Source organism: Lactuca sativa, chromosome 4, assembly GCF_002870075.4.
Source record: "Lactuca sativa cultivar Salinas chromosome 4, Lsat_Salinas_v11, whole genome shotgun sequence".
Lineage (NCBI taxonomy): Eukaryota > Viridiplantae > Streptophyta > Magnoliopsida > Asterales > Asteraceae > Lactuca > Lactuca sativa.
Window position 1 is genome coordinate 259,328,667 of NC_056626.2, and position 72,089 is coordinate 259,400,755.

The window sequence follows — 72,089 nt, forward strand, 5'->3', positions numbered from 1 at the left end:
GGTTATCAAATCGATCCGAAATTGGCTTGTCATTCAGGAGGTATTCCCGGAAGCTCTTCGGGAAAGACATCGGGAAAATTGCACACCTCTGGGATGTCTTTAATGTTCTTTTCTTCTTTCTTTTTATCAACCACATGAGCTAAGAAGGCATGGTTTTTCTTGTGTAAACACTTATGTTTCTTGATACACGAGATGAGGCGAAGGTTTGTACCAGGTTTGTCGCCGTATATAACTAGGATTTCATTGTCAAGTAGGTGAAGGCGAACGGCCTTCTCATAGCACATAATATCAGCACGGTGGGGGCTTAACCAGTCCATGTCGATGATCACATCAAAACTTGTCACACCCCGAAACTGAAGGCAGAAACGTTCCGGGACGAAGGACGTCATGAATATTGCAACCAATGTACATAGTAAGCATAGTAAACACATAAACTTTACATTATATAGATTCATTTACATTGTCTGAAAACAAATAGTTACATGTGCTATACATATATATATATATATATATATATATATATATATATATATATATATATATATATCATATGAACAAAAGTAAAGATGTGTCTTCTACGTCCTCCATCTTTGCCAAAAGGATCGCTGGGTACCTATCTAATGTGGACCTGAGAATACAAGCAGTTTGAAAATCAGCATAAAGCTAGTGAGGTCATAAGAGGTTTGTTTTCTAAAAATGTACAAGCTTCCTTTGGTTTTCCGAAATAGTTTGTTATCCAAGAAAATCCCATATTTTCTTATAAGTATAGTTGAGTTATCCGTTTATTATACGATCCGGTTATGTACAGTTTGTTATCCCAGGAAAAACCCTTATTTTCCTTAAAAGTAAAGTTTAGTTATTGAATCCAAATGTAACGTACAAGTATCTATCATACTTCTCGTATTAGTTAGGTATTCTGATATCCTAGTTGTCCTACACTCGAATGTATCCAAAGGCGTGCTTTCGTATTTGTATTCGTATTCGTATTCGTATTCGTATTCATATTCTATTCCTAACTGTACTTTCGTATTCGCTCTGTTTCTAACTGTACTTTCGTATTCGCTCTGTTTCTAACTTTCGTATTCGCTCTGTTTCTAACTGTACTTTCGTATTCGCTCTGTTTCTAACTGTACTTTCGTGTTCGCTCTGTTTCTAACTATACTTTCGTATTCGTATTCGTATTCGTATTCGTATTCGTATTCGTATTCGTATTCATATTCGTATTCGTATTCGTATTCGTATTCGTATTCGTATTTGTATTCTATTGTATTAATCATAATTGATGATTAGTATGAATTATTCGTAAATTATGAAATATAACATAAATCACAACACTTTATCAAGAAATCTATGATTAGTCTGAAAGCTAACTCTACAATTCGAATTATTGGTTAACACAGTTTTCGATATTAAAAACATACATAATATAAATATTTGAACTGAAATAATAAGTTTGAGTACAAGATTTCCTTGTACTTTTGCTTGTATCCCCCCTGAAAACATTTGAAAAACACGGAAAAAGAGTAGGGGTATGAACTCACCGGACGAGGAATGTGTCGGCTAGGATGCTAAACGTCAGTTCGGGGCTTGAACGCGTTATAGGTTCCTATGTAATATGAAAAGATACACATTTGTATCTAATTAGGCTTTGAACTACTAATTAGTTGAGGATATACACTTCTCATTGCGAAAACACTTCATTTCAAGTGTTTGGAGTGACCCGGGTGACATCTATGGAAGTATATGGCTTGGATCTGGAGTTTACGGTCTATGAAGATGTTCTTGGTGAGTTTAATACCTTAAACACATGAGTTTACAGTAGTAAACTCATGTTTGTCCATGATTCATGTGATTTGGTGGTTGAAAGTTAAGCATGCTAAGTTCTACACACATTTCTAAGCCATACAAGGTGTTAAGGGCACTTTAACACCCATTGGAGGAGTTTATGGTCTAAGAAGGGGTTTTTATGGTCCAAGAATGTTCTTGGGCCGTAAACTCAAGTGTGACTCTTTTGAGTATGATTTGGTGCATCTCTTGAAGGATTATAAGGTTCTATACTCTTATGGAAGCTTTTTGGAGGTGTTTAGGGGCAAACTAACAACTTAAATGATGTTTATGGTCCATGAATGAGGGTTTACGGTCCAAGCATGTTCTTGGACCGTAAACTCAAGTTTACTCCCCAAAAGGTAAGATTTTGGTGTTCAAATCTCGTACATGCAAGTCCTTTAGCCTTATCTAAGCACTAAAAGTGATTTGGAAGGGTTTGGGGGCTCCAAAACCCCATTTATAGGTGTTCACGGTTTGGGGAGGTTCCTAGACCGTAAACACAAGTCTTTGGTCCTATTTCATGATTTAAACACGAATTTGAAGGCTAAAGATGTTATACTATGAGCTAGGATAGTTATCTTACCGATTTAGAGCTTGATTTGGATGATTTTGGCTCAATTTTGAGTTTTAGAGAGAGAGTAGAGAGAGAAAGTTATGAGGTGGTGGTAAAAAGCTAAATTGAAGTTCACTCAACCTTTATATAAGGCTTGAGTTTGTGGCCCGGTGGAATTCTACCCGATACTGATGTTAGACGAGGTTTTTGGCCACACCCGATTAAGTTGTCGTAACCCGATATGGTTGAAACTAAAATTTTTCTAATTACTAGTTTGGGGCGTTTTCATGAGTTTCTAACGTGTTTGGATACTAATTAAGTCATAATGGCAAACTCAAAATTAATGACTTAATTTAGAAACGAAACGGAAACAATTCAAAACAACGAATTTTTAATGACGGAACGGGTTACGATGACGGAACGAACTTCGGGTTTTCACAAAACTCCTAATAGTAACCAACATTAAGTTGATCGGAAAGGAGTGGTTATTTGAAGTTAGTGTGCACCTTAGGAATACATCGTTTTTTGTTTCTGTTTTTCCGTTAGCCATTTCGACGGTAAATGTTTCGTTTAAGATTGAGGTTTTTGATTGAGTAGGTGCTTAAACCTATCACTCACAAAGCTTCTTTATGCCCCACTGTCAAATAAAATGCATGCATACATGTTGTTGAGGAGGAACGTACCAGTGACTATTACAGGGTCCTCTACTGCCTCTTCATGTCCTATTGCTAGGACACTTCCCGTTCCCCATGTCTTCTTGTTGTTGGACTTTGGACAATTTCTTTTGTAATGACCAATTTCTCTATGCCCATAACATGCTTGACTTACACCATCATTGGTAGGTTGATTGGTTTGTTGTGTTGACGTTCTACAATATCGGGCAGTTTGCCCCTTCCTATTACAATTGGTATAGTGCATCTCTCGTCATGAACCGTGGTGATGAAAGTTGCATTTATCACATTTCGGGAGATTACCCTCATATGGCTTGGTCGGTACTGGTGTGGCAGGAGTGGTAGCGGCATGAACTGCCACGACCTGTTGCTTCTTTGTAGACTCTTGAGTTTGTTGCCCTTTCCTGTTGTTTCCCGAGTTTTTATTGATATCACTCCCTTTCTTCGGTTCAATGACGGAAGTCATCGTGCCCTTTTGTACCCCATGATCATATAGCTTTTTCGCGAGCCATTTGGCGCTGTCGAACATTTTTGGTTTGCAACAATCACATTCCCTTGAATCGGGGGAGTTAGCCCCCAAATGAAACGTTCGACCTTCTTACTTTCAGAGGTTATCATTCCCGAATACAGGATCGCCAGGTCGCTGAACCTGGCAATGTAAGCTTCAATGTCGGAGTCCTTTACAGTGAGATTCCACAATTCTTGCTCGAGTTTCTGTACATCCCCTCTAGGACAGTACTCGTCAAGCATGATGGTCTTGTGGTCCTCCTAAGCCATCGAGTTCCCCACTGGGAGTGTTAGAGCCTTGATGTGGCCATTCTACCATGAAAGGGCTCTATCAGCAAAAGTACAGGTTGAAAATTTAACTTTTCTTTCCTCCGGACATCCGCAAATCTCGAAGATTGATTCCATCTTCTCGAACCATCGAGTTAGGGCTATGACACCCCCGCTTCCGTTGAGTGGCCTTGGCTTCCCGTTTGTGAAGTCTTTATATGATCATACTCGTTGAGGCCCTTGATTAACCCCGTGGTAAGAACTGCCTTTTCCATTCCCACTTACACCTCCATTTGCACCATTGTTGTTGATATATGCTAGAGCCTTAGTGACTGCAGATGAAATTACCGCCTGAAATATGGTCGAGTCCATTTGTGGTGGAGGCGGTGGTGGTGGCGGTGTTGTCTTGTTGTTCTTGCGTCAGTTGTATCTTTGGGGGGCATTATACTTCCATAAGTGGAATTTGATAAGTTTTTAATAAAGGTTATGAAACGGATACTATTGTAATGAAACATCGCGTCTAGATATGTTAAGTCTAGTGATTATCAAGCGTTATGTTGTACACGCAACTGAAATCTTCTTTTACCAAATAAAAATGAATAGATAAGACATAGAAGATAACTACATCCATAAATAAAACACATGCTTGTTTCATTAACGATAAAGAAATGGTACATATATTTTTGGAAAATTGACCTTTGTAAGGTCTACGATACATCAAGATAACAATCCGACAGCATAACAACCCTCCGAATAATGTAATCACTTAGACGTAGGGTCGGTCCTACATACAAAATAAAAAAAAGGGTAGCACTAACACGTACCTAAACATCTAGTCTATCATAGTTGATGAGTAAGATAGATCCTACTCATATCGAGTAGTCCCCTGCGGTGTCTGGGATGAAGTAGAAGCACCCTACAACTCAGCCAAATGGCGCTCGGCTACCCGCACCCTCTCCTCCAGAGCAACATGCCTCTCCTAATATTCCATCACTTCCTCTCTCGCGTTAGTAAGTTCCTCGACGAGTCGATCCATAGTGTAATAGTCCCTCTCGAGGTCACGAGTGCGTGCGGCCGTGACCTCCATAGAAGCCGTCATCTCCATGACTCGGTGGGCTGTCGTCTGAGCCTGATCTCCGATGTATGTAATCCTTCGGACCATGACGGGAAGGGCTCGGGCGATGAGCCCTCCATGGAGAAGGTCATAAAATCCTCGCACCATCCTGAAAGGTCGGTGTTGCCCCTGATGTAGGCTCCACCTCTCAAGATCATAGGCTCAAGGGCGGATGGCCATTATAGCCCTGTCGGTGTGCTGGTACCCTAGCCATGTAGGTAGGATCGATGACTTCGGACTCCACGTCCGACCTATCCTCCTCCTCCTCCTCCTCTTATTCCTCTACTTCCTCCTCTGACTCGTCCTCAAGGATCATCCTCGAGATCCTCCTCAGGATCCTCCACTATCCATCCTGCGTTCCCCTGGTTGGGGAAGTAAGGATCTCGTGGGTGGTGAAAACCTGCCAAGGCATCTGTAAAAGAATATAAGCACAAGAAAATATAAAGAAAAGTAGGATGCAGTTTTATATTTCAATAAAACCGGTGACGCGTAAGCTTCCTATAAACCAAAATAGTATTGTTAATCCCTAAGTGAGTTATTATAACCATGCTAATGTGATTGTTATGCCTGACACGACGTTCTACAGGCTTTGAAATCGGGAAGATGTTTGTCACCCTAGACGGGCCCGTCTAGCTGTAGCGAACAACTCAGGTGTGGGATTGTCAACCCCGTATAGATCTATACACAACTATTTCGCTCTCTCTCCAAGAGACTCTGGTTACAATATAGGACTTAAAGTGTATGCTAGTTAGGTACGGTGAAGTGAATATGTCACTCTAGAGCATTAACGGATTTACGTGAACTTTGACTCCCTTTTAAGTATATAATGAAATGCATTCACTAGTGTAAAATCGTGACAGGTGTTTAATGACACACATTTTACAGGTTCATGACATACAGTTTATGACATGTGTTTTTAACAGTTTCATAATACACGTTTCATGACATGTGTTCTGTGACACACAAATTTTTCTATCAACAATTTGTCTTGTAACCACTTTTGCGAAAACTAATTATAAATCTTTAGATAAATAGCTAATAATAGTTAATTCTAGTAATAAACATCATATTGTTTTTCTTGGTTTTTAAACCATCCAAAAATAGTGATGATAAATCTACGACTATTTTACTAATAATATTTTTGATAAAACATATCAAACCTTGTAGTTTTGTTTAACAACTTTTACTGGTTTGTAAAACTTGTAACACAAAATACGTTGTTTTGGGTCGACTCGAGTAAATCACGATTTTTTTATGTAACAGAAAGATAACAAACACATTTGTCAATATTTTTATGTTGCTAATACATGATATTAACCTTTTTATATAAGAATACGTTCCATGTTCATCATATATTCATAGTGCATGAAATTGACCAATGGACAAACGCATTTTAAATTGTAACAAGTTTATAAAACATGATTTTATGTGTGTAAGCATAAGGTTTTCGAAATCAAATACATAAATCATTCCATAAACAAGTTGGTGCATGTAAATATCCAATGGATAAACGAAACTTGACTTGTATACCCCCCCCCCCCCCCCGAAAAGCATGAAAAACACAAAAAAAACATGGGGGTATGAAGCTTACCTTCGTATTTTGGGACTTGTGAGAAGGAAAGTGAAGAAGATTTCGAGCCTAGCTTGATCTTGGAGATATTCTTGAAAATGTGTGGTGTTCAAAATCTTATGAGCTTCTTGAAGAAAAACATCCTTGAGGATGGCACACACGAAAATTGAAGAGAAAAAACGAGAGAAACTTGAGAGTGAGTTGAGTGAAAAGTGTTTGGTGGGTGTGTGTGTGTGTTGGGGGGGGGGGGGGGTGTTCGGCCGAACCACTCCTTAAATGGGGAGGGTGATAGCTTTATTATTGCATGATATCAGAGCCTTGGTTTAAGGGATTCTTGCACACTTTCGGGTGTGTATAAACTCAAACTAAGGACAGGGTATGAAAATTTTCAAAAGAAAATCATTTTTACAAAAAGAATTTTTAAAAATAGAAAAAGAACTTTGAAAAGAGAAACGGGTGTGGTGCATGCAATCAGCCGAGCTCAAGTAAGTCGTCCCAAATTACCTATACAAGTTTATGTTATTTTATGATTATCAGCTTTATGGGAACTGCATGCTAGATTACTAAGGATCTAGGAAGGATGCCTTATGTGTCTGTTATATATGTATCACCTTTATGAGAATTGCATGTTAGTACAGATTAGTCAGTGATAGATTGAATGTGACATGCTTGATTATGTGTACTCAATGCTCGAATGTTGCTTGCTTTGTGTTTTTAGGATTTCTAGTTATCTCTTACTAACTAGTAAATGAGTATGTTAAGTTACATATTATGAGGATTAAATATTTTCAGAAGGTTAGGTCTAGCTCTATTGTGCAGCTCTTGTTTGAGTCCAACCGTTGTAGTGTAAGATCTGTCATTCTAAGAATTACCTAGTCTTATTGATATGGAATAATATTCACCAGCTAGTTAAGGGGAGATATCAGGGACTTCTTATGCAACTGACGTCAGAGAGTGGATTGGTGATTATCCTAGGGCAAGCCTAGGATGAAGTTAGCAAGAGATCATCAGCAATAGTAAAAGGGACTTGGTGGAGTCGAGGCAATTCTTGAGGAAAGTACGGATAGATGTGGAAGGTAGTATAAGCTCATACTACTGAGAGTAGAGGATCCGTACTCGGATCAAGGAATGCTGGGATGAATCCAGGAAACTTGTAGTGTATGAGATCCCTCGAGTTATGTTTAATATTATGACGTTTGTTATGATATGTTTTTTTCAAAATGGTGGTTTTACGCCCTAGACCAATAGTCGGCATTTCAAGTGCCGGTGAGGGATCAGGCTCAGGCTTTGGAGCCGAGCAGCTAGATGAGCAGACTAGGGAGTTCATCTCCTTAGAGATCACGCGCAGTATTCTTGAGTAGACTCCTGTGATCTTCGGTTCGATGAAGGAGGGTATCTTGGGGCTTATGGATGAGAGGTTTAGTACTTTCCGTAATGAGATGGCGGCCATGATGGGGTTGCACACACTTACTTTCCGGGAGTTCAGGGCATGTCGAGCTCCCGACTATCACGGTGCTCGGGACCCCATTGTGAGTACTAGATGGTTGGCTAATGTTGCCAATGCATTCCGCACCAGCAGATGTCCTGAGGGGATAAGGTCATACTAGCGTCCTGTCTTCTTAAGAACAGGGCACGTGATTGGTGAGAGGAGGTCGCACGAGCCATTGGTGATGATACAGTGTTGGATGCGATGACCTGGAGTGATTTCACGACCAGGTTCAGGGCTGAGTTCGCAACTGTTATTGAGGTGCAACAACTTGCTAGAGAGTTTCAGGACCTCCAGCAGACTATAGAGACAGTGGCGGATATCACCACCAAGTTCAGGGAGAGAGCCCTTCTTGTTCTGAAATATGTGGTGGACGAGGAGATGAAGAAGGCTTGGTACCATGAGATGCTGAGGAGTGATATTAGACAGTTTGTGAGCCGCTCCAGCTGTAAGACGCTGGAGGACATGATTGCTAGGTCTCGTAAGAGAGAGATTGATCTAGAAATGGAGAGATAGAGGAAGCCAGAGGTGGTGCACGGCATGGCAAGTTCGGCCAAAAAGCCCAAGGTGTCTGACCACAGGTCTATGAGCCAGCAGAGTACGAGCCCATGCTATGGGGTATGCAAGGCAGGGAGTTTGGGCAAAAGCCATTGTGGCAAATGCCACAAGTTGCACGATGGGGTGTGCAAGGCAGGGAATTCCGGCTGCTTCATGTGCGGTCGAACTGGGTATATAAACATGGATTGTATAGCTACTACCACCACCACGACATCATCATATCTGATTTGCTTTTACTGTAATCCGAGGGGACACAAGTGGTCCCAGTGTCCGAATTTAGCAGCAACATGACAGGTGGTGGCACTTACTCCTACCACTTTGAGGATTACAAACGGACTTCAGGGTCGGGCTGAGGTGTCGATGGCGAAGAGCAGAGCCTTCCAGTTGACAGCAGAGGAGGCACGGGCAGCTCCTGATGTGTTGTGATCTTCGACCTGATTACTAGTGGCCTTGCATCAATAAGGATCTTTTTAGTTCTTCACACAAGGTTAGTTATGGATCCTAAAAAACCCCTATGGTATTTTTATTCTTGTTTGATTCTTATCTTCTGATTATGATTCTGGGATTATTGTGAGTCTTTTAGTATTCCAAAATACTCCTATAGTATTTTAAAAGTTATGTTTGGCTCTAGCATCCCTAGGTTGTAAGTTTCAGACCTGTTGCAACACCACTATCATTCCTAAGCACACGTTCATCGCATCTCAAATAAATGTAGTTGATCAGGTTACATTTATTCCAGTTTACGATTACATAACTGCCTAGGTTTGACGGTAATGCTCAACATCCGAAGACTTTTATCATTGTTCTTCTTGTGATACTTTTGTTCGAGTGTTTAGGTTTTGGATGTTCTTATACTTTGGTAAAATATGTTTATATTTTAAAGTATAATTCTTGGTCAGAGTGTTTTATCCCTTTGTATTTATAGGCTATATATCTTTTATAAATTGATATACTTAGCTCACTATAAACAATGCTCTGATACCAATCTGTCACACCCCAAAACAGAACGGCGAAAACGTTCTGGGGTGGATGACCTCATGTCAAGTATCACAACACATGCATTATAGTAATCAAAGTACAACAAAACATTGCATTAATGGTAATAGTTTTACATGGTTTACTTTACAATACATCAAAGTAATACAGGTAATAGAATAAATACAGCATGGTACTAAGCTATCTTCATCAACAGCTCCGGGGATGTACCTGTCTAATGCTGACCTAAGAATACAAGTTATTTGAAAAGCGAGTATCAGCATTTTTAAAAATGCTGGTGAGTTCATAAGCATTTAGTGACATTTTAATCAAATACCATTATATAATTGGTAGTTTTCAAGTATACAGTGAAATAGAGTCCTTTCCAGAAAATCCTATTTTTTCTAATTAAAAAGCAGTCTTCTACCAAGACTGGTCAGAGTTATGTGGTAAAAAAGTAGTTTTCCCTTAAAGACTTTCATTATCAAAATACGGGATTTGCTTTTTAAGAAAGTTGGAGAATATCAGGGAAAATAACATATGCCTCAGCAGTGAGGACTGCTGACTAAGGCAAATAAATCATAGACACCTGGAGGGTATCGAATGAACGACATGCCTGGCTCAGTCTAACAAACAGAGACACAGACCCCAGACGGTACCAAATGAAAGGTACAACTAGTAAGGTCTAAACACAGTGAATACAGAACCCATACAGTATCAAAAGAAAGATTCAGCTAGCAAGGTCTAAATACAGTGTGACTCCGAGAGTGGGTTCCAGCATACAATGTAAATTGCTGGTGAAAAACCATTACCTTAAGGCCATGAATTATAAGGTAACCTGGGATACTCGTAACCATACTAACCGACACTAGAGTACCTGACGCCCTACAAGCGTCTAGAGAATATGACATTTGTCACCCCTTGGCTTGGTAGGCCGTGGACTGTAGCTAGCAGTCAAGGTGCGGGGGTGTCAATCCCGTATAGATCTATACACACAAGTTCCGCTCTCCCTACAGGAGACTCTGGTTACCAACTAGACGATGGAGAAGGCCGTGTCCGGAAGATGCATCCCAAATAGTGGGTAGTGTGTCTCCAACACAGTGTTGAACTAGAGGTAGAGACTCATAACTGAACTGACTAAAGTAAACCTATATGTCTATGCTTGAGTACATAATATATAACTAATGAATCAAACGACCTTCGAATAGACATCCGATCCCACCAGACCACATCTCAACGAAGAAAAGGAAATAGGGCGGACAAGCCTTCCTAAGTCCTTCAATCATTACTTATATGCATCTAAACAAGCACAGACATACATCTAACTATGTATGAGTGTGAAACAAGTGGAATCATATCGTGAAGTATAACCGAATCGTATGAATTAACCGGATCGTGAAGTATAAGTGTACAGTGTGGAATAACCGTATCATGATGAATAACCGAACAATGTGAATAACCGAATCATGTTGAATAACCGAACAGTATGGAATAACCAAATCGTGATGTATAGCCGTACAGTGTGGAATAACCGGATCGTGAAGTATAAGCGTTAACTGAGATAAGTGTATCACGAAGTTGAAGCGCCAACAGGTGAAGTAAGAGCGTCTAACAGGTATAAGCTACCACAGGTATAAGCGCGGTATAGGCAATAACAGGTATAAACGCATCACGAAGTGAAAGCGTTGTCTAGTAGGAACTTTAACTAAGAAGGGGTATCAAAACATGGAAGAAAAACCTTTATTCTTGAGAAAATCACGACAGGGTATTGTGTTGTAAAATAAGTTTGAAAAACTTTAGAAATCCTTTGGAAACTTTTCATAAACCAGTTTAAAATGAACTTTGATAAAACAGCAATAGTAAGAGTTTTGAACAAGTGAAAACCTTTTAGGAAAACCATTTATAGTGTCCTACTTGGTAAAACAGTTTACAGTGTGGTAAATCCTTGTGCATGCGGGTTATCAATCACATGTGATTGATATGATAACTGGCATGCTTAACTTGTATTCCCCCCTAAAAAACATGTAAAAACATTTAAAAGGTTCATTCAGGGGTATGAACTCACCTGGTGTAAGTGGATCCGACGAAGGCGCCGGTTGGGTGCTCGGTGTCAAGTAAGGACTTGGACACACTTAGAGACCTATTGAACATATGATAACATATGTTCACATACAATTAGTACATTTAATACTAATTTAACAAGTATACGCTTCCTAAGTGCGAAAACACTTTTAATTAAGCGTTAGGGGTGTCCCGGGTAACGTCTAAAGGTGTGAATGACTAGGATAAGGAGTTTACTCTTCAAGAGTAAACTCTTAGGAGAGATTTCGGCCTTAAACACCCCATACCCATGAGTTTACGGCCGTAAACTCATGGATGAGGTTTTTGAGTGTTAAATGGCCTACTACAATTTAAGGGATGATGCTAGGTTTTGTTCTTGGGCATTAGAAAGGGACTAATGCAACATATGGGTTATTTGATGAGTTCACGGCAGTAAACTAAGAGTTTATGGCTGTAAACTCTCACCCACACCAACATAAATTGTTTTGAAGGCCAAAGGTAGAGCATAATTGGTTCTACTCATTTTTACAAGTCAAGGGGTGAGTTTGGGGCACCTTTTAACCCCTTTGCAGGAGTTTACGTCCCAGGTACCCTTTCATGAGGGGTTTACTGCCATAATCTCCTTATGGATTTTTTTTAATTAAGTTTAAGATCCCTAGCTTGTTGGTGGTTGATTCTAGAATTTAATCCAAGGCCATTGGTGTGTTTAAGGGCATTTTTAACACACAAATATGAGTTTACTCCCCATGATGAGGAGTTTACGGCCCAAGCATGTTCTTGGGTAGTAAACTCATATTTACTCCCCAAAATGCTAGTTCAAGGTGTTCTAAGTCCGATTCCATAAGCCTACAAGTCATATCTAAGCCTTAGGGACAATTTGGAGGGGTTTTGGGGCTTAAAAACCCCATTAAATGGTGTTCATGGCCCAAGAGTGTTCTTGGGCCATAAACATATGATTATGTCCCTATTTTATGTTTGAAACTCGAATTTTCAGGCTAGATAAGTTATAAAACAAGTTAGGATAGTTTACCTACTCGTTTGGGGCTCGAAACAGACGATTTTTGGCTCGAATTTAAGTTGTAGAGAGAGAGAGTGGGGAGAGTGTAAAAAGTCTCTAATAGACTCCACTCACCCTTATATAGGGGTTGGAGTTGGGGCTCAGTGGAATTCTACCCGATACTGCCGTTAGACGGGGCTTTTTGGTCGCACCCGATTAAATGGTCAAATTTTGACTTGGTTGCAACCACACAGTTTTAAGGGTATTTTGTGGGTGTTTCTAATTTTTTTCAACCCTTACCAAGTCATTATAAAAGTCTTAAATTAATTAACCTCTTCCAAAAGGTTAACGGATAGTTAAATAAGTGAGGCTTATTAACGGAAAAGGTTAAAAATAACGGAATAGATTTCGGGTTGTCACATCTGTTGGGTTTTGAGCATTCTAACACTTCCTAAGTGTACATGCAACCCTAAATACCTTGGATCTATGTTTTCTCTATTATACATGCAAATAAGAACATCCAAGGTATTATCCTAATCTAGCATACAAAAACTATGAATGTAACAAGATAGAATACATACCTCTTGATGTAGCTTGATGTCTTCAAGCTTTAAGAGCTTAGCCCCAATAGTGTGGAAGCCTCAAGTGGAATCACAAATCACCAAGACACCTTGGAATACTTTAGAGAATATGATTACTTGGTTCTCTCTAGTGAAATTTGCTAGCCCTTCTTTAGTGTATCCACACTAGTGCCAATTTCACCAACCAAAGACATCTTTATATAGTATGGAGGATTAGGGTTAAACCCTAATACCCATGACCTTTCATTTCCTAGGATCCATGGGTTAAACACTCCATGGACTATCCATGAAAGCTTAGCCCAACCTAAATGAACTTGGCCCATTCCATATATATATAAGAGTCCATATTTAATTAGTTCCTTTTGATCACTTAATTAATTATAAATTAATTCTTGATCAATACTAATTAAATAATATGATTCCATATTAATATATTAGAACTTATAACATATTAATATTAATCATAAACATACTATTCTCAAAAGATTATCCATATAAATTGTGTCGGTGAAGTGCAACCCAAATGGACCATGCCGGGTCGGGTCAAGTACATACCAAATATAGTTATGGACTTAGACATTAATCCAACAGTCTCCCACTTGGATAAGTCTAAAACTATTATTGCGTATGACTTCAAACCTAACTGGCAATCGTAGCTCTTAAAGCCGCTGTCGAACTCTGATCTTGTCAACGAACTTGTCCATTAGATAAGGGATCATATATTCCTCCATTCTAGATATCATATGGACTGAGACATGGATTATAATCATTCTCTCTGTCCATTTGTTGTTTCCCGATTTCCGATTTATGACGACTGACTAATTGAACAAATCAAATCAGTCCTGGCCCGGCCGAGCACTTCCATTTGTCATCATCAAATCATCGAGGGGCCCACAGATATCGCTTTTATCCCGAAGGTAAAAGGAATGGATAAACTTCGACTCATATGGCTTGTTCTACTACTTGTTGAATCATACACAAAGGCACGTTTTATAGCACCGAGTTACCAAATGCGTTTTCGTGCAATCAATGTACAACCAACTCATAGTAACAACTCATATCTCTAGGTTTGAAGAATATAAGATATTATCGTCTCATGATCACTCGTGATAAAATCCATGAAGTGATTCCAATGAGCGCGGGTTGAATCCAATACTCAGAACTTATGAGCACTCATGATTGTTGTAGCCTTGTCCAACACCTTAGACCTCTACAACCCATCATGACAGTCTTAATTCATATCTACTTCCAAAATATGACCGACTGTGGATGGTTTGAATAACTTAGTCATTCCGGAAGAATAACCCAGTTTATTCGGGAAGTCAAAACATGCAAAGTGAAACACAATAATAATTGAATCCAATATGGTATCAACCCTTTGAACATAAATAAAACACCTTTTATTTATCACCATATGATTACACATTATTCATTGTACACTGTTTCAGCTATCAACTTTATTCTTGAATTTAAAACAATAGTTGTCCCATGCTCCAAGCATGTACACTATGTTTTTTTTTTCAAAACACTAGTCATGCCACACACCAAGTATGCATACTATGTTTTTCTATGATCTTTACTTTGTGAACTAGATCAATTGAACATAACTTCAATGATTCTCTTTTCACACCCCCAAATCCTTACTGCAAATGCAAGAATTCCAAATTCATGCCATTTACTGAAATCTGTTAGATTCTAAACTTATGTGCATTGATCCTCTTGTAATGATTATGCACAAAGTCAGAAAGACTTGACAACAATCATTACAGAGTATTCCAAAGGAGATCAGCTCCTTGGAAACATCCTTCTTGCATTAAGTTTCCTAATCTTAAACAGATTGAAAATTCTAACTTTGAAACATTTCCAGATTCCATTTTGACTATCACTTCTGAAAAAGAGTTGCCTCCTTACAGACTATGTCAATATGGTCCTTCCAGAATTATCACTATACTTCCAATTGTCCTTGAGCAACCAATCTTTGGTAAACCTTAGATTGTCCTCGACAATTGTTTAATCCTTTTAGTCATATCCAATTCTAAACCTTTTCCCTTCTTAATGCCCCAGGCATTTGGAAAATTTTAGAACGGATGAATATAGCACATGTAATCGATCCTATATCCGAAGCATATGGGACACGATTCATGATGTCTTACATAAAGACTAAACCAGTCTTTTGCTATAATATTTCCATTTCAATTTGCCAAGTTCTCATAATTCAGATTATGAAAAGGGATGCCGTAATCATAATCGAATTTTAGAACGCAAATAATGGACCCATATACAAAATTTCCTTATGTTGAGCCATACCAACATGAAATTCATATATATCCTTGACTAAATGATTAAAACCTCACGATCTAAGCTTATAGATTTGAGATGAAGCATAATTTCCTCTCCCTTAATTATAGCAAAACAACTTTTCCCAATTGAAACCTTTTGTTTTCTATAATTAACATTGCTAACTTGCAATATTTATCATAATTATCATGCTCCCACTAACATGATGATTATTAGCATAAAACTTATGCTCCCACTAGCTTTGACATGTACTCAGAAATCAGCTGGACTTCTAGAAATCAATACTTCATTGACTTTCTTACCAAAGTTCAGATTTCTGATGCTAGATTGTTTTGATAAAGCTGTATCAAAATCATACACCTTCCCTTAGATAGCACACTTGTGTATCTAAACAATTATGAAGAGGGATGCCGTAATCATAATGTTTAGACCTTTTTGCCACTTCTCACAAGTCCAAATTAGTGTGCCGGTTAACCACACGCGCTCCACTAACGACTTTGAGAATGCAAATATCACAATTGCTATCTAGCTAAAATCTACTTAGTGAAAGTGTTTCCTCACCATCATTTTCATGAATCAGAGAGAAACCTTATGACACTTAGATTTAATGGCGTATGTGTTCTTATCCATGTGAATTTTCAAAACCATAGTCACAAGACAAGGATAATGACAAATCCAAACTCATATGGATTGAACTCAATCTTAACTTCTTGCCACCTGGCAGCTCAAGGGCCTACCATTGCTTCCAAGTTGTTGTGCAACAAATTGAGAACTCTAAGAACTCATATGCAAAACCAACTTTAACTGGAATGGGCACAGAATATGTCAACACGATAGGTTATGAACCTCAAGTTGTGTGCTAGTGAAGCACTTTAGGTTTTATTCTTGATTAGTTCTTGAGACTTTCAAGACTTTTAAGACTCCCACTGACCTCTTGACCTATAAGACTCCCTTGTCAAATATCCAAGAGATAGTGTGGATTCTAATCAAGACAAACACTTCACACAATTGGCCTAAGTTGGTCTTTGTTTTATCCAAAACATCACAACTTACCAATTTCAAATGTACAAGAGTAGAAAACTTTTACTCTTACATTTGACAAGTGTTTTAAACCTTCTTTAAGACATGTCACTCAAATGACAATCTTGGAGTATGACTCTAAGACTTGTATTGGAACGAAGTATGACTCATCTTCTTGATTTAACCATTTCAACAATTCAAGTTCCTCTTCTTAGTCATAAGAATGCACTAAGATTTCCTTAGAGAACTAATTTTGATATGGTTTCTTAATCATTAAGATGATCACAAAACTGATACTAAAGTACTCTCCCATCTTTTCAGATTTGAGAAACTTTTATCCTTCTGCCTTATTTGATTCTTCTTATCGATCTTTAGTGGTGGACTTAATCAGTGCACAAGAATGTGTACTCGATCCCTAAGTCCTTTACTTGACTCACACATCCATGTGAACAAGTAATTAGTCTTAATTTTCCAAAACTTGGAAGTTCTCATTCATCATGCTATACAACTTGCATGATTCCAAGTTCCGGTCCAATTGAACCTTGGATGATGAGAATCTTTCCTTATTTGGTAAATTTAGACATTACCACAAATGAAAGAATCAATTTCATATTTCCACTCTTGCTCTTAACGGAATTATATAAGCAACAATTTTTCCTCAAATGCCATTGTAAGGATATTTTAAAATAAATAAAATCAAAAAATTCCTTTTATTTTAAAACTTTGCGGAAAAACTATCCTTACAATCCATATGAAAACTTGTTGTTATCTATTCCTAAGCAATATCTCATAACTCCTAAGAAGTAGCTCAAGAATCCGATTTTTCAAACTATGCGATAGAAATCCATCTATGCGATCAGATTCAGCATATTCTTCCTTTAAGTTTCTTCACTTTCCTTTGATTCTTAAACCATCACCATGCGACCCGGTCACATCATGTATCAAGAATCTCATAATAGAAACTTAACAGAGTTAGATAGTGGATTTTACCTGAAGTAGAGTCAAACTTATTGACTTTAACATCCTTAGGTAAATTTGGCAGCTTCGCAACCAATGCCCTTTCTTTGGCAATACAAACATAAGGACCCTTTGATAATGGTACACAGGACTATCACAGACTTAGCTTTTCTCTTTACCATTTGGTCAACCGAGTTGACTATAGCCGATCCCTTTCCATTGGGAAGAGAATGCTTTACTGGATATCCAATGTCATCATTGTCAATGTCCATAAAGTTTTAGGAAGTTGATCTTAACAAATAGATAAGATCATTAAGGGTCTTGTCATAGTCTTTTTCATAGGTGTTCCAAAAGAACTCACTATGTGACTTAGAAAGTAGTTGAACCACCAACTTTCTCAAGACTTTGACACCCAACTCTCCCGGCTTGTCAATATGTGACTACATCTCCAAGATGTGTTCACACCTAGACCTTGCCTTGCCAATAGGGCTTGAGTGACCTTAAACTTTTCAAGAACTTGTGGGTTGGGGAGAATAATTGGAGGAGGTGAAAGAAGTATGATTTCCAAAGGACATCATCTTCATTTAGGAAACCTTGTTTCACTAGATTTGGGAAGATCATAGGTGTCTATTACAGACATCTTTTGGGAGATATTCAAGATAGTTGATTTAAAGTCCTTAATATGACACCCAATATGAAATATTAAGGCTAGGACCCAACAAAATATTTTATAACTTAGAAGAGGTATGCCGTAATCCAAGCTATAAAATATTTGAAGGTAGGTGAATGACGATTCACCAATTTCCACCAAGATAAACGAAATGTATTATTAGGTTTTAATTGGTTTTGAAACTCCTAGATCTTTGAGATTCATTGAACTTTTCAAAGGCATGTTTCAATCTCGAGTGTGCCCTTCAGGTTTTGTGACTGGGATGCCGAGGATCACAAAACAAGGTGTGAAGTAACCATGCAAATCACTTGGTACCCTTAATAAATTACCCCTCAATCGATGTGCCGGTTAACCACACACGCTCCATCGATACTATGATAAATATTAAGTCACCCTTTACCTGCCTTGTTAAGTCCAAGTTAGTGTGTCGGTTAACCACACACGCTCCACTAACGACTTAGACAAAGTGTAAAGTGTAATTTCATGGGTTAGCACCTTATTCACATTTTTCCTAAGTAACTAAGATTGGGTATTATTAAGAGTTTAGTTACTTAGTATTATCATTAATACTTTTAATGAATGAGAATTATAGTCTTGTCAAACCCGTTCGGCTAACGACCCTCCACCGGTCAAGCAAGCGGTGGGTGAGAGTGGACACCCATTAAGTTGCCATTTTATAGGCAACAACCTTATACCCACCTTATAGACCGGCTTCGTGAATGAGGCGTACTAGCGGTAAGACTGACTTTACTCTTATACATATATATATTATTAACTTATAATATTATAAAGTATAAGGGTTGAATTTTAACTTTTAAAATTCTAAGGGCTAACTTGGAATTAAAGTATTCATACTTGAAAACTTTTCAAATTCCAAAACTTGAGGGCAAGTTTTGAAACTATTCAAAACTAATTAATTCCATAACTTATGTGTTTAAAGTAGTTTTAATCCAAAAACTCTTCAAGTTCCATAACTTGAGGACAAGTTATGGAAGACTTTAAACTAATAAAAGAATTAACTTTTCTTTATTTTATAACTTATGGAATTAATTAAGGTTACACCTTTTTTTTTATTTTATTTTATTTTATTAAATGAAGAGACTCTTGGTCCTCCATAACTTGAGGACAAGTTATGGAGTCATAAAACCATTTAATTAGAACTAGACTCTTCATTTTTGTAACCTTTGCCAATTTTTATGAGTTTTATGATTCTTAAATGTGACTTTTCATATAACTTGAGGACAAGTTACAAAAACACATTTTAGAATCAATTCTTAGATTAATTTGGATTAAAACCAACTATCACATAATTTTATTCATTAATCTAAATTCACTCATAAAACAAAGTAACACAAAAAACTTTTGGTGATCCATAACTTATTCTTAAGTTATGGAATCCTTTAAAACATTAACACCAAATTTTTTGTAACTCCATAAAACTTTGAATCAATTTTTTTTTTAAAACCTTTTCATATCCATAACTTATGGAGGTTTCAAAAAATAAAACTCTTTAGATCAAACTTTTAAAACTAATAAAATAATCATATTATTTTATCTTTTATTAAATTTGACCTAATTCAACTCATAAAGCAAATTATTCAAATTTTACAAATAATTAGTTTTTCACAAGAACAAGTAATTATCTTAAAATTTGACGAACTTCATGTTTTTTTTTCTTTTTTTTTTTCAACTTTGAAAATAAAATATTTGCATCAATATAACAGAAAACAACCCGTGGCTCTGATACCACTGTTGGGTTTTGAGCATTCTAACACTTCCTAAGTGTACATGCAACCCTAAATACCTTGGATCTATGTTTTCTCTATTATACATGCAAATAAGAACATCCAAGGTATTATCCTAATCTAGCATACAAAAACTATGAATGTAACAAGATAGAATACATACCTCTTGATGTAGCTTGATGTCTTCAAGCTTTAAGAGCTTAGCCCCAATAGTGTGGAAGCCTCAAGTGGAATCACAAATCACCAAGACACCTTGGAATACTTTAGAGAATATGATTACTTGGTTCTCTCTAGTGAAATTTGCTAGCCCTTCTTTAGTGTATCCACACTAGTGCCAATTTCACCAACCAAAGACATCTTTATATAGTATGGAGGATTAGGGTTAAACCCTAATACCCATGACCTTTCATTTCCTAGGATCCATGGGTTAAACACTCCATGGACTATCCATGAAAGCTTAGCCCAACCTAAATGAACTTGGCCCATTCCATATATATATAAGAGTCCATATTTAATTAGTTCCTTTTGATCACTTAATTAATTATAAATTAATTCTTGATCAATACTAATTAAATAATATGATTCCATATTAATATATTAGAACTTATAACATATTAATATTAATCATAAACATACTATTCTCAAAAGATTATCCATATAAATTGTGTCGGTGAAGTGCAACCCAAATGGACCATGCCGGGTCGGGTCAAGTACATACCAAATATAGTTATGGACTTAGACATTAATCCAACAACATCATCCCCACGTTAGAGGGAATTTCGTCCCGAAATTCAGGTTTAGGCAGGGAAATAGGTATGAATAATAGAGGAAGGAGGGTACTTCCTATTCGGTTTGTCCTCGCATTCCCAAGTGAACTCTGGTCTGTGTTTGTCATTCCAACAAACCTTCACCTACGGGATGCAGATTCCGTCTCGTGTAGTTAGTGAGTTTCGACTGGTGTATCTACGAGGTTAGGGTTCTCAACGGTTTCTATAAAGATGAGTGGGATACGAAGAGTGACTTCGGGCAACACTGATCAAGTCTAGGAGGTGGTTCGATCGGGTGTGAAACTTGTTGAATATCCGGAAGTAGCAGCGGTCTGACGAGGGTTGAACCAATCTCCGTAAAGGATCTCGGGTGGTCCTAAGCTCTCATAAGGGTAGAGCTTTTCAGTACCTAGAACATAGTGTACTTCTATGGCAAGATCATCATTGGCGTGATCGCCATTCCGAAGTTCCTAACGTTCTCTCCCGTACTGGTAGTGTAGCCCTTCAAGTTGGTTCTTAGGAATCTCAGATTGTCTTTGGTTTCGTGTTTCCTGTCAATTGGCTTTTGGAGGCTTTCTAGGTCATCGGATGGGTTGCGTATCTACGGTTATCTGTCTGTTGTAGAGTGTCTATCTAAAGCTCGTGCAAAATGAACTTGCACTAACGATTCTTGAGATACGGAAACCCTTAGGGTCGGGGCGATAGGGTTTCACTGGACAAGTGTTGGACTACCTCAGGAGGTGGTTCTACTATTTCTGCGCGAGATAGTATTCATGGAACACCTAGTAGTCCATTGAATCTCTAAGACGTTGGTTTATTCTAGTGCGAAAAGCGCATGCTCTTGCATAACCCCTCGACTAACACCAAGGATGGTGTTAAGTCTATAATCTCTTCGGGATCTGGGTCATGAGGCTCAACGCAACTACTTTTGCACTTTGATCAAGTATTCTTGGCTGCGGAGGTTATCCTGTGGTTCTCGGTATTCTAGTGTTCCCTTCGAAGAATGTTGTCTATCGTCTACAGGGCGACGACGATTTCCTCCATGCGAGAGGGTGGAGAGTTATAGGCACTACTTGTCTGTAACAGGGTGGACAAAGTGTCTGAGTAGTGCGAGCATCTACTGCACTACTCTTCCAAAGGTCTTGAGTTTTCTCGGTCTAGGTCAAATCTAGTGGGCATAGGGTTCCATCACTCGGAACTTTAGTCTTCTCATCCACTCTTCTTAGAGTTTAATTTATCGCAGCTCTCGGATTTCCGGGATATTCGCTGCGATGCTTAATTCGGGGGATTAAGCGTGAATGGATGGTCGTAGTCAATGTCCTTGACTCTTACGACTCAGATTTCTTTACCAACCGAGGGTGTTAGCTACTATGTTGGCTCAAGCGGAATGACAACAACTTTGGATTTGTGGTCATTATAGTAGCTCAATCTGTAGTGGTTCTCTTGACTCTAGCTCCCGTTCCATGGGATAGGATGAAGGGTCTTTCTAGGGAATCTACTAGGTATGCTTCATGTGGTTATCGTCTTCTGGAATGCATGCAGTGCCTTTCACTTCGGTTTCTATCTATCTAAGGAGGGTTGGTTAACAGCGCGCGGTACCCCTCTCCCGGGTACTTCGGAAGGTTTGAAATAAAAATGACGACTGACGGATCGCATTAGGTTTGGTTATTTGCATTATGTTTAGGTTCGGAAGAACCTTTATTTGCTGATATGGCTACGGAGAAAGTTCTTTTTACACAGCACTAGGGATGAACACATGGTTGAACGAAGTCAAACCATGATCGATAGAGTTATCGAAGTTGGCATACCTCGACATGGTATAAAATGAAGATCGATAGAGTCATGTACCGAACATGCACACAAGTTCTAGGCGTCTCGGGTTTCATCCTGTGTATCACTGCCGCGGATACTTGGACCGATAGAGTCTACGCGGAACTATAGAGAGTCCTAAGTGTTATGAATAGAGTACCTTTTTCATGAATGGATTCTCACGAGGCATTTCTATAATCGCCTAACGTATACTAGTCATGTATAATTAAGGTGGGGAGGACTGTTGACTGAGCGACTCCGCCCTAAATCCACAACCAAACGAGGAATAGGAAATGAGGTGGCATTCACTCACTCTAGGTCTATCCATCTTAACTATACATGGTCGTAATGTATATGTTTAGCCATTATAGTTTTACCTGATGAATTTTAAATTTTTATAACAGTGCTTCAACTTTCGCCTTAACGGGGAAATAATTACATTTAGAATTAGTCTTTTTTTATGTTCTCGGTTAGTTATCTGGGATCGAGAGACGTACCAAAATCTACCAGGTTCCTTGATGCTTCTCCCTAAGCATTAGAGTTAGACTCCTCATGTGTCTTTGTCTTTCCCTTCGTTTGAGCAGTCCTTCTTGTAGTGTCCCACATCACCACATAGGTGGCAAACTGTACGGGTCGCCACATTGGTGGTTGATGTAATGAACTCAACCGGGGTTCTGCAGAAGCGAGCAGTATGCCCCAACATGTGGCACCTAGCACAATAGAGCTCCCGGCAGACACCATGATGATGGTAGCTGCACTTGCTGCAATGGGGAAGGTTTCCTAAGTATGGTCTCCTAGGTGTAGGGATGGAAGGGTTGGCAGGGAATTTGACCATCTCAGCTCATTGCCCTTCGGAAGGTCCTTGAGCCGAGGTACTTCCCTCCTCGATCTTGATCTTTCTCTTCGCTGGATTTGAGTGAGGTTCTTGGGCGACTGGGTATGCAGAGGTTGGTTGCTGTTGTCCATTACTAGGATTGGAATTTCCGATAGGGCTCTTGGTAACATTGGCGTTGTTAGCATTCAGTTGAGCCATGACAGCTGCTACGGCTACTGAGACCGCAGCTTGGAATGTAGCTTCATCGAGTAAGAGAGTAGGTTTCTTGCTTGCGGACTGGTTACGCTTCTTCGGTGGTATGGTTTTCTACACGAAGAGGAATGAGATACGATGGCTAGCCCTGGACATAGCTGTCCTGACTGTATTAGGCATAAACTTTCCCGTGCCTCGGATGTTGGTTGTCTGAGTGTCGACCAACATCCCTATGATGTAGTCCTGGTGTACAAGGTAGGAGTATGAGTATCGGAAAAGGCCATAAGATGCGAGTTGTTCCTACTAAGTTACCTTTATACAGGGAAAGGTTTCACTTCTCCGGCCTGGAGAGATTTGAGAACAGTTCGGAACGAAACTGCGGAAAGAGAGGCTCATGAAGGCTTATGGCTAGATACTTTCAATAGAGGTGCGGGGATCCGCTCTAATCGTGTAACTGGCAACAGGAAACGGCGATTTACCTACCACATAGCGTGAGTAGTGTAACCACTAACTCACTAAATTGTATTCTTTTAAGGGTGTATTAGTGTGACAAACACGAGGGTAAGACACCTCTTGGGTTCCATGTACTGGCTCCCTCTGTCTGCCTTGTATCTTTGACTGGAATCGGCGTTGGCTTCCTTCGGGTAGTTACCTAGGGTTCTCTCTTCGTATGGACATATTGAATTTCTACTTCGCCTTCCTTCTGATTCCGACTCTGGGTGTCATCACTTCATGATGGATGACTGGAATCTTGGAAGTTTAGGCGAATTTCTCACGGATGTCCCTAAAATGATATAGGCACTTGGTGATTTCAATAGTCTCGACCCAGTTCATTTATTTCCGAACAGGAAATCTTCTCAATGAACCTCCTCTGGGTCAGCATCAACTCTTCTGTCAAGCACTGAAGTGGATAGGGTTTTCTACAGGGTTCGTGCGAGAATGGAAATGTCTAAAAAATTCCTAAAAGATTATTAACATTTCACTGGATGATCCATATCGAGTCCTGCTACGACAACACAGGGTATACAAATCATATATAGCTTAGATCCGATAGGCCTTCGAATATGTGATACAACTCTAGAACCACATCCCAACGAGGAAAAGGAAATAGGGCGAAAGCACACATTCTTAGCCTATGGGATCCTTATTATATATAACCTTGGTAGTATACTCTCTGTAATTGTAGGTATATCAATAAGGATCTTTTTAGTTCTTCACACAAGGTTAGTTATGGATCCTAAAATACTCCTATGGTATTTTTATTATTGTTTGATTCTTATCTTCTAATTATGATTCTGGGATTATTGTGAGTCTTTTAGTATTCCAAAATACTCCTATAGTATTTTAAACTTTATGTTTGGCTCTAGCATCCCTAGTTGGTAACTTTCAGACCTGTTGCAACACCACTATCACTCCCAAGCACACGTTCATCGCATCTCGAATAAATGTAGTTGATCAAGTTACATTTATTCCAGCTTACGATTACATAACTGCCTAGGTTTGATGGTAATGCGCAACATCCGAAGACTTTTATCATTGTTCTTCTTGTGATACTTTTGTTCGAGTGTTTAGGTTTTGGATGTTCTTATACTTTGGTAAAATATGTTATATTTTAAAGTATAACTCTTGGTCAGAGTGTTCTAACCCTTTGTATTTATAGGCTGTATATCTTTTATGAATTGATATACTTAGCTCACTATAAACAATGCTCTGATACCAATCTGTCACATCCCAAAACCAGAACGGCGGAAACGTTCTGGGTGGATGACGTCATGTCAAGTATCACAACACATGCATTATAGTAATCAAAGTACAACAAAACATTGCATTAATGGTAATAGTTTTACATGGTTTACTTTACAATACATCAAAGTAATACAGGTAATAGAATAAATACAGCATGGTACTAAGCCATCTTCATCAACAGCTCCGGGAATGTACCTGTCTAATGCTGACCTGAGAATACAAGTTATTTGAAAAGCGAATATCAACATTTTTACAAATGCTGGTTTGTTCATAAGCATTTAGTGACATTTTAATAAAATAAATTTATATCAGTGGTAGTTTTCAAGTATACAGTGAAATAGAGTCCTTTCCAGAAAATCCTATATTTTCTAATTAAAAAGCAGTCTTCTACCAATACTGGTCAGAGTTATGTGGTAAAAAACTAGTTTTCCCTTAAACACTTTCATTATCAAAATACGGGATTTGCTTTTTAAGAAACTCGGAGAATATCAGGGAAAATAACATATGCCTCAGCAGTGAGGACTACTGACTAAGGCAAATGAATCATAGACACCTGGAGGGTATCGAATGAACGACACGCCTGGGTCAGTCTAACAAAAAGAGACACAAACCCCAGACGGTACCAAATGAAAGGTACAGCTAGTAAGGTCTAAAATCAGTGAATACAGACCCCAGACAGTATCAAATGAAATATACAGCTAGCAAGGTCTAAAAACAGTGTGACTCCGAGAGTGGGTTCCAGCATACAGTGTAAATTGCTGGTGAAAAACCATTACCTTAAGGCCATGAATTATAAGGTAACCTGGGATACTCGTAACCATACTAACCGACACTAGAGTACCTGACGCCCTACAAGCGTCTAGAGAATATGACATTTGTCACCCCTTGGCTTGGTAGGCCGTGGACTGTAGCTAGCAGTCAGGGTGCGGGGGTGTCAATCCCGTATAGATCTATACACACAAGTTATGCTCTCCCTAAAGGAGACTCTGGTTACCAACTAGACGACGGAGAAGGCCGTGTCCGGAAGATGCATCCCAAATAGTGGGTAGTGTGTTTCCAATATAGTGTTGAACTAGAGGTAGAGACTCATAACTGAACTGACTAAAGTAAACCTATATGTCTATGCTTGAGTACATAATATATAACTAATGAATCAATCGACCTTCGGATGGACATTCGATCCCACCAGACCACATCTCAACGAAGAAAAGGAAATAGGGCGGACAAGCCTTCCTAAGTCCTTCAATCATTACTTATATGCATCTAAACAAGCACAGACATACATCTAACTATGTATGAGTGTGAAACAAGTGGAATCATATCGTGAAGTATAACCGAATCGTATGAATTAACCAAATCGTGAAGTATAATTGTACAGTGTGGAATAACCGTATCGTGATGAATAACTGAACAGTGTGAATAACCGAATCGTGCTGAATAACCGAACAGTGTGGAATAACCAAATCATGATGTATAGCCGTATAGTGTGGAATAACCGGATCGTGAAGTATAAGCGTTAACTGAGATAAGTGTATCACGAAGTTGAAGCGCCAACAGGTGAAGTAAGTGTGTCTAACAGGTATAAGCTACCACAGGTATAAGCGCAGTATAGGCAATAACAGGTATAAACGCATCACGAAGTGAAAGTGTTGTCTAGTAGGAACTTTAACTAAGAAGGGGTATCAAAACATGGAAGAAAAACCTTTATTCTTGAGAAAATCACGATAGGGTATTGTGTTGTAAAATAAGTTTGAAAACCTTTAGAAATCCTTTGGAAACTTTTCATAAACCAGTTTAAAATGAACTTTGATAAAACAGCAATAGTAAGAGTTTTGAACAAATGAAAACCTTTTAGGAAAACCATTTATAGTGTCCTACTTGGTAAAACAGTTTACAGTGTGGTAAATCCTTGTGCATGCGGGTTATCAATCACATGTGATTGATATGATAACTGGCATGTTTAACTTGTATTTCCCCCTATAAAACATGTAAAAACATTTTAAAAGGTTCATTCAGGGGTATGAACTCACCTGGTGTAAGTGGATCCGACGAAGGCGCCGGTTGGGTGCTCGGTGTCAAGTAAGGACTTGGACACACTTAGAGACCTATTTAACATATGATAACATATGTTCACATACAATTAGTACATTTAATACTAATTTAACAAGTATACGCTTCCTAAGTGTGAAAACACTTTTAATTAAGCGTTAGGGGTGTCCCGGGTAACGTCTAAAGGTGTGAATGACTAGGATAAGGAGTTTACTCTTCAAGAGTAAACTCTTAGGAGAGATTTCGGCCTTAAAGACCCCATACCCATGAGTTTACATCCGTAAACTCATGGATGAGGTTTTTGAATTTTAAATGGCCTACTACATTTTAAGGGATGATGCTAGGTTTTGTTCTTGGGCATTAGAAAGGGACTAATGCAACATATGGGTTATTTGATGAGTTCACGGCAGTAAAATAAGAGTTTACGGCCGTAAACTCTCACCCACACCAACATAAATTGTTTTGAAGGCCAAAGGTAAAGCATAATTGGTTCTACTCATTTTTGCAAGTCAAGGGGTGAGTTTGGGGCACCTGTTAACCCCTTTGCAGGAGTTTACGGCCCAGGTACCCTTTCACGAGGGATTTACGGCCGTAAGCTCCTTATGGAGTTGTTTTAATTAAGTTTAAGGTCCCTTGCTTGTTGGTGGTTGATTCTCGATTTTAATCTAAGGTCATTGGTGTGTTTAAGGGCATTTTTAACACACAAATATGAGTTTACTCCCCATGAAGAGGAGTTTACGGCCCAAGCATGTTCTTGGGCAGTAAACTCATGTTTACTCCCCCAAAATGCTAGTTCAAGGTGTTCTAAGTCCGATTCCATAAGCCTACAAGTCATATCTAAGCCTTAGGGACAATTTGGAGGGGTTTTGGGGTTTAAAAACCCCATTAAATGGTGTTCACGGCCCAAGAGTGTTCTTGGGCCATAAACACATGATTATGTCCCTATTTTATGTTTTAAACTCGAATTTTCAGGCTAGATAAGTTATAAAACGAGTTAGGATAGTTTACCTACTCGTTTGGGGCTCGAAACGGACGATTTTTGGCTCAAATTTAAGTTGTAGAGAGAGAGAGAGAGAGAGTAGGGAGAGTGTAAAAAGTCTCTAATGGACTCCACTCACCCTTATATAGGGGTTGGAGTTGGGGCTCAGTGGAATTCTACCCGATACTGCCGTTAGACGGGGCTTTTTGGTCGCACCCGATTAAACTGTCAAATTTTGACTTGATTGTAACCACACATTTTTAAGGGTATTTTGTGGGTGTTTCTAATTTGTTTCAACCCTTACCAAGTCATTATAAAAGTCTGAAATTAGTTAACCCGATTAAACTGTCAATTCGCACCCGATTAAACTGTCAATTCGCCTCATATCCCATTTTTGTGTGTGTTTGACCTTTTGAGCTCATTTTGGTGAAGAAAAGCTTCGAAGAAGAGAAGAGGAGTTGAAGAAGAAGAACCTGTGTATCTTGAGCTCAAGGATCTGGAACTATTTCATTTTGGCACTCAAAGGAGGTATAAAACTCAAAATTTTCCTCTTAGTAGTTAAGATCTAGGGTTATGGAGCTTTGGACCTTTTTAGGTCCAAAGGATGGATCTTTTTCATGCAACTTCATTTTTGAGCTTAGGGTTGCCACCCTTGGAGCTCAAAGCATCCCTTTAGCAGTAAAGTTTCTGTGACATCCCCAATTTTCATGGCCAGAAAAGACCGATTTTGTTTATGCTTTATAAAAATCAGAGTACTTCATTTCATAAAAAGGTTGCGGAATTTGTTCCGAGAAAAACATGGTAAATACGTTATCAAAACATTTTCGAAGAAACTTATTTATTTCATTTTAAAACGTTTGGGATGTCATCGTTAATACAAAACATAAGCATAAATAGAACTTACAATTATTTACACTAGTGATCTACATCTCTTTAAATCTCTCAGTGTAATGTCACTTCATATCGTCACCTGTGAAATAAATAAACTGAGTGGGTCAGGTTGGGAAACCTGGTGAGTACATAGGGTTTTCAACTCACAATAATATAATTATTATGTTCAATCATCAAACAATTAACCCAATTACCCATCCCCATTATCTTCTTTACTCTTAAGGATTTAACCTAAGAGTCATCTATCCTGCATTCGTTTATTCCGAAATCCCTTACTTCCAGGGTTATAGGACTGGCACTAAATCCATAGCTGCCAATGTTCGTTCGTAAAGCACTAATTCCATAGCTGTTGTATTCTACTCATCGGGTACTAAATCCATAGCTACCAGTGTTTAATAGGTACTAAGTCCATAGCTACCAATTCCTTATAGGTACTAAGTCCATAGCTACCAACGTCTAACTAATAGGTACTAAGTCCATAGCTACCAATTCTTAACAATTACTAAATACATAGCTACCAACGTCTAACAGGTACTAAGTCCATAGCTACCGGTGTTTGTCCCACAGGCACTAAGTCTATAGCTGCCAATGTATACTCACGTCATCTTCTATCTCTCATCATTCATCTACCCATCTCATACCCAACATATTTGTATATATAAAATACATATACAGTTTAAATCCTTTAAAACATGTATAAAACGTTCATCCAGCATAGACAACAATTATTCAGATAATATGCACACATAGCACGTAGTTTATATAAAATACTTCATATCTATGTGTAAGATGAAAGGGACTATGCACTCACCTGAGTAGGTGGTGACTCGGCGCTTGGACAGCACTTCGTTACTCTTAACACACTTTTCCTTCGGCAAAACCTAGTATCATTGCCACTAGGGTTTAGTCTAATATTCACCGCGACTAATTAGTAGTCTAGCTATTATTACTATTATATAAGCATTAAACGATACTTATATAACCCATAATAATAGCCCAAGTACTTATTATAAGGTCCTAATAACATTACTATATTAAAACATAAGCTAAACTAAAGATAGGATAGGTACAACTCACTTATAGCGAGTTTTTCTCGAAAACCGGGTTTCGCTGGAGCAGCGTTCCCGAGCCGAAAGGCTCTTTTCTCGGGACTCCGGGAGCCTCGGGGCTTCCTTCGTGTGCTAGGGGGTTTACCTAAGCTTTTAGGGGGGGGGGGGGTTAGGGGGCTAGAGAGAGAGTCTAGAGGGAGAAAGAAGAGTTTAGGAAGGTGTGAAGATTGAGGGAACCCAACACCTCTATTTATAGGGGTGCTGACTGACCTACTCGCCGAGTAGGAGGGCCTACTCTCCGAGTTGGTGCATGTGGCAAACATCTGGTGGTGCCACGTGTCCAATTTTGGTGGTGCCACGTCACCCCCTATCGCGTATCAGCCTTCAAACTTAGAAAAATCATAACTCTCGCATACGAGCTCTGCTTTCGACATTCTTTATATCCACGCGTAGGTAAAATCAAGATCTACAACTTTCGTTTAGACTCCGTCGGCTAATTCTCGACCGATCTTAAATTTAACAGTAGGAGGCGTTTAGATTGTTAAATGACCGCGAAGAATTTGTAACTCCTTCATACGAACTCCGTTTTTGTCCATCTTTTTACCGTTGAGTTCCGATTAATGAGATCTTCAACTCTCATTTAGGTCGCGTAAGCCAAAAACTGCTCGAACTAAAATTTGAGTTTCAGGTCGTGCACTGCTAAGCCGAATCTTAGAAAAATCATAACTTCCTCATACGAAGTCAGATTTGGGCGTTCTTTTTGTCGACGCATTTAGTTTAACATATTCTACAACTTTTGTTTAGATTGCTAAGGCTAAATCTCGTTGTATCGTGAATTCACTATTTACGCTTCCGTGTGCCATGTCGGTTTTGCCGTAAAACTTCGACGGGCCATAACTTCTTCGTTATAACTCGGATTTCAGCGTTCTTTATATGTACGGAAACCTTGAGACATATTCCACAACTTGGTTAAGATCATTTATTCCAAATAATCTTTTGTCGAAAAGTCGTTTTCGACCCGTATTTCCTCTAAATTGACTAGCCCGGATTTGCGGGCTTTACAGTTTCAACCTTTAAGGATTTTGGGTAACCATTGATGAGATCTAGCCATTTCCATGAAAGTTTATTACTATTTTTTGAAGTTGGGTTCAATTGGTGGGTTGCAAGCCACCAAGTAGTCGACTTTATGGATTAAGACGTTAGTAAGGACTTGGATCTGTGTTTTTAGCCTATGGATTAAAGTATTAAGCACTTAATGGGAAAAGTGACTTAACAGGAGAGTACGTTGGGCGTACATGCATATTGGTTGTTCACGACATCCTACAAAACTTTCATAAACACATCTTTGGATATAGGTTGCACATATTTTCATAATTATTGGAGATTAGATCATGTCTAGAACAAAAAATTGATATGTTATATTGTTTTGCTATGATAAATTCTTTATTAAGGAGTATTACTTATATATGACGGTGAATGAAAAGCAATGCACAATGCTTAAACTGTAAATTTTAGTTAAATCTTTACATGATTTTTAAAATTTATAGGACTATGACAAAAACATTACTCATCCTTTGACACCCCCCCCCCCTAATACCCCTTGGAAACCGTTTGATGTGGTGCCAATAACCTTCTATTTAATGCAACTATCTTTAAGATCATCAATCCACTTCGTGGGAAAAGTGACTTAAAAGGAGAGTACGTTGGGCGTACATGCATATTGGTTGTCCATGACATCCTACAAAACTTTCATAAACACATCTTTGCATACAGGTTGCACATATTTTCATAATTATTGGAGGTTAGATCATGTCTAGAACAAAAAAATTGATATGTTATATTGTTTTGCTATAATTAATTCTTTATTAAGGAGTAGTACTTATATATCACGGTGAATAAAAACCAATGCACAATGCTTAAACTGTAAATATTAGTTAAAACTTTAAATGATTTTTAAAATTTATAGGACTATGACAAAAACATTACTCATCCTTTGAACCCCCTCCCCCCCCCCCCATAATACCCCTTGGAAACCGTTTGATGTGGTGCTAGTAACCTTCTATTTAATGCAACTATCTTTAAGATCATCAATCCACTTATGAACACATGATAAAAAGAAAAGTAGAGATATAGTTTCATTAGAATGAATATGTATATTTCTAGGTCTTTTGAATGGAGAAACACTAAGATAAAATGAAACATGATAGAACAATGATACAAAAAACAAATAAATGAACGGAGAAATAGTAGGATAAAATGAAACATGAAAGAACAAAGATACAAAAAAACAAATAAATGATACTATCAATCTTGGAGAGTTCAGTAGGCACCAAGTAGGGGAATAGCTTCATCCTCTCGGTGAATGCGGTGGCATACTCATCAACACTCATCTTCCCTTTCTTCAGGTTCTGAAACTCGTTGTTTAGGTCTATCAGATCTATCCCCAAGCAATACTGCATTTTCAACTGTTCCAAAAACTCTTCCCATGACATCCTTAAGGCTTCTCCTCGTGGCATCGTATCTGCCAATAGCTTCCACCAGCTCAAGACTCCAGTTTTCAGCTGTCTTACTGCAAAGACAGTCTTCTGTTTCTCGTTACAGCTGCAGCTCTCAAACACCATCTCCATCTCAGAGATCCAATCCATAATCTCAACCGGCTTTGGGCTTCCTGAGAGGCTTGGTGGTTTCGCACCTAAGAAATTCTTGTACATTCGCCCATCCTTGTCGTTTCTCCTCTCTGGGCCATCCCTTTGATCACCTTGAGTCCCCACTTGACTCACTTGGCGGCTGTAGTTCCCTTCCTCAGATTGTTCGGGAATTGGATCGGTTGGCTCAACATGTATGGTAGGTTCGTCCCTATTTGACATCCCCCTCATTTCTTCCCTTTTTTCAGCTATCATAGCCCGAATCATGGATTGAACTCCAGCCATGGTGACTGGCTCAGGTGCAACTTCTTCTACAAAAAATATTTGCTGAACCACTGGGGGTTGGTTCCTATTCCCATTTGTGTTTACATTTCCGCTACGGGTTCTTGCCATCCTGATCTCTACACCGAATAAGGTGAATCTAGACCTTTACTTAGGATTGACGTTTAAATCATCTTTATCACTCAGAAACGTTTATATGCTAGTTCTAATATCGTATTCGTACGTTTAGAATCCTAAACACATAAGGTTTCCAGATCCGGTTAGCAACAGACCATAGATCCGATCAAACTATAGCATAACAAATCATTTAGCACATAAAAGCAATTTAGGCATCATTCCTAAAATAAGCTAGTGCTCACACCTCACAATCATCGCTTAGCATTCTAAGTTTAAGTCTAGAAATAAATCCATATTCCTAGTTCGCTTAAACTAATGCTCTGATACCAATTGTGACATCCCTAATTTTCACAGCCAGAAAAGACCGATTTTGTTTATGCTTTATAAAAATCAGAGTACTTCATTTCATAAAAAGGTTGCGGAATTTATTCCCAGAAAAACATGGTAAATACGTTATCAAAACATTTTCGAAGAAACGTATTTATTTCATTTTAAAACGTTTGGGATGTCATCGTTAATACAGAAACATAAGCATAAACAGAACTTACAATTATTTACACTAGTGATCTACATCTATTTAAATCTCTCAGTGTAATGTCACTTCATATCGTCACCTGTGAAATAAATAAACTGAGTGGGTCAGGTTGGGAAACCTGGTGAGTACATAGGGTTTTCAACTCACAATAATATAATTATTATGTTCAATCATCAAACAATTAACCCAATTACCCATCCCCATTATCTTCTTTACTCTTAAGCATTTAACCTAAGAGTCATTTATCCTGCGTTCGTTTATTCCGAAATCCCTTACTTCCAGGGTTATAGGACTGGCACTAAATCCATAGCTGCCAATGTTCGTTCGTAAAGCACTAATTCCATAGCTGTTGTATTCTACTCATCGGGTACTAAATCCATAGCTACCAGTGTTTAATAGGTACTAAGTCCACAACTACCAATTCCTAACAGGTACTAAGTCCATAGCTACCAGCGTCTAACTAATAGGTACTAAGTCCATAGCTACCAATTCCTAACAATTACTAAATCCATAGCTACCAACGTCTAACAGGTACTAAGTCCATAGCTACCGGTGTTTGTCCCATAGGCACTAAGTCTATAGCTACCAATGTATAATCACGTCATCTTCTATCTCTCATCATTCATCTACCCATCTCATACCAAACATATTCGTATATATAAAATACGTATACAGTTTAAATCCTTTAAAACATGTATAAAACGTTCATCCAGCATAGACAACAATTATTCAGATAATATGCACACATAGCACGTAGTTTATATAAAATACTTCATATCTATGTGTAAGATGAAAGGGACTATGCACTCACCTGAGTAGGTGGTGACTCGGCGCTTGGACAACACTTCGTTACTCTTAACACACTTTTCCTTCGGCAAAACCTAGTATCATTGCCACTAGGGTTTAGTCTAATATTCACCGCGACTAATTAGTAGTCTAGCTATTATTACTATTATATAAGCATTAAACGATACTTATATAACCCATAATAATAGCCCAAGTACTTATTATAAGGTCCTAATAACATTACTATATTAAAACATAAGCTAAACTAAAGATAGGATAGGTACAACTCACTTACAGCGGGTTTTTCTTGAAAACCGGGCTTTGCTGGAGCAGCGTTCCCAAGCCGAAAGGCTCTTTTCTCGGGACTCCGGGAGCCTCGGGGCTTCCTTCGGGTGCTAGGGGGTTTACCTAGACTTTTTGGGGGGTTGGGGGCTAGAGAGAGAGTCTAGAGAGAGAAAGAAGAGTGTAGGAAGGTGTGAAGATTGAGGGAACCCGGCACCTCTATTTATAGGGGTGCTGACTGACCTACTCGCCGAGTAGGAGGGCCTACTCGCCGAGTTGTTGCATGTGGCAAACTTCTGGTGGTGCCACGTGTCCAATTCTGGTGGTGCCACGTCACCCCCTATCGCGTATCAGCCTTCAAACTTAGAAAAATCATAACTCTCGCATATGAGCTCCATTTTCGACGTTCTTTATATCTACGTGTAGGTAAAATCAAGATCTACAACTTTTGTTTAGACTCCGTCAGCTAATTCTCGACCGATCTTAAATTTAACAGTAGGAGGCGTTTAGATTGTTAAATGACCGCGAAGAATTAGTAACTCCTTCATACGAACTCCGTTTTTGTCCATCTTTTTACCGTTGAGTTCCTATTAATGAGATCTTCAACTCTCATTTAGGTCGCGTAAGCCAAAAACTGCTCGAACTAAAATTCGAGTTTCAGGCCGTACACTGCTAAGCCGAATCTTAGAAAAATCATAACTTCCTCATACGAAGTCAGATTTGGGCGTTCTTTTTGTCGACGCATTTAGCTTAACATATTCTACAACTTTTGGTTAGATTGCTATCGTAAATTCACTATTTATGCTTCCCGGTGCCATGTCGGTTTTGCCGTAAAACTTCGACGGGCCATAACTTCTTCGTTATAACTCGGATTTCGGCGTTCTTTATATGTACGGAAACCTTGAGACATATTCCACAACTTGGTTAAGATTATTTATTCCAAATAATCTTTTGTTGAAAAGTCATTTTCGACCCGTATTTCCTCTAAATTGACTAGCCCGGATTTGCGGGCGTTACAGTTTCAACCTTTAAGGATTTTGTGTAACCATTGATGAGATCTAGCCATTTCCATGAAATTTTATTGCTATTTTTTGAAGTTGGGTTCAATTGGTGGGTTGCAAGCCACCAAGTAGTCGACTTTATGGATTAAGACGTTAGTAAGGACTTGGATCTGTGTTTTTAGCCTATGGATTAAAGTATTAAGCACTTAATGGGAAAAGTGACTTAACAGGAGAGTACGTTGGGCGTACATGCATATTGGTTGTTCACGACATCCTACAAAACTTTCATAAACACATCTTTGGATACAGGTTGCACATATTTTCATAATTATTGGAGATTAGATCATGTCTAGAACAAAAAATTGATATGTTATATTGTTTTGCTATGATAAATTCTTTATTAAGGAGTAGTACTTATATATCACGGTTAATAAAAAGCAATGCACAATGCTTAAACTGTAAATTTTAGTTAAAACTTTACATGATTTTTAAAATTTATAGGACTATGACAAAAACATTACTCATCCTTTGACCCCCCCCCCCCCCCCCTAATACCCCTTGGAAACCGTTTGATGTGGTGCCAGTAACCTTCTATTTAATGCAACTATCTTTAAGATCATCAATCCACTTCGTGGGAAAAGTGACTTAACAGGAGAGTACGTTGGGCGTACATGCATATTGGTTGTCCATGACATCCTACAAAACTTTCATAAACACATCTTTGCATATAGGTTGCACATATTTTCATAATTATTGGAGGTTAGATCATGTCTAGAACAAAAAAATTGATATGTTATATTGTTTTGCTATAATTAATTCTTTATTAAGGAGTAGTACTTATATATCACGGTGAATAAAAACCAATGCACAATGCTTAAACTGTAAATATTAGTTAAAACTTTAAATGATTTTTAAAATTTATAGGACTATGACAAAAACATTACTCATCCTTTGAACCCCCCCCCCCCCCCCTAATACCCCTTGGAAACCGTTTGATGTGGTGCTACTAACCTTCTATTTAATGCAACTATCTTTAAGATCATCAATCCACTTATGAACACATGATAAAAAGAAAAGTAGAGATATAGTTTCATTAGAACGAATATGTATATTTCTAGGTGTTTTGAATGGAGAAACACTAAGATAAAATGAAACATGAAAGAACAATGATACAAAAAACAAATAAATGAACGGAGAAATAGTAGGATAAAATGAAACATGAAAGAACAAAGATACAAAAAAACAAATAAATGATACTATAAGACCTAATAAATTATCAAGGTATGATAAAGAAAGAATCTAATCAAGGTTGAAAAAAAGAAGGAGAAGCTTAAAACTCATACAAGCAAAACTCTTCCATTGCTAAAACAACACAATTATAACGACTCTGGAATGTGACATCCCCAAAATCACGGCCAGAAAAGTCCGTTTTAATTTATGTTTTTAAAATAATTTCAGAGTAAATCGATTGATTTAAAAGAGTTGCGGAATTTGTTCCCAAAACAAAATATGATAAAATAAAGTTTATCAAAGCATTTCATCAAGAGATGCATTTTCATTATATAACAATATTTGGGATGTCATGTTCCGATAAATATACCAAAAGCATAAACGACAAAAGATAAACCATACTAAAGTTACGTATAACAACTGGTCTAATATTAAAAGATCTTGATAAGTCATCCAACTTATGCTCTCGCGCCACTACCTGTAATACAAAAAAACTGAGTGGGTCAGGCTTGGGAGCCTGGTGATCATATAGGGTTTTCAACCCACAATAAATAATTATATTTAATTTCACCAACCAACATTAACCTGATTACCCATTCCCGTTATCCTCACTTTACGTCCCTAAAACAACATATATTACAAGGGACCTAATCTAGGATATTCATCGGGACGGACATTACTGCAAGGGGTTTCCACAACAATAGATGTCCTAAAGGTAACCATGAGGGGGATAGAGTACACCGGTAAACACATCGTTCACAACACCTATATGTTATGAACCTGCTAGCGTTCCACTAGACTGTCTAGAAAGAGTCCGTGGTTGTCATCCATACTCCGCTAGCTTACTAGATCAACAGCATCGAGGCTTCTCATTTGTTTATCACACATCAACTATCTACCCATGTTCTACCCAACATATTAGTAGATAAAAATATATATATTTTTATACATAGTTTAAAACCTGTATAACATTCTCATTCAATACATATTCCAAACAACAGATGAGACACATACACATAACACGTATTTCATAGAGAATAAATCATATCTATGAGATAGAAGAAAGTGAATATACATTCACACATATAACAACAAAATATACACATAACACGTATTTCATATAAAATACTTCATAATTATGCGTTAGAAGAAATTAACTACAAACTCACTTGATCAGAAGATGATCGGACAACACTACGGGTTGTAGATGTAATATTCTTTGGTAGATCTGCAAGATCTTCACAAAAATTGGCTTCTCGTGGGCAGAGCATCGGCTCGGGAATTGCACTTCTCGGGATCTTCGGGGCATTCGGATTTGCTTTGGGGCTCGGGATTAATACCAGGGCTTCAGTATATTTGTTGCACGAAAAACAAGGTAAAACGGGAGAGAGAGAAGAGAAAAGGAGCAAGAAGGCCGGCTGCCCTCGCATGGTATTTATAGGGCTAAATTTCGGAGTTACGTTGGGCGTACTGCTCAGCTACGCGGGGCGTAGATGTAAAAAACGTCATCGCTTACGTATGTGAGGCATTTGAGTCCGAGGCGGTTCATGCACCGGGGTACGCTGGGCATACTTGGGATAAGATCAATGACTCCTTCGGATATCTATCCGATTTAAAGATTAATTAATAAATATTAATTATTTAAAAACTTCAGAAATTCATATCATCCTCATACGAACTCCGTTTTCGACGTTCTTTATATCCACGCGTAGGTGAGACTATGCTCTACAACTTTTGTTTAGACTCTGTCGGCTGATTTCAACTTTGTTTTTATTATATTATTTTTAGAAGGCTGGGACAGGAAAACTCCATTACAAATTCATAACTTTTTCATCTAACGTCCGTTTTCGTCTGTCTTTTTATTGTTGCACTACTAATAACGAGATCTTCGATTCTCGTTTAGATTGCTTCAACTAGAAATCACTCGATCTCGTAATCGAACTTCGGGCTGCATACTGTTAAGCTGAAACTTAGAAAAATCATAGCTTCATCATACAAAGTCAGATCTGAGCATTCTTTTTATGCATGTTCTCTTTTTAGCGAACTCTACGACCTTCGTTTAGGTCACTAAGGCTAAATATCGTTCCATCGTAAATTCATTTTTACGTCATTCAGCGTCGTGCCGGTTCTGTCGCGAAACTTCGACATATCATAACTTCTTCGTTATAACTCGGCTTTCAGCATTCTTTATATATTCGGAAACCCCGTTTCAACTACTACAACATAATCCATAGATATCGGCTTTATCTAATAATTCATTTTAATGCTTATTTTCATACTTAATTCAATTAAGTCACACAGTTAAGCACAAAACACATAATACTCAAATAATACACTTCTATTATTTCAAAACCGGTTACAAAGCTTAACCTAAACTATTACATCAACATTAATGATAAACCCATAAACACAGGCTTTACATGGAACATCCATATGAATGTAATTGTTTTTTCAACATCAATTTTGAAGATTGGATACACTTTCTTACTTTTAATGTTTTTTCATAATGGCATATTAAAACCAATGCTAGTATGTGATTTTAATAAAATTCACATAAATCACGGATAAACAGGAATCAGAAAAAAATAATAACGATATAAATAAAAAATACAAACCGAATAAAATGATCAAATATCATACGCATCTATATCTTGCATCCTAACGTTATGTATTTAAACGATACAAATAAAAAATACAAAGCACATAAAATGTTCAAATAACATACGCAACTATTTGAATACCTAATATTGTGTATTTTTGGCAAAAGATGACAATTTCATCAAGCTTCAACAAAGTTGAAGAGTGATTACATACTTGAAGGAAGATGTGCATACAAATGTCTGGCGAGAAAACCATTTGAGAAAGGACCTAAATTGTAAGTAGTTTATTTGAATAGTTTCTAGCAAGTGGAGAACAACAGGAGAAAAAAAATTGGTAGCCGTAGTTTCAATTGACCTGATCAAAACTATTACATAATAAAAGACAAATAAATAAATCCTAACTGAGATCAAGTTTATTGGTGAATGATGGACCAAAACCAGGCTAAAGTTGAAACAATAACTTCCTTCCTCCGCTTCATTCTCCACATTCACACAATCAAGAAGAAACGCTGCATATACTCTCGACTATTGGAAGAAATTTTGAGCTTCGATTCCACTAAGAAAGAAAGAAATTATACACTAAAAAATATAGGATAAGATTTATTACATAATTGGAGCTCAACCATGGGTATATTAGTAACCGGGGATTTGGATATGATCACCCTCGGTATAGCATAATGAAACGATGGGTATATAGGAAATCTTGGATGTAGGTATATATGAAACGGAAACGTTCCCATCGATTTTAAATATGGATAGGATTAGAATCCATGATTTCTCGGTAGCGGGTTTTGACCCTGATCCAATCCAAACCCTTAACAATTATACGGGTTTTGAGCATAGTTTTTGATCCGTTAACCGTTAACGACCCGTACCCGCTAACCCTTTTATTAAAAGGGTCGGGTATGGATCATCACCGACCCGCTCCATTTATAACCCGCCCCATATAAATTTTAAAATTATACATTTATTTTTAAACTGCCTAAATTTTACTTTAAATTCCAATCTAAAGTCCAAAGAGAAAAGGCTAAAGACAAAACTATTTATACATAGGACTGGGGGACTCAACTTCTAGACTTTCATTCTTCTCCCAAAAATCATGATGTCATTTCGTTTATATTTCATCATGTAATCACCAATTCCATTTATAAATCAATAAATTCATTTATCAACCGGAAGAAAATTTGTAATTGTTATTCTCTATCAATGCAATCGAGGGCCAAAAACCAATTAGAAGTAACTACAATAATGATTTTAATTCCAATCGAAAGTTTTCGAGTGCATAATGTGTTTTTTAAATCAACATTTGTTTTATTTACCAAATGTGATTTTATGATTTAAGTAAAATGTGTTTGATTATTCAAAAAACCTACGGGTTACGGGGCGGGTTCAGATATCTGTTGATTCGGTAGATAAGGATATAAGTTTGATTATTCAAAACCCTGCGGACTATGGAGCGGGTTTGGATCAGGTTTTGGAATTTGTTAAAAGCGTTTGGATAAAGGTAGATTCGCTCCAAACCCGCCCTATTGCAAGGTCTACATGTAAAAGAGTTATAATGATGGCATGTGAAAGTGCTGGAAATCAAAAGAGGTAGTGAATATTAACATGCAACTATGGCTAAGAACGTATGTAAAAAAAGGGACATATGGCATATTTAGGGGTCTTTTATTAGAAGAGAAGAATCGTGACTTCACATAATCTCTTATGACAATGAGATGTTTTTAGGACGGGTTTTTATTTTTGGTCGACTTACCATATTTTGGATTTCCTTTAAACAAAGGAACCACATAAATGGATTCTTGTATAAATCGGCTTTTGGTCCGAAACGATCAATTTTGAATTGAATGATTATTTGTATATAATGAAACTAGTTTATAATCCATGGAAGCATGATTATTAAATTAATTAAATTTTTATAATAAAAAATTTATAATAATTACTCAATTATTTTAAATAAGTTATTTTAAATTAATTATTAATTAAGAGATATATCAAAATTTTAAAGTTATTATAACTTCAAATTTAACATATAATTAGAAAATACTAATTTAAATTTTGAAATGAGTTGCCTAATATATCTACATGATATATGATGTAATCTTAATAAGGAGTTGTATTAAAATGACACTTGATAAAAAAAAAATTAAAATTAAAACAATTTATTTATTAAAATAGGAATACATTGAAATATTTTGCTTAATCTTGAAGGAATATATGATCGTATTTGTAAATATCACTACATATAGTGTGTTCAAGAATCAATCTTTATTAAATATACATTGAAATATTTTGCTTAATCTTGAAGCAATATATGATCGTATTTGTAAATATCACTACATATAGTGTGTTCAAGAATCAATCTTTATTAAATATTAATTACAAATATTATATATTTTCACAAATGGATTTCACGAAATGATTTATCCTATTTGTAGTTTTTTGAATGGCCCACATTATAGAATAACTAAAAGCTATTTTATAATGGTTTTTATTCATTTGCCAAAATAATTCTATATTGAGTTGGAAGGCAAACTATGTACAACGGTATAGTAGGCCTCGTAATGGAACAAGTTTTGATCCTGATCCGATTCAAACCCTTAACAATTATATGAGTTTGGAGCCAGGGCCGGCCTCATTGTGTTAAGAGTAAAGATAGGGCTTAGGGCCCCTAATTGTGAGGGGCCCCATATACTTTTAATCCATTGTTAGTAGTTTTCAAAATACCAGACTTAAGTTTTGAACGAGTCTTCAAGCGATAATACGGCAACGAAATCTTCCGTTCTTTTTTCCACTCTCGTTCTCGTCTTCTCGATTACAGGCTGTTCTCCAAACGTTTCTTCTACACTTCTGTTGAGTTGTTGTTGTCTCGTTGTCTCCCTAAACCGTAGCAGATCATCATCCAAAAAAACCGGGATCTTCTTCCTTCTTCATTCTTGGTTTCTCTTGATTTAATGATCTGCTATTGTACTGCTACTTTGTTGTTATTCTGCTGTCACTGAATGATTGAAACGTTAATAATTCTTTGTATTTTCAATTTTTAGTGTTGATTTTTCTATTATCTCATAATTGGCGTTAATAGGCAATCCATTAGGGTTAATATCTTTCCAATCCTGTTTTGGTTAGTTAAACAATCATTACGAAACTAAAGCATCATGTATACAACTACTACTTGGGCTATAAAGTATAAAGAATCGGATAAAAAAGTGAATGCCGGCAAAGGATAAATCAGAAACATTTGGCCGCTTTTGGTATAGTTTCTTTAGCCATTTTAAAGAAAGTTTTTTTTAATGCTAAAATGCCTAAAATTGTGATGAAAGTGGACTGAAATTATTAAAAACATAGATATACAAAACAATACAAAAATTTCTATCTACTTATAGTTGTGGAAAGCAAGTTGAACGTTTAAAGACGTTGAATGAAAAGGTGGCTTAAACAATGTTAGATAGACAAATTGTACCTCAAAACCTAATCATTGTCCCAAAAGAATGATATAAATGAGATCGCTTTTTTACAATAAAAGGTTGATGTGTCATTTATATAAGGGTTTGCATGAAAATGTCTAATTTGTTTAGTGTAATTAATCATTGATATCAAGTTTTCCTTCTAAATGAAAATGTCTAATATGAGTTGGATTAGCTTTTTGCCTTTCTATATGCTTTCAATCATGATTTTTTTTATTAAATAATAGTGGTTTCAGTTGTTTGAAAAATGTTAACCTTAATTGTGAATCTGTGCAGGAATGAATGTTTAATAACCAATTCCAGATTGGCAGATTCCATTGTTTTTGAGCTTCCATTATCTCAAGGGCGGTATAATTCTAATCCATATCTTTTATACTTATAGTTATTATCAGTCAAATAATTAATAATAATGTCAAAGAGAAAATATGAATCTGGTGCCTCAAAAAGGAAACGAAAAATGCAAGAAGAAGTTTTTATAGATAAACAGAAAGGGTCGTTTTTAAAATATTTAACTACAAACAAAAATGTTGATAATGAACAAAAACAAATTAATGTTGATAATGAAAAAGAACAAACTAATGTTGATAATAATGATCATGAAACAACTAATATTGAAAATGATAATGAACCAACTAATATTGACAATGATAATGAAAAAACTAATATTGAAATTGATAACGAAAAAACTAATAGTGAAAATGATAATGAACAAACTAATATTGAAATTGATAGTGAAAATGATAACGAACAAACTAATATTGAAATTGATAACGAACAAATTAATAGTGAAAATGATAACGAAGAAACTAATATTGAAATTGATAACGAACAAACTAATAATGAAAATGATAACACGCCTTTAAACATATATGATCAAAGTAGATGGAATAATATAAGTACTAATTTAAGAGATTTAATCGTAGAAAAAGGTCCTATTAAGATTTATGATTTTAAATTTCCAAAAGATCAACATTTAAGAAGCTTTAGTACATCTCTTTACATGCAAAAAATATCAAATGGAGAAAAATACGAACGAACATGGTTGGTTTATTCCATAGATGTAGATAGAGTTTTTTGTTTTTGTTGTAAATTATTTAATGTGAATACAACTACATGTACATTAGCACATAAAGGTAATAATGATTGGAACAATATTTCTTGTATACTAAAAAGACACGAAACAAGTAACGGACACATTCTTAATATGAGGTCATGGATTGACTTAGAAAACAGATTAGCAAATAATAAAACAATTGACAAGCAAGTCCAAGAACGAATAAATAAAGAAAAAGAACATTGGAAAAATGTATTAAAAAGAATCATTGCTGTAGTAAAAACATTAGGAAAAAATAATTTAGCATTTCGTGGAACAAATGAAAAGATTTATGAAGAAAATAATGGTAATTTTATAACTATAATTGAAATGATTGCGGAATTTGATCTTATTATGCAAGAACATATTAGGAGAATTAATGACAAAGAAATTCATAATCATTATCTTGGACACAATATGCAAAATGAACTTATTAGTTTATTAGGAGAAGAAGTTAAAAGTAAAATAATTAAAAAGGTAAAAGAGGCTAAATACTTTTCAATAATACTTGATTGTACTCCCGATACAAGTCATAAGGAACAAATGTCAATTATCTTACGATGTTTAGATCTTTCAACAACTCCAATTGAAGTTAAGGAGTACTTTTTAGGATTTTTAATTGTAGATAATACAACCGGTAAAGGCTTATATGATGCAATAGTTGATGAAATTAAAAATCTAGGACTAAATATAAATGATGTTAGGGGTCAAGGTTATGACAATGGATCAAATATGAAAGGAAAACATCAAGGTGTACAGAAACGATTGTTAGATATTAACCCTAGAGCATTCTACACTCCGTGTGGTTGTCATAGTTTAAATTTAGTAATTTGTGATATGGCTAATTTGTGTGAGAAAGCTAGTGAATTTTTTGGAGTTATACAACGTATATATTCGATATTTTGCTTCATCAACTCAAAGGTGGAAAATATTACAAGATAATATATCAAACCTAACACTTAAATCATTATCGCAAACTCGTTGGGAAAGTAGGGTAGAAAGTGTAAAAGCAATTAGATTTCAAACACCACAATTAAGAAAAGCACTTTTACAATTATCCAAAAATAGTGGAGATCCAAATATTAAAAGTGAAGCTAAATGTTTAGCTACATATGAACTGGAAAACTATGAATTTTTATTAGGAATGATTATTTGGTATGATGTTTTGTTTGCTATTAACACTGTTAGTAAAAGCTTGCAATCAAAAGATATGTGTATCGATGATGCTATAGATCAACTAAATGGACTTTTGTGTTTCTTTGAAGAATATAGAGAAAATGGATTTGAAAAGGCTTTAGATTATGCAAAAGAATTAGCTTTAGAAATGAACGTAAAACCTAAATTTCGTGAAAAGCGTATCATTCAAAGAAATAGACGATATGATGAAAATGTTGCTAATGAAACTATTAAAACTCTTGTTCAGTTATTTAAAACTGATTATTTTTTATATGTAGTAGATAAAGTCATTACTTCACTTAAAAGTAGATTTGAGCAATTTAACGAGTTCAAAAATATTTTTGGTTTTCTATTTAGTATAGAAAAATTAAAATCATTTGATGAGAATACTTTAAAAGAACATTGTTTAAATCTTGAAAAATCTTTAAAGCATGATGATAGCTTAGATATTGATGGTTTAGATTTATTTCACGAACTAAAACTTTTAAGACATGTTGTACATTTAAAATGTGATACAATTATTAATATACTTAATTACATTAAAAAGTTTAGTTCTTTTCCAAATGCATACGTTGCCTATAGGATTATGTTAACTATTCCTGTAACTGTTGCCTTTGCAGAAAGAAGTTTTTCTAAATTAAAATTGTTAAAAAATTATTTAAGATCTACAATGTCACAAGAAAGATTAAATGGATTAGCTATTTTGTCAATTGAAAAACATTTAGTAAAAGAGATTGATTATGAAAATTTTATTAAAGAATTTGCATCTAGAAAGGCTAGAAAAATTAACTTTATGTCATAAAATATATTCACAAAAAACATATACATAAAAAAAAAAAAATTTAACTCCGCCATTTTAAACTTTTTAGTTTATTATTGCCGGTCCCAAGCCCGGATAAAAGAGGAGGGTTTATAACAGTAAGTATAGTAATGTCAAAGGGCTCCAAATTTTTGGCGCTTAGAGCCCCCAAACTGGTTAAGCCGGCCCTGTTTGGAGCATAGTTTTTGATCCGTTTACCCGTTAACGACTCGTACCCGCTAACCCTTTTATTAAAAGGGTCGGGTATGGATCATCATTGATCCGTTCCATTTATAACCCGCCCCGTATAAATTTTAGAATTATATATTTATATTTAATAATACATAAAGTTTACTTTTAATTCCAATCAAAAGACCAAAGAGAAAAGACCAAAGACTAAAATGTTTTTATATAGGTCTCGAGGACTCGATTTCTAGACTTCCAATCATCTACTAAGAATCATTATGTCATTCATTTGTATTCCATCAAGCAATCACCAATTTCAATTGTATATCGATAAAGTAATCAACCGAAAGAAAGTTTGTAATTGCTATTCTTTATCACTGCAATCCGGGGTCAAAAATCAATCAGAAGTTACTACAATAATGATTTTAATTCTAATCGAAATTCTTTGAGTACATAATGTGTTTTGTAAATCAACATTTGTTTTATTTGATAAATGTTATTTTAATATTTACGAAAAATGTGTTTGATTTTTCAAAAAACCTATGGGTTACGGGGCGGGTTTGGATATATGTTGATTTGGTGGATAAGGGTATGAGTTTAACTATTCAAAACTCTGCGGGTTACGAAGCGGGTTTGGATCGGATTTTGAAATTTGTTAAAAGGGTTTGGATCAAGGTCGATTCGCTCCAAACCCGCGCCGTTGCCAGGTCTAACTATGAGTGACCGATTGTAGTGATGATAATACTAACTTCTTTTAAAAACATTCGAAACATTCATAATCTAATGTTCATAAAATTACTATGAGTGACCGGTTGTAATGATTATAATACTAACTTCTTTTAAAAACATTCATAATCTAATGTCCATGAAATTACTATGAGTGACCGGTTGTAGTCTATTAAAAAGTTCCATAAAATTTGACGCAAGAAAATCAAACATATCAAACCCGAATAGTTTAAATAAGTATTGATTTCGGACGCATGGTTTATTATATAGTCGCTTTGCATCTTGTAGTTTTTTCCCAAAAACATTTGTAAATTAAATGGTGTAATAAATATTTCAAAATTTGAGTTTGTGATTTATGTTACTATTTTTTTATAACAGCAAATATACACTGCCCAACTTTACTTCTTTAATGCTATCACTAATAAATAATAAAAAAAGAACACAAAGCAAAATGACAAAATGACAAAAGGTTAGAAAATAAAAAGAGAACAAAATCTATTAGAACAGCTGACCAAAAAGATTTCCAAAGCAAATGTCACGTTATAGTACTTGCCAGTTTATTTTATATGAAATGGTACAAAACCACAAAAACGTATATTTCAACATAAATAACTAAAAGGAGATAAAAGACAAAACCATTAATCAATCTAAGTTTTCTCAAAATTTAGAAAGAAATTAAAGATTTCTTTTTAAAATTTAACAGTTTTTATAAAACCGTACCGGTCATTGGATCTGTTGTTTTACGATCGTTGAGTGATATTAATATAATGTAATAACTAAATTTAAAACTATAAAAAATTCAAAAAGAAACTTCAAAATTAAAATACCAAAGAATCCCATAATTAGTTTTAGACTTGAGTATTTTACTAATTTACTTTCTATTTTTATGTTGGTTTTCAAATATCCACAAACATTAGCCAGATTTGAAGATGGTACATAAATCCCATAAACAAATAAACAGATTTGAAGTTAGAATTGAAATCCACAGTGAATAAAGTAGAAGCATCAAACACAATAAGATGGTTTTCAAACAATAATCTAGAAGCATCAAAACACAATCTATGGAAAAACCTCATGGCTTGAAGCATTGAACAATAAACCAGAAGCATCAAACAGATTTCAAACAGGCTGTCAATGAGCTCACGATTGTCGAGTAGCTCGGTCGATGGCGGAGGAGAGATGGACGGCAAGATCTTGGAGAAGGCATTGATGAGCTCGAACAAACAAACTACAAGCATCAACCTACAATGATCAAATAGATTTCAAACAACATGGATTGAGTCTAATTCAAAACACATTTGAAGATTTTAAGTGATTACTTTGGTCGTTGGTGGTAGAGGAGCTCGTTGGTGGTGGATGGGAGATAGACCACAAAGAATGGAGGACAAGAGCTGAAGGCGTAAGGCATTCCATGAAGATGTATTGGTTTGTTTGTTTCTCAAATTATGCCAGGTTAAGTTATAAGAAACTTACAAAATATACAATATAAATTCTAAAACTTTTAAGTGGTTGAACCGAAAGCATTCAAACCAGTTTCCAGTGGTTCGTATACAAGCAATTTTAAGGTTGAAAACTCGTCAGTCCAGTTCGGTTTTCAAAACTATCGAAAATAGTAACCAGTTATGTAGGTATCATCGACAAAATCATCATTTAACGTAAGAAATCATCGAAACAAATGTGAAAATTATGAATATATTTTAAACAAAAATTGAAGGCTTTCCTTTGAAGTTTATAATTTTGCAGGTGAGACTTGACCAAGAAAATCTCTTTTTGCAGGTGTCACCTACGAATTCATTAACCATACTTACGAAATTAGATTTCACGTATCACACATTTGTAATTGGAGGCATTCCAACAAAACTCTAAGCCTTTTTATTTTCTTACTACGAATTATGACATTCATATTGTGAAAGTTATCATATGTACTGTGAAAAAAGAAAAAACACACACACACACACTCATATATATATATATATATATATATATATATATATATATTATTTTGTTTTTACTAATTATTGTGTGTCAAAATGTATAGATCTGGACCAATGGATGAAATTAATCAATCGACATGATTTGAGAGTTTATGATATTAGAATGTGACAACATTACCATATAATCACACAAATTTTAGTAAAAGAATATTTTTGACAATTAACTACAATTATAAAAGAATTTTTTTGGATTTTTAAGGATACTTAATTCTTCTAATTTAAAAAATCTGAATTTTTTTAATTAATTCTATTTTAATTCTAACATAATTTGTAAACATAACTGAATTTATTCTGTCAGAATATTTTTTTTGTTAGAATTATGTTCTTTCAGAATTTTATTCTATTAGAATATTATTAAAGAATAACAAAATTTTTGAATCCGAAGTTGAAAAATAACAACATTCTAATATATTATTATACATCCGAACTTAAATACAAATTGTACATATTCTTATAGACTAAATGTGTTATACATTTTAATATAATTATACATATTCTAAAAAGAATATCAACACAAATGAATAAAATCCTTAAAAAATAACAACAATATTAAAATGTGAGCATGATCAAACTTTATTCATTCTTCAAGTTATTCCTATTAGGCCTTCAACACATTCTTCCAGACATTCCTATCATAAATACAACAAAAACTAACAATGGTTAAAAACATGTTACTTGCAATTAACTATCACTTTATAAATTCTGGTAGAATACATAGAATATGAGAGAAACATAGAATATATTCTGACAGAATACATAGATTTTATTCTGGTAGAATATATTATGACAGTATACATGAAATACATTCAAAAGTATCGTATTTATTGCTGATATAATTCTAGATTCCAAATACACAATAACGAGGGACGATAGAAATTGGAATTCAAATTCACAAACTGAACCAAAGTAATACACAAATAAATTCTGACAGAATATATCACATAATACACTTAAATCATATTATTTTCTTCTTTATGACAAAAAAATACATCACAAAATGTTTTTACTTTTCCTATCTTGACAAATAAGGGGAGTAATAGGCATCAAATTGATGAGTGTTGCTAACCTCATTCTAAAAGAATATTATGTTTTCTTATTCTATAAAAATTTGCAGGTTTAAAATAATATTCATTATAAATTGTATTGGTAGAATACCAATCTTTCCATGAGTTCCCTTTAAGAAAAAGACCTAATCATGTCCTGAATGAAGAAGAATGAACAAACATGATAGGACACAAGAAAAAAATAATTATTTATAATCAAATACATCATCAACATGACTTATTATGAAGATCCCAATTCATTGCTATACACAACTTGCTATTGAATTAGATAAATAAAAAAGGTAAACAATAAACTAGTGATTAAAAATGAAAAACAATCAACAATATAAAAACAATAAATAAACCATTAGTTGAGGTAATAACTATTTGATAATCATGTAAAAGGAAAAAATATTTTACCGTATGTATGAATTTTAATCAAAAACATCTTACGAAAACTTAATTCATGTGTACAAAGACACTAAAAACAACAATCATCCTTAATTCAATAAAGGAGAGTCGCTCGATAAAATATTTATCGTTATAAAATAAACAGGAACAGGAATACATACCTTCAATACTTTGGTGTTCAATTCATCAATACTTCGGTGTTCGGACTGATCCCTTGTGTTTGACGTCGCAAACTTTGACGGAAGCGTCGATTGACAGAAGATTCCGTAAATGGCAAACCAACCAAATCAAGGATGAAATCGGCATGGAGCTGGAGATCGGGAGTCTGACGACACCATTGATGCCTTTTTGGGTCCAAGATGGAGGCGGATATGCAGTCGACGAAGGGAACAAACAAAGAAGATGGAGGAAGAAAAATAGGTTATGATGCGACTGAATAGAAGGATGCGTATTAGTAGGTTTTTGACTAGATTAAAAAAATAATAGCCACTTTCATTTCCTTCCAATTTCTACCGATTTGACTTCGATATTTGGATAATAAATATATTAATTATCTACCACAATTAAATATGAAAAGAATACTATAATACCCTTAAATGATTTATATAATTATTTATTTTATCCTAAATTTTTATTGGTGCACTCATGCACACAATAGTTGTAAAAAACATTTAAACCTATCTCTCTCTCTCTCTCTCTCTCTCTCTATATATATATATATATATATATATATATATATATATATATATATATATATATATATATATATATATATATATATATATGAGTTAGGTTCAAATGTTTCTACTATCTATTGTGTGCATGTATGATTGATTATGGACCAATCATTTTAGTTATTTTAAGGAAGTAATTAATGCATATTACATGTTAAAGATATTACATTTTAATATGCATTAATTACTTTCTTAAAATAACTAAAATGATTGGTCCAGAATCAATCATACATGCACACAATAGATAGTTAAAACAAAATAACCTAACCCATATATATATATATATATATATATATATATATATATATATATATATATATATATATATATAATTTTCCTTTTAAAACATTAAAAATACAACGTTTTTCTCTAGTAACATTTATCTCTCGAAAAAAAACATTAGTTCAACTTGATGGATTTTCTAGCAATCTATACACTAGTGAGGCAGCGTAAACATCAAAATAACCTTATGTGTACATAAACCCTAATAGATTTATGTTTATATTATTATAGCAATCTACTTAGAAATACAATAAATATATTAACCTCGTGGTCTTGTTATTAATTCTTTGATTGGGATCTTGTAACAACCACTTTTGTTTGGATGAGAGAACTCAATAATAGGAATCCCTCTTTTGCTTCACACCCAAGACACAAAGAGACCAAGTAGAATACCCTAGGAAATAGGGTATTTCGAAAATTATGTAACCCTTGGAGAGGGTTGTAATTTTGGCAAATAGAATTGGGGGTGGGGGGGGGGGGGGGGGAGGGGTGTTTGGAGTGGACGGTTTTCAGATAGCCAAAAGGAACCACTTGGTTTGATCCATAACATCCTACTTTTAGGTTGTTGGTTAGTACTTAAATAATTTAAAAAAATAAGGATAATTTGTATCCCTTGTTTATATCGTCCCTATCATTTCCTAAGGGATTCTGGAACATTTCAATTAATTAATATTTAACATAATTAATTAATTAAAATAAATTTAATTAATTAAATTATATTTAATTAATTCCAAAATAATTTCTAATTAACATATTAATTCATAATAAATTAATAAACTTATTTATCCTAATTCCTTATTTTTCAAATGGCTCATGAGAGCAACCCCAAAGGACCCTGCTAGTATTTGAAATATTATCAATAGTTAATGATCATGGACATTCTTTCCAACAACCTCCAATCTGGACAAGTCATCAATTATATGAGGTCTAATACTTCTCCAATAATCCACAGAGAGTTAGCCATCCAACACAACTGTTGAACTCTAATCTAATCAAGGTTCAACCCTTAGATAAGAGATCAGCTATTCTTTTGTTCTAGGATATCTGTATGAACCTAATACATGGATTAGGGTCAATCTCAATGTTCAAGATTATGTTTCTAGATGAAGATTTATGAAGAACACATCATACGAATAAATTTAACACATTGATTTCAGTTATAGATCGACTAGGCATTTTGATATTAGCACCAAATCATTTACGAATTTATTGATATCACTTCTCATGTTAAGACAGAAGGAACAAATAAAATTTGACTCCATAGTTTTTGTCTACTCACCATCTCATACATGGACTTACTCTTTATTACTACCGATTACGGATAAGGTTGGATGGATCCGTAATTGGATATTTTTAGGACTAGAACGTAAATTACGAGAAATTACATGCAAAGTAATGAATACTTTTTGGACTAGAACGTAAATCTTTTTTAAATGTTTTGCATATTTTTGGGAATTTTGGATCATTTCATGATTATTTCAAACATGAATTTATAACTATAAGTCTTCGACTCTCAAAATATAAACTAATATCTTTCCCAATCTTAGGGAGGTTAGGTAGAACAGTAAAAATTATTTCATGAATTATATCGACAATTTCTTATTTATTTCAAATTTATTGGTATTAAGCACACTTAAATTTTAAAATTTTGATTGTATTTATCAAAAGTGTCATTTAATATTTTCTTGCAGTTTAGGAAAACTGTGTAACAGTTACATAATTATTCCAAGATTTTTTCATGATTATTTACTATTTTTCCATGATTTTATGATTATTCAAGGGATTTAACGGTGAAAAATAGCTAGACATATCAAAAATTCATAAAAAATTACAAGTAGTTTCTGAATTACAGTAAGAATTGAAATCTAAAGTTTGGAAGTTTTTAGAACTGGATTGATTGAGTTTTTGTATTTTTAGCTTGTAAAACCCTTCCAAAAGTGCTAAAATACATTTCAAACAATAACACAAAATGAGATTTGTCACTTTCAATGTTAGCAATTCAATTGGTATATATACCTTTGAATGTTACAGAAAAGTATATGCAACTTATACAAAATTAATTTTGACATAATATTGACATAATTGTATTGTGGAAAGTATGTTTACTAGCGTTAGATTTTCGACTAAGGACTTACTACTGTGTAACATTATTGTAGGACATCGGTAGTGGTACGAGTGGAACTTAGTTCAAGGCATCGTTAGCATCATAACGAAATAAGTTGTGAGTATTCATAACCCCTTTTTACTGTTTTCATGTTTTGGGTGGAAAACCATGTCGTAAAATCAAATGTGCTCATTGTACTTATGTTAATTTGTATGAAATGTGATTTCTATGTATGTGTTTTCAATTGATGATTCATGAGGCATGTATCACGTTTAAGTCCCTAGAATCATTTCACACAACTCGTTAACTCTTTTGAGCCCATGGTTATTATGGATAGACGCTATTAGGAGGTAGACAACTCCACACCCGCACAGTTTGCAGAGTGCATTTTACCATATCTTCTCCAATGTTAGCGATAGACATAGTATTCAAGAGGGCAACCCTCGGTCATTAGGCTTGAGATGTGAAATCATGGGTTGATGACTTTGCACACACAAACTTTGTTTCATACATAGGTATCGATCTTTTTTTCTCATGATGATAATAGACTTTGTTTTTCTCGTTGGAAATGATAATTAGTTCTCAGGATAATATAGGACTTTGTTTCTCATGTTAGCATCAAAGTTTAATTCTCATGATAACAACGAACTTGTTTCTCATTATAACAACAAACTTGTTTACTCATTATAGCAACAAAATTTTATTATTGGGAACATTATTACTCATTTTGTCAACAAATTTCCATTTTTAGAAACTTTTATTCATATTATGATTTTGATGATTAAAAATTATGTTATGTTAAAAACATGTGAACTCACGAACTATTTCGGTAGTTGATCGCTCATTTTACATGCTTTTTCAGGATTCATCTAGTAAGAGGCACCTAGAGACACATCACTTGTAGGAGCATTCAGATGGGTTGTCTTTCAAATACATTGTCTGTAACGCCCATAGATCCAGGCTAGTCAATTTAGAGATAATAAGAGTAAAAATAAAATGAATTTTCGACAAAAGATTATTTAGAATAAATAATCTTAACCAAGTTTTAGAATATGTCTCAATGGTTCCGTACATATAAAGAACGCCGAAATGCGAGTTATAACGAAGAAGTTATGGTCCGTCGAAGTTTTTCGGCAAAACCGGCACGGCACCGGGAGACGTAAATAGTGAATTTAAGATAGAGGAATTTTTAGCCTTAGTGAAATTAACAAAATTTTTAGTATACGTTAAACCGAGAACATAGAAAAAAAGAATGCCTAAATCTGACTTCGTATGAGGAAGTTATGATTTTTCTAAGATTTTGCATAGTAGTGCACGCCCCGAAACTTGAATTTTAGTTCGAGCGGTTTTTGGCTTACGCGACCTAAATGAGAGTTGAATATCTCATTAACAGAAACTCAACGGTAAAAAGACAGACGAAAACGGAGTCAGTATGATGGAGTTACAAATTTTTCACGGTTATTTAGCAGTCTAATCTCCTCCTACTGTTAAATTTAAGATCGGCTGAGAATTAGCCGACGGAGTCTAAATGAAAGTTGTAGATCTTGTTTTTATGTACACGTGGATATAAAGAACGTCAAAAACGGATCTCGTATGCGAAAGTTATGGATTTTTGAAAATCGGCTGATTTCCACCCTATGTGCGATGCCACGTGTCAGCACCAGGCTCCGGCTGGCTGTAGCCAGCCTGGATCACGACGTGAATATTAAAAATTCACGACGTGAGTGACCCTTCAGCCTCCTATAAATAGAAATGCCCCTCTCTGTCATTCCTCACACCTTAACCCTTCATTCCTCTCTCTAGAACTTCTCTGTAGCCCCCGAAACCCCCCGAAAAGCCTAGGGAACCTCCCTAGCACCAGGCGGAAGCCCCGGAGCGCACAACTGCTCCGAGAAGAAGAGCCTTTCGGCTTGGGAACTCTGCTCCAATGGCGCCCGGTTTTGAGAAAAACCCGTTGTAAGTGAGATATGCCTACCTTATCTTTAGTATAGCTTATGTTTTATTATTGTAATGTTATTAGGTCCTTAAAATAATTATTTGAGCTTATTATGAGTTATATATGTATCGTTTAACGCTTATATAATAGTAATAATAGTCAGACTATTAATTAGTTGCGGTTATCGTTAGACTAAACCCTAGTGGTATTAATACTAGGTTTTATCGAAGGACAATTGTTTTGAGAGTATCGAAGCGCTATCCGAGTGCTGAGTCACCACCGTATCAGGTGAGTGCATAGTCCCTTTCATCTTACACATAGATATGAAGTCTTTTAATATAAATTACGTGCTATGTGTGCATATTGTCTGAATACTTGCTGTCTATGTTGGGTGAAATATTTTTGTACATGTTTTAAATGATTTAAACTGTATATGTATTTTATATCTACAAAATGTGTTGGGTAAAACATGGGTAGATGGAATAGTTGTGATAACACGATGAAAGACATCAATGTTGACAGTGATCTAGTCATCTAGTGGAGTATAGATGACGACAATGGACGATACTAGACAGTCCAGTGGAACGCTAGCAGGCTCGTAACCTGTAGGTGTTTTTGAACTAGGTGCTCATTAGGTATTTTTGAACTGAGTGTTTTCACTAGGTATTTTTGAACTAAGTGTGTTCACTATATATTTTTGAATTAAGTGTGTTCACTAGGTACTTAAACTGAGTGTGTCCACTAGGTATTTTGAATTGAGTGTGTTCACTAGGTATTTTTGAACTAAGTGTGTTCACGAGTTATTTTTGAACTAAGTGTTTACCAGATGTTTTGGACTACGTGTTCACCAGTTTTAATCTATAAGCCTTGGTAACGGTGGACTTCATGCCAATTCCTTAGGATGATCTTTAGGAATAAATAAACGAGGAATAGTTGATTCTTAGGGTAGATCCTTAAGAGTAAAGAAGATAATGGGGATGGGTAATTGGATTGATTAATTGTTTGAAGATTAAACATAATTATATTATTATGGGTTGAAAACCCTATGTACTCACCAGGTTTCCCAACCAGACCCACTCAGTTTATTTATATCACAAATGTTGATATGAAGTCACATTACACTGAGAGATTAAAGAGATGTAGATCACTAGTGTAAATGAAAGTAAGTTCTGTTTATGCTTATGTTTGTGGATTGACAATCACATCCCAAATGTTTTAAAATGAACAAAAAATACATTTCTTCGGAAATGCTTTGATAACGTATTTATCATGTTTTACTGGGAACAAATTCCGCAACATTTTTATTAAAAGAGGTACTCAGATTTTTATAAAGCATAAACAAAATCGGTCTTTTCTGGCCGTGAAAAATAGGGATGTCACATTGTCACTTTTGTTTTTTTTTTTAATTGTTAAAACTCATTGTAAATGTAGTGCTTTTAATACAATGGTTGGTGTTGTCTTTTAAGTTTTGGTATGAGACCATTTTTATTGTTACACCTCATGTTTCCTCTTTAAGGAGGTGTGACAGGTATCTTGAAGAAGAAGGAGTGAAGCTTGTTGATTGAAGGGTTACTTCTATATCAGATCTTGCAATCGTTACATCTTCTGGAGTTGAAGAAATTATGAATTTCATACTTTTGTGGCTTATTGTTTAGTATTTATCTTTTGAAGTCCTTTTTTGGTCTTTTGAAAATGTTCGTGGAGTTTGATCAACTTCCAGAACCATTAATTACATTGTAAGTGATTTCTGGACCTTTTGGTCTTTTAATGTTAGGCACTCATTTTCCGCCATGCATGGACCTTGTGTCATTTTAAACCTATTATAGGGTTCTAGATCTATGGTGTTTAAGGTTAAGAAATGCATAACATTGGAAAGTTTATCCATGCATAGCATGAACTTATCTATATCTGAGCTTTAGAGCTCTAAATATAAGAGTTAAGAGCTTAGTGGATTAAGTTGTCTTGGACGTTCTCCGTCGTGTGGGTCATGTTGACCAATTGCAACTGTTTTGTCTTTAAGTGACCACGGTCCGACCAAGGAGCTGGTCGTGGTCGGCGGTGGTTGACCAATGACTTTGACTTTTTTCCAGTTTGACTTTTGGTAAAACTTCGAGATTTTGAGTTATTTTATGAGTTCTAGCATATGATTGCTTAGGTAGTTCGTAAGGCTAATTCGTCGGACTTCGAGTAGTTGATTTAAGCTCTTTGATCGGGTGAGTCTTCTCACTATACTATATAGGATACTAGGTGGCATGGTATATTTGTTGTCTTTGTGACTCTTGCATTAATGTTTATTAAATTCTTGTTAGGCTGAACCTGCTTAGTTGAAATAAATTGGTGAGTTGGGCTCGATTAGGGTATCTTGGGGAACTCACTACGTTTTGTGCTAATAGTTTTAAGTTTAAATGTTTCAATTGCTTCTTGTAGAAAATGGAAGGGTATGGCATGATTGCATTACATCTATTGTTATGTTTTAGAGATTTTCCGCTCTCTTGACTTTAACCTATAACTCTGATTTTGTGTTGTTAAAATAAATGGGATGTTAACTTTTTAGAATTAAATTATTATGTTTCCTTTAGTTTTAAATATAATTTTTTTTGAAATTTTGGAACATTACTAGTTGGTATCAAAGCCTTGGTTTGAGTGATTCGGTCTAGCATTATGTACGTTTGAACTCAAACTAAAGAGTGAAAAATATTTTTATACAAATTTTTTTCTAAATCTTTTTAAGAAAGAAAAAGGATGTGATACGTGTAATGAGCTGAAGATCAAGTAATTCACCAAATACATATACATGTTTGATATGTCATATGTTATAATTTGATATGCATGCTAGTGTTAGGCAAAGGATCTGCTCAGAATTTCATGCTAGAATGCTCCTTAGGAGAAATTCATTTTCATACCTATTTTGTGTATGTTTTGTGTTTGTTAAGGTTCCTACTAATATTAATGAATTGTCGAGTGAATGTTGTAGAGTTGTACATAATTAGGACTATATAGCCTTAGAATTTTTGATTCGGCCTCATTTCATGTATTTTTCTTGTAAAGGCCTTAGGGTAGATGAATCTATCTAAATGTCTATCTTATATTTGGTTATATACGACCTGCATTGATGAGGTGATTTTGCGACATTATTATAGATTTTTCCGGTACAAGGGTAGTGAAGGTACATCCTAGGAATGCCTTGGAAGTATCTTAGTGTATGAGTACAGTTCTATGATAGGATTGCTGGTAGTGGATGTATTAAGCAACTTAATAGCTTTGGGACCATTCTTGGGGCAGGTACGGATACGTGTAGAAGATAGTATGGGATTATACTACAAGAAGTACAAGATCTATACTTGAATTAGGAAAATTCAAAATGATTCTGAGGAGCGGGTGGTTGGAGTATAGAGTGTGATAATAGTACAATTTTTTTTGTTTGGTTCTCGATTATACCTATAGCATAGTGATGGCTAGGCAGGGAGAGTGTATTTATGGTTCTGGTTCTGGTCCATTTATCCTTGATGGATTGGGTTTTGTTGATGCACAACTACGTGATTTGGTGGATTCTTAGGTCCCAAGGACCTTGTTCGAGGTGATACTAAAAATAGTTATGAGTCACAGGGAGGAGAAAATCAAGATGATTAATGGGAGGATTGTAACCACTATAAGAGTTGATCTTGCGAGAGTCATTGATGTTACTGGTTGTGTATGGTAGTGTATCAACCTCGTATCTTGCAGGGGAGGAAGTATTGGGTTCCTAGTATACGATAGACATGGGAGATGGAGGGTTCCATTCGTACCGGTTTTTTCCCTGAGTGCACAATAGTCTGGATCACATTAGACTTGTTGCATCATATAATGAGGAACATTTTGGATTTGATCACCCATTATATTGCTATGGTCGAGGTAGAGACCATGATTTAGGAGGATTTCATGACTCGGTTTAGGAAGGAAAGGGTGTGTTCAATGATGAGCGAGAGTATGTTTCCAAATTTCATGATGGAGGCCAAGCATAAGATAAAGTAGTAGGTGTATTTCGGAAGCCATTGACAACTAAGAGGTTAAAGACTATTGGTACTTTCTTAGATGATCTATGGAGTCGGTTTCATTCTGGAAAGTATGGAAGAGTGCATTGGAGTACCTGTCAAGTGGTTGTAAGTAACACTTGGTTTCAGATTTACTTCTTTATTTGGGACTGCGGCCCAATCTTCAATGGTCATGAGGCTTAGGGAGTTAGGAAGGGAATGATTTGGCCCATTTCGGATGTGGGTTTCATGGTATAAGTGATCCAACTGTTCGATTGTGTCTTCAGAGGCCAAGGGTATAATCATAATTTGATAACTCGATCTTTTATGGATTTTGGATTTTGTTCGAGAGGTTTTTTAGGCTTAGGTGTGTTGTTATAAGTGTAGGGATTCTTGCCACCTTTTTGTGGATATAAAGTTCTTCGGAAACAGACTTAGAACGAAGGAGTTATGGCCGGAAGAAATTCTAGGGTTTTGAGAGATATCAAGTACACCAGGCATACCAGTCATGTACACGTGGGGTATAGGGTGAGAAGATCACGGGTGTTTCCTGAGTACGCAAAGCGTACAAAGGGGGATGCGGGGCATACTCCTTTCAGCACCAAACCCTAATTTCTCGACTTGTACCCTATAAAAGCTACATTATATCCTTCCTTGGGTCATTTTAGGTTAGCCTCCACCCCTTTTAACATCATAGAAACCCTAGAGTGCCTTGAGTGAGCTTTTGGAGCTTGGAGAATAATGTTTATGGTGATTTGTGTAAGAGAAGAAGAAACCCCATTTAACATCATAGAAACCCTATAAACGTCTATTGGAGGTAAAAAGCTCTGATCTTGTATTCTCATTTCATAGATCTTCTTTTGGGCTTGTTCTTAGTCATTTTAGCCTCTTTTGGGTGGTTCTTATGAGTTTTAGTTGTTTCAAAAGTTGTCGTTGTGGATATGGACGTTTTGGGTGTCCTAAAGGCATAAAAATGTGATCTTTATGATTTACTTGGACTCATGCATGTGTTAAGACCTTTCATTAAGTTCTTTTGAGCTCTAAAGTCCCATTAAGCCATGTATGTAAGTAAAGTTGCCAACTTTACGAATTAAGTCATCTATGAGAACCAGATCTGAGAGTTTGGAGCAATGACTTAAGTGATTAAGTTCTTTTTGGAGATGGTTGGGATCCAGAGGAATACGTTGGGCGTACCCATCTAGTACGTTGCACGTACTGGCCCAAGGGGTGTACGATGGGCGTACCATCTGAGTATGCTGTGCGTACTCGACTATGTTGGAATATCATGTTTTTTTGACCTTTTGGGCTTTGGACCATGGACCAAGAGTTGAGTAGGGTTGACCATTCAGTATTTCAAGCCTTTTTGGATATTGGGCCTTCTTGGGATAGTTCCTTGATGGATTTGGGCCTTATTGGGCTTTGCGTTGTCTTCTCGGGTTTAGGCTATTATTTGGGCTTGTGGATTGTTGGACCAGCTGAGAATGTAGGTTTGGATTGGGAATAAGTTATTGGGATTTAATATAAGGCCTATGTAAGGGTTAGGCCCAATTTAGAAAATTAGGCCATTAATGGAACTTTATGGATCCTAGAGTTTTGGTTCATGTTGGGTCAGGGGTAAAATGGTCATTTTATCCCAAGTATGGATTATGGATCATAGTTGGAACCCAATCGCTAATTGGGTGATATTTTGGTATTGATAGCTCGGGAAGTCGTTAGGGTAGTAGTTAAGGATCTATTTCTATGAGCTTCTGCATTCGAGGTGAGTCTCCCTTCGTAGAATACGTGGGTCGAAGGCACCAAGGCCAAACCACTTGTTAAATTATAGTTTGATGATTGTATTTGTGATAATTTTCAATTGTGCATGTATTCTTTGATGGTTTCTATCTGATATTATGTGGTATTCATAAGGGTGAAATAGACCCGGTATCCGGTTGAAATAGACCGAAGGGGTAGGTCAGGCACCTAGATCCTGTAACTGGTTAAAATAAACTAGAGGGTAACTCGGGCACCCAGATATGCCTGATAGGGCAGGTCGGGCACCTAGATATGGCTGGCAGGGTAGGTCGAGCACCCAGATATGCTCGGTAGGGTAGGTCTGGCACCCATATATGCTTGACAGTATGTTTGCTTGGTAGGTGGTATTAGGGGAACTCACTAAGATTCATGCTTACGGTTTTCATTTTTTATTTCAGGTACATCGGTTTTCAAATGAAAGAGCCCGGGACGATCGCAACGCGCACACCAGTGTTTTCTGTAATATATGATCGTTAGGATCAGACTATGATAATTGTTTTATTCAAAATGATTTTCAATGTTTTAAACAAAGATACAATAGTGTTTTGATTATGATCAAAATGAAATTTTTACCTTGGATATTTGGGTCATTATAAGTTGGTATTAGAGCCTTGGTTTGAGGGATTTGGGCGTACTCTCAGTTGCCTAAACTGAAACTGAGGGTTTGGTGAAAATCTTTATAAAATAAACATTTAACTAAATGGAATTTCTAATAAAAAAGGGTCGTGATGCATGCAATCGGCCGAGCTCGAGTAAGTGGTTCCCAGAACACCAATACATGTTTATTATGATATATGATCTGATTATGAGAATTGCATGCTAGATTAGGGCTAAGGATCTACTCAATATGATATGATAGGAGAGGTGCCTTTATATGCCAGATTGCATGAGATTTAGAATTGCATGCTAGTATAGATTCCTAATAAGAGGATAGAATCACTTGATTAGAGTATGTTGGTTAGTTTTTCCGTTGTCCGAATGTTGCTTGCTATGTGCTTTGTGGGACTCTTAGTGACGTGAATTGACTGCTAAGGGAATATGCTAAGTCACATGTGGTGCATGCTAAATAATCTTAGAGTAATGGATTTGATCCTATTGCCCAGCTCTGGTTTCAGTCCAACCATTCTAGGGTTGAGTCTCTTACTCGAAGGATTATTTGATCTCTATTTCATGTGACTATATTCATGAGGGAGCTAGCTGAAATTGGTGGGAGTCCTTCAGCATCGAGGACGGGGTGAGGCTCGGAACTTAGAAGAGTCTAGGATATGCTTCAATGGGTTTAGTAGTGTGGTGTAGTGAGTTTTGGTGCATTGGTTTGAGGAAGTGACTTAGAGGATTGAAGAGGATTGCTGAGGAAAGTATGGATAGGTGTGGAAGGTAGTATTGGGCCCGTATTACTGGAAATCTAAGATCCATACTCGAATCGGTGAGAGTCTTGGAGAATCTAAGAAGCTTATGGGAGGAGGGTTCTTGAGGATGTTTCGATATTTGGCATGATGTATTTTAGTTTGGAGATGAGCACTCAGGGATGTGAATGTGACATCCCCATTTTCTCGGCTAGAAAAGACCGATTTTGTTTATGCTTTATAAAAATCAGAGTACCTCTTTTAATAAAAATGTTGTGGAATTTGTTCCCAGTAAAACATGATAAATACATTATCAAAGAATTTCTGAAGAAAAGTATTTTTTATTCATTTTAAAACATTTGGGATGTCATCGTCAATATAGAAACATAAGCATAAACAGAACTTACATTCATTATCGCTAGTGATTTATATCTCCTTAATCTCTCAGTGTAGTGTGACTTCATATCAACACCTGTGATATAAATAAACTGAGTGGGCCGGGTTGGGAAACCTGGTGAGTACATAGGGTTTTCAACCCACAATAATATAATTATTATGTTTAATCATCAAACAGTTAACCCAATTACCCATCCCCGTTATCTTTTTTAATCTTAAGGATCTACCCTAAGAATCACCTATTTCTCGTTCATTCATTTCTAAGGATTATGCTAAGGTATAGGTACAAAGTCCATCGTTGTCAATGACACAGCTGTCAAGCACATCTGCTAGTTCTATCACTTAGGCACAACTGCCATAATTGTGATATTCTATATGAGGCGTAGCTGTCAGTATTGTCCTTCGAGCACAGCTGTTAGGGTTATATCGTTTATTGACAATATCATTTTCGAGAGTCCACTCACAATAAATGTCAATGGGTTTTTAGAGTACACTGTGAACACATCGTTCACAAAACCTACAGGTTGCGAGCCTGCTAGTGTTCCACTGGACTGTCTAGAATAGTCCGTGGTTGTCATCCATACTCTACTAGATGACGGGGCCAACATTTGGGAACAAGGCTTATCACATCGTCAACCTCTCACCCTTAACTCATGGTCTATATCACCTCTCAACTCATCATCTAACTCATATTTCATCTACCCATGTTTTACCCAACATATTTTGTAGATATAAATACATATACAATTTAAATCATATAAAACTTGTATAAAACCGTTCATCCAGCACATATAGCAAGAATACATATAATATGCACACATAACACGTAGTTTATATAAAATACTTCAATCTATGTATAAGATGAAAGGGACCATGCACTCACTTGAAAAGGTGGTGATTCCGAACTCACACAGTGCTTCGCTTCTTAAAAATAATTTTCCTTCGACGAAACCTACAATTATTATCATAGAGTTTAGTCTATTATTCGTCGAGACTAATTAATAGTATAGCTATTATTACTATTATATAAGCGTTAAAAAATACTTATATAACTCATAATAATAGCCCAAGTACTTATTATAAGTTCCTAATAACGTTACTATAATTAAATAAAAGCTATATTAAAAATAGTGTAGGCGTAGCTCACTTACAACATGTTTTATAGAAAACCATGCTTTGCTTGGAGCAGAGTTCCCGAGCCGAAAAGCTCTTCTTCTCAGAGTCGTCGAGCACTCCGGGGCTTCCGCCTTGTGCTAGGGAGGTTCCCTAGGCTTTTCGGGGGGTATCGGGGCTACAGAGAGGTTCTAGAGAGAGAGTAAAGAGAAGAAAGATTGGGAGAGGTGTGAAAAAAATAAGGGTGGGAGAGGTTCTATTTATAGGGTGAAAAATGGCTGAACTTGGTGCCACATGTCACTATCTCGTGGCAAGACTTGGAGAGAAAGCAATGGCCAAGATTGTGCCACATCACCCATTTTCACACAACACACTTCCTACTTCTAAAATCCGTAACTTTCACATACGACCTCCATTTTTGATGTTATTTATATCCATGCATAGGTAAAAGTAATATCTACAACTTTCATTTTGACTCCGTCGGCTAATTCTCGACCGATCTTAAATTTAATAGTACGAGGAGATTATAATGTAAAATGTCCGCGTAAAATTCATAACTTCTACATACAGACTCTGTTTTCTTCTGTATTTTTACCGTTGAGTTACTATTAACGGGATCTTCAATTCTCATTTAGGTCGCGTAGGCAAAAAACCTCTCAATCTAAAATTCGAGTTTTGGGCTGTGCACTACTAAGCCAAATCTTAGAAACCTCATAACTTCCTCATACGAAGTCAGATTTGGTCGTTCTTTTTTTGTATGTTCTCGGTTTAATGTATACAAAAAATTTTGTTTAGATTTATAAGGCTAAAAAGTCCTGCATATTAAATTCACTATTTACGTCTCCCGGTGTCGTGTCGGTTTTGCCGTAAAACTTCAACGGGCCATAACTTCTTTGTTATAACTCGGATTTTGGCGTTCTTTATATGTACGGAACCCTTGAGACATATTCTAAAACTTGGTTAATATTAATCCTTTTAAATAATCTTCCATTAAAAACTGATTTTTGACGCTCATTGTCTCTAAATTGGCTAGCCTGGATCTGCGGGCATTATAGTGGATCAGGTTCTAGTTTGGGTTCCAGCTCAGGTGCAGGTGCTGAGCTGATTAGCGAGTAGATGCAGGATTTCATCTCGTCTGGGATTACCCACGGTATGTTGGAGCAAACTTCTGTGATCGTTGGTTTAGTCAAGGATGGGATTTTGGAGGTATTTGACTGTCATCTCGGGGCCTTTCGGGACGAGATTACAGCAGGGCAGTTGGGGGCTCATCTGGAGCCCGAAGCTTGTAAATCCCTACGACCCTTTAGAAATGAGGATCCCGTTGCTAGCTTTTGTTGTTTGGGATCGAAGGTGGGTTGTGCAGCATGTCTTTAGGAGAGTCAACCATATGGTTGGATTGCCGCAAAGGTTTCACGAGCCCTCCGTGAGGAGTTACACGACATCTTTAGGCGTGTCACTAATACATTGGTTGCAGGGATCGAGGGTCGGGCCTCAGCTATTTAGGAAGTCGATGAGGTGGTCGGGTTAACCCGTGAGTGGGAGATTGGTTTAGATAGACAGTTGAGGAAGAGGAAACAGACTTCTGGTCTGGCTCGATGATCAGGGTAGTTGGATGTTGTCGTAGCTGGTGTTAGAGACCCGAGGGGTCGACATAAGTGCATGAAGGATGAGGGGACACGGGAGGATGTGCGCAGCAGGTCTAAGTGCGTCAGGTGCGGATGGAAGGGTCACAACCGCCAAGATTGCACATTGGAAGTAGAGTTATGCCATCATTGTCATTAGCCTGGTCATATAAGGGTAAATTGCCCCCACTCAGTAGTTAGGGTATTAATCGCAGGCAATTTAGCAGGAAGGGGGATTTGAGGTTTCTTCAGACGAGGTTGCGGGTACATTATCTTTTGCTTTCTTTTCAGTCTTATCTGTATTTTATTTTTGAATCTTGCATCGGTTTGGGTAAGTGTATCTTTGGGTTTAATTCTCTGCTTATGTTTGGGTTATATGTTCAAGAAATGTTATATGCCAATTTCATGCCATGAGTTATTAGTGGTTAGTCAAACAATGTTTCCCATTTAGCAAGTTTGGAGTGTTCAATGTTATCTTGGTTTATGGTCGAGATCGGTTCACGGGCACTGTGAGGAAGGGGTATGGTTGGGATTCAACATGTTGGTTCTACAACAATCGTCAGGGTTCAACGGTTTAAATAATGGTTCCGGTAAGAGTGGCGGGTGCCTCTGAGAGAACCGTGGGTTCAACTTTTGCGGATTGGTAGAAGGAGAGGGGTAGCAAGAATATGGTAGTGTCAGTTGCATGAGTTGATTTGGTCATCAGAAATGCCATAGTAGTTTCATATTTTCTCAGGTTGCAATCGATTAGGATTCAGGGATTCTTCAAGAATGGGTGTTGGGATGAAGATTCCTCAGTCGGAACAAGTGTTATGATTTTCCGTCGCCAACATAAGAACTCTAGGAATTTGTATGGTAATATGGGAGGTGGTTTCGAATAGCTAATTGGTTAAGATTTCAAGATTATCCTTTAGAATTTCAAAAATTTGGGTGATCATTGAGCTTGGCTAGCAATGGAACGCTAGTATTGTCTAGCATCGTTAGGATTTAGTGATTTCAGCCATTGTGCTTGGATTTGCTTTTGGAAGTGCCAAGTGAAGTGGTCTATTGCCTACGTTTTGGTCTGAGCATCGATTATTTGGACTTCAAGACTTTAGTGTGGTACCATTTCAATGTGTTCGGAGTTGTTAGTTTTTCTAGGATTTGGGAAGTGTTTATTTGGTCTTTAGACATTGTGCGGTCTTAGGGTTTGGCTAGTGATGGAGTACTAGTACTAGTAAGCGCAGGTTGTCAGCAATTTGATTATTTGAGAGTAAGAAGGATTCGGAATCCTTCAATTCTCAGGTGCTGTGAGGACTTAGTCGAACCAAAGTGGGGGAGAATCGTTCGGGTATTTAGGAATACGAGCAATTGTGAATCTAGGACGAGTTTAGCATCCCCGCAGGGGAGGAAGGCAGCCCAAGTGGCTATTTGGATTGAGAATTGGGTGAGTTGGGAGATGGGAACCTCCCAACATTGGGTTTGCATCTTTTAGGGAGGATAGCAAGCTTTGGGGGATCTAGGTTGAGGTTCTAGTCATGGCCTAAGTTTGGCTATGGTGTTTGGTCGAGTGTATGCTCGACTCTGGATGGTGTCCGGATAGATAGATTAGCGGGAAGACATTTTGTGGTGGTTGTGGTAGTTTGGAAGTGTTGTAAGACTGCGGGGTGACCTATAGCTTTCACTAGTGGTTAGTTAGTGTGGGATTATTTTAAGACTGCAGGGTTGCCCGTAGCATTCATCGGTCCTTGTTCAGCGGTGAGATTATGGCAATCTGTGATTGCTCACAGATTTCTTCAGATGGTTTAGGCCAAAGCGGGTCTGTTTGCAAGGCTGTGGGAGGACCACAACATGTTTGGAATCAGGAAATTGGTAGGTCGGGGGAGACCGGATATGAGGTAAGACTAAAGTTGGTCCTATAGCATTCAACTTAGCATCGGGTTTGGTGTCGAGATGGTTCGGGTAGTTATTTCCGGTCGAAGTTTTCTTTTAGAAGTCACATCAGGTGACTTTGTGATTATCTTCGGGCTTAGAAACCGCACATGAATCTGGTATTCTAGATAGTTGGCAGATAAGTTGGGACTAGGGAGGTCTCAGTTACTTTTGGAAAGAAGATAGAAGGCAACGTGATGCTTCGGGAAAAAGTGGAGAGTTGGGGATCCATGTGTATGGCGTATCTTGTTGATCGAAATTACTAAGTCACTTGTAGTTGGATTAAATAATCTTAGAGTAATTGATTTGACCTTGTTGCGCAGCTCTAATTTGAGTCTGACCGTTGCAGGGATGAATCTTTTACTCAAAAGATTATCTGAGCCTTCTGTCAAGTATAAGTGTACTGCTGCTGTTTATGGTCAGTGACTTTGTTCTGTTGGTAGCGTCAAGATGATTAGGGTTAGAAGTGTATGTTTGGTATGTTATTTCATAAAAGGTTTGGTTTGGTAATGTTACAACATGGGCGGTCTGTCAGGAATTCAGACCAATGCGGATTTCAGGTTTCAGAGAGGTAGAAGTGGTTTCCTTCAGCGACTTAGGGTTTGTTTTTCTTCAGAATGGAAGTTTCATTTTAGGTTTCTGTTGTCTTTGGAAGGTTGTCTTTTGCGCATAATTTTTTGGTTGCATTCCTCAGGATGGTTGTTTTGTTAGGAGTGTTAGTAAAGAGCAATTTTGAGGACGAAATCAAATTTAAGTGGGGGAGAGTTGTAACACTCGGTTTCGGATTTGCTTCTATGTTCGGGACTGTGGCCCAATCTTTAGTGGTCATGAGGCTTAGGGCATTGGGAAGGGAAGGATTTCGCCCATTTTAGATGTGGGTGTCATGGTATAAGTGATCCAAGTGTTCGATTGTCTCTTCGGAGGTCAATGGTATAATCGTAATTTGATATCTCAATCTTTTATGGATTTTGGATGTTGTTTGGGAGGTTTTTTAGGCTTGGATGTGTTGTTAGGGGCCTAGGGCTTCTCGCCAAATTTTAGTGGATATAAAGTTCGTCAGAAACGGACCTAGAACGAAGGAGTTATGGCCGGAAGAAATTCTAGGGTTTTGAGAGGCATCGAGTACGCGGGGTGTACATGGTGAGAAGATCGCGGGTGTTTCTTGAGTACGCCAGACGTACAAAGGGGGATGCGGGGCGTACTCCTTTCAGCACCAAGCCCTAATTTCTCGACTTATACCCTATATAAGCAACATTGCATCCTTGTGTCATTTTAGGTCAGCCTCCACACGTTTTAACATCATACAAATCCTAGAGTGCCTTGAGCGAGCTTTTGGAGCTTGGAGAAGAGTGTTTATGGTGATTTGTTTAAGAGAAGAAGAAATATGATGAGTCATTTCCTGGAGGGAGCTTGCAAATCCAAAAAGTTCACATCTTTTGCAATCTATTGGAGGTAAAAATCTCTGATCTTGTCTTCTCATTTCATAGATCTTCTTTTGGGTTTGTTCTTAGTCATTTTAGCTTCTTTTCGGTGGTTCTTGTGAGTTTTAGTTGTTTCAGAAGTTGTTATTGTGGATCTGGACGTTTTGGGTGTCCCAAAGGCATAAAAATAAGATCTTTATGGTTTACTTGGACTCATGAATGTGTTAAGACCTTTCATTAAGCTCTTTTGATCTCTAAAGTCCCATTAACCCATGTATGTAAGTAAAGTTGCCAACTTTATTTATTAAGTCATCTTTGATATTCAGATCTAAGAGTTTTGAGCAATGACCTAAGTGAGTAAGTGCTTTTTGGAGATGGTTGGGATCCAAAGGAGTACGTTGGGCGTACCCATCTGGTACATTGCGCGTACTGGCCTCAAGGGGTGTACACTGGGTGTACCAGCAGAGTACGCTGGGCGTACTCAACCATGTTGGACTATCTTGTTTTGTTGACCTTTTGGGCTTTGTATCTTGTTTTGTTGACATTTGGGCTTTGGGCGTGGAGTTGACTAGGGTTGACCATTAAATATTTCAGGCCTTTTTGGATATTAGGCCTTCTTGGGATAGGTCCATGATGGATTTGGTCCTTATTGGGCCTTGCAGTGTCATCTCGGGTTTGGGCTTGTGGATTGTTGGACCAACTCAGGATGTAAGTTTGGATTCAGAATAAGTTATTGGGCTTTAGGGTAAGCCCCATGCAAGGATTAGGCCCAATTTTGAAAATCAGGCCATTAGTAGACCTTTATGGATCTTAGAGTTTTGGTTCCTGTTAGGTCAGGAGTAAAATGGTCATTTTACCCCAAGTATGGATTATGGATCATAGTTTGGAACCCAATCTCTAATTAGGTGATATTTTGGTACTGATTGCTCGGGAAGTCATCAGGGCAACAAATAAGGATCTATTTCTGTGAGATTCAACATTTGAGGTGAGTCTCCCTTCGTAGAATACGTGGGTCGAAGGCACCAAGGTCGGCCCACTTGTTAAATTCTAGTTTGATGATTGTCTTTGTGATAATTGTCAGTTGTGCATGTATTGTTTGATGCTTTCTTTGTGATATTATGTTGAAGTAGTAGGGGGTGAAATAGTCCCCATATCAGGTTGAAATAGAATGAAGGGGTAGGTCGGGCACCCAGATATGCCTGACAGTATGTTATGTATGATATTAGGTGGTAGTTGTAACGTCCCAAAATTGAAGACTAAAAATTTCTTTTAATAAAACATTACTTAAAGCAAAATCATCAATCCAAAACATAACCAGAGTACTAATTTCCAAACATAAGTTGATTATCAGAGTAAAACATTCCCAGGTTGTCTAATCAATGGTGTGTGCCATGCGATCACCCCGAGCTCTTCCCTCCGCTACCGGAAGTACGTGAAACCAAAACTAAAAACCGTAAGCACGAAGCTTAGTGAGTTCACCACATACTGCACATATTGGGCCACGCCCCTATCTCGGGCCTCGCTCGCTACAACCGCCCTGCTGCTCCAGGCCTCGCCTGGCTTTGAGCCCCGCTCGGATATAGATCTGTTTCACTTAGGCCTCACCTGTCACAGGGCCTTGCCCACTAACATATAATAGCACATAAACATACCGCAACACATAAGCTAAACATATACTAATGGATCATGTCCTAAGGCCTCGCCTATCATGGGCCTCGCCCTTGTCCTGCTACTGATGAGTCATGGAACCCCGTCCATGCTCCTACTGATAGTGAGATACGGGCCCAGTCCACACTCACTCCTTCCCTTACTTGGGCCTCGCCCCTGTTTTGCTGCTAATGAGATGTGGAACACCATCCACACTCTGCTATTGGTGAGATACGGGACCTCGCCCACACTCAGCTCCCTACCAGGCACATACATGTATCACACAGACAACAAGTATAAACTATCTTATAAACCAATCCTTGGGCACCCGCCCACTATCATTGGAGCTCGTCCTGAATATCATACTAGCATACTGTGCCTAGGGCTAACCCCCGAGTCTTCTACTCACAACTAAATGGGCCGGCATTGTGGCCTTAGACCCATTCACACAAAGGGAAACTCACCTGCACTTGCTGAACTTGCTGATAACCCCTATAGCTGCTGCCCGACAACTCTCTAAACTCGTGCTCCACTAGCTCCCCAAGCTACCAATATCAATGCAGCACTTAGTCTGATTATCCCCCGAAAGTCAACTAAGTCAACTCTGGTCAACGTTAAAGTCCTGGTCAAAGTCAACCTTCCCGGTCAACCCTATTCGCTGAGTCTGCCTACTGACTCACCGAGTTCATATGCTCAGAGTCCTTCCATTCGCGACTCGACTCTCCGAGTCAGCCCCTGACTCGCCGAGTCTACCGATTTTCGATTCCTGACCTATCCAACTCACTGAGTCCCCACTCAGTTAACTGATCCGAGTATTAACTCGAAGGGTTTGGGGTTTCGCGACTTGACTCGCTGAGTCCAAAAACAGACTCGTCGAGTCCAAGGCAATCTTCAACTGACTCGCTGAGTTCCTGCCCAACTTCATCCAACTCGCCGAGTCCACCCATGTGACTCGCCGAGTCGCTCTAGATCTTAATCCATTCAGTGGCTCTTCGAGCCATGCAGGGGCTCCAAAACAAAGATCCATACCTCCAAAGCCTATCCGTCACGCAAAGGTGCAAACTTTACGTGTAGCTAAGGAGATCTAGGCCCAAAATACTCCAAACTCGGGTTTAAGACAAAGAGGCTTAACAACCAACCCAAAGACTGATGCTTTATGACTCTCTAGGCCATAATACACTTTGATCTGAAGTAGCAACTTCAGATCTGGACTTGTAACTCCAATTGGC

At 36.8% G+C, this 72,089-nt stretch overlaps 2 protein-coding genes across 2 annotated transcripts; one reads left to right on the forward strand and one right to left on the reverse strand.

The window, feature by feature from the left end:
* Nucleotides 1–43,525: 43,525 nt before the first annotated feature.
* Nucleotides 43,526–46,187, forward strand: LOC128133613 (uncharacterized). The gene is made up of 2 exons (XM_052771120.1): nt 43,526–45,095; nt 45,352–46,187. The coding sequence occupies exons 1-2, from the start codon at nt 43,526–43,528 to the stop codon at nt 46,185–46,187; spliced, it is 2,406 nt and encodes an 801-aa protein (XP_052627080.1).
* Nucleotides 46,188–47,957: 1,770 nt separating this feature from the next.
* On the reverse strand, nt 47,958–48,757 carry LOC122197764 (uncharacterized). The gene is made up of 2 exons (XM_042901900.2): nt 48,416–48,757; nt 47,958–48,338 (listed from the first exon to the last, which is right to left on the reverse strand). Exons 1-2 carry the CDS (start codon nt 48,502–48,504, stop codon nt 47,993–47,995), a joined length of 435 nt encoding a protein of 144 aa, XP_042757834.1. The 5' UTR covers nt 48,505–48,757; the 3' UTR covers nt 47,958–47,992.
* Nucleotides 48,758–72,089: the final 23,332 nt, after the last annotated feature.

Excerpts from the sequence above, each read along its gene's own strand:
- LOC122197764 (XM_042901900.2), bottom strand. The coding sequence starts at position 48,504 with ATGCCTTACGCCTTCAGCTCTTGTCCTCCATTCTTTGTGGTCTATCTC. Across the intron at positions 48,339-48,415 it reads CTCTACCACCAACGACCAAA|GTTGATGCTTGTAGTTTGTT; the intron begins GTAATCACTTAA and ends TGATCATTGTAG.
- LOC128133613 (XM_052771120.1), top strand. The coding sequence starts at position 43,526 with ATGTCAAAGAGAAAATATGAATCTGGTGCCTCAAAAAGGAAACGAAAA. Across the intron at positions 45,096-45,351 it reads ATTTTTTGGAGTTATACAAC|GAATGATTATTTGGTATGAT; the intron begins GTATATATTCGA and ends AATTTTTATTAG.